General features: G+C 43.9%; 2 protein-coding genes across 2 annotated transcripts in view; one reads left to right on the forward strand and one right to left on the reverse strand.

Annotated features, from left to right (window-relative positions):
* Positions 1-27,110: 27,110 nt before the first annotated feature.
* Positions 27,111-53,292, reverse strand: CMPK2 (cytidine/uridine monophosphate kinase 2). The gene is made up of 5 exons (XM_024209187.3): positions 52,350-53,292; positions 51,246-51,360; positions 49,914-50,115; positions 31,338-31,571; positions 27,111-29,122 (listed from the first exon to the last, which is right to left on the reverse strand). Exons 1-5 carry the CDS (start codon positions 52,998-53,000, stop codon positions 28,999-29,001), a joined length of 1,326 nt encoding a protein of 441 aa, XP_024064955.2. The 5' UTR covers positions 53,001-53,292; the 3' UTR covers positions 27,111-28,998.
* A 13,896-nt stretch (positions 53,293-67,188) lies between these two features.
* The window catches only part of RSAD2 (radical S-adenosyl methionine domain containing 2), a 7,015-nt gene continuing 2,114 nt past the window's right edge, over positions 67,189-72,089 (forward strand). Inside the window, exons 1-3 of the mRNA XM_026653107.1 lie at positions 67,189-67,519; positions 68,684-68,845; positions 69,246-69,475. Of these exons, the coding sequence (XP_026508892.1) occupies positions 67,189-67,519; positions 68,684-68,845; positions 69,246-69,475 (723 nt within the window). The remainder of the gene's footprint in view (positions 67,520-68,683; positions 68,846-69,245; positions 69,476-72,089) is intronic.

Here is a 72,089-nt window from a genome sequence, read left to right on the forward strand (position 1 = left end):
TCAGGTTAGTGCTCTAAAAATAGCAGGAGGCATGTGTTGGTTCAGGCTGGAGCTCAGGCAGTTGGTGGGATTCAGCCTGAGCTGCAACATAATGCTCTCTGTATATTGTATTAAATGTGTGTCTATGAACTCTTCGGAGAACGGGTATTCATTCCAAGACTTTCAGTGAGTCTGCAAGAAGATGCTGTCAGGGGAAGAGAAGGCCTGAAGAACAAGACTTTGGGAAAGCCCAGTCCATAAGACTAAAGCTTATCTTCCTATGAATTCCCAGGTTCACGCTATATCTTCTGTCCCATCCCAGGGCTTCAAATCCCTGTCCCTGGAGTGAAACTTTCAAAGGAAACTCGAGAATGTGATTCTCAGGGAGTCTTCTTTCACCTTATCCTTTTTGTGGATAGAGAGGGAGATTTTTCAAAAGCACCTAAGGGTGTTAGGAGCACAAAGCCTAAATATCTTAGGCCACAGCTACACTGCATGCTTTTTTGGGCAGCCGGCAGAGTATGCACACTGGTAGCCCCCCTAGCATGGGTTTAAGCATAGGTGTAGATGGTGAGGCATGGCTTAGGCGAGTACAGTACAGACATACCTGAAGGGCGTGCATGCCCTACACTGCTCTCTATTTGCCCAAGATGTGTCTTCCATCCACACTGCTATTTTTAGCCTCCTAGGGTTGCCAGGCATCCGGAACGACCAGTCAAAAAGGCACCCTGGCGACTCCAGTCAGCTATGCTGACCGGGCCACTAAAAATTGAGTTGGCCACAGAGGCCGCCTCCATGCGGCTCCCAGAAGCGGGTGGCATGTCCCTCCGGCTTTTAGGTGCAGGGGTGGCCAGGGGAGTGCCGCGCACTGCCCCGCCCGTGGTGCAGGCACCACCCTGAGTGCCAGTTCCACAGCTCCCATTGGCCAGGCGCTTGCAAACAGGGGCAGCGCACGGAGCCCCTGGGCTGCCACTGCACCTAGGAGCCAGAAGGACATGTCACCACTTTCCGGGAGCCGCCTGAGGTCAGCGCCGCCCAGAGCCCAAATCCCTCCCACACCCCAATCTCTGCCTCAGTCCTGAGCCCCCGTCCTGCACCCAAACTCCCTCCCTGAGCCTACACCCCACACCTGCTCCCAAACCCCCTGCCCCAGCCCTGAGCCCCCTCCTGCACCTCAAACCCCTCATCCCTGGCCCACACCCAACCCACTGCCCCAGACAGGAGCACCCTTCCACACTCCGAGCCCCTGAGCCCCAACCTGGAGCCCCCTTCTGCACTCCAAACCACTCATCCCCACCCCAGAGCCTGCACCCCCAGCCAGAGCCCTCACCCTCCCACACCCCAACCTCCTGCCCCGGCCTGGTGAAAATGAGCAAGTGAGTGAGGGTGGGGGAGAGCGAGCGACGGAGGGAGGGGGAAATGGAGTGAGCAGGGCCGAGGCCTCAGAGAAGGGGCATGGCAGGGGCAGGGCCTTGGAGAAAGGGTGGGGCTGGGAAAGGGTGTTTGGTTTTCTGCAGTCAAAAAGTTGGTAACCCTACTCCCAGGGCCAGCTCCAGGCACCAGCGAAAGAAGCAGGTGCTTGCGGCGGCCAATACAAAGGGGTGGCACGTCCGGGTCTTCGGCAGGAATTCGGCGGCGGGTCCCTCAGTCCCTCTCTTCCTCTTTGAGCTACCATCGAAGAGGAAGAGAGGGAGTGAAGGACCCGCCGCCGAACTGCTGCTGAAGAATGGAGCGGCGTGATTGAGCTACCGCCAAAGTGCTGTCGATTGGCTTTTTTTTTTTTTTTTTTTCTCTTGGTGGCGGACTACATGGAGCCGGCCCTGCCTACTCCCCACTACTGGTGCCCTTCCCTGACGGAGGGCAAGGCTCCACCAGCTGCTGTGGAGCCCTTCCCTGCCCCAGGAAGAGGCTGTCAGCTCCCCATTGCTGGAGTTCTCCTCCACAGCAGGGAAAGGTTCTGGCAGGTGGGGAGGCAGTGCGGACAAGGCTCACTCTGAGCCCACTGCCTCCCCTCTGCCACAGCCTTGTACGGACACACCTGTAGCTCCACGCCACAGTATGGACACAGAGTGCTTTTCACCGCAGCCTGTAGCCACCCATACCCTACATGCTGCTGAAAGTGGTGTGTAGTGTAGAATTAGGCTTAGATGCTTTTAAAATCTCCCCCCGAAAGTTCTGACCATGTATATGCACAGAAAACAATGGTCTGCTAAATTCAGCAGGATGGCTAGTTTGAATTAGCCTGAAGCATGTGTTTGATAAACCTAGAAGAAATTGAGATGTTTTATTTTAGTACATAGGCAGCTTTTGCTGCTGCTTGCAAGGCTGGAAACAAAACAGCGATGGAAATAAGGAGGACAAAGACCAAACTATCTTTTTCTTGAGAACTCTCCATAAGTGCAGCAAAATGTCAAGATGACAGTAACCCAGTAGGAACAATACATGTTTGAGAGAGCCTGAAAATGTTCCTTGACTAGATTACCTATTCTACAACAAAGCTCATGAAATCATCATACTAAGCAATCACAGATAAAATGTTGGGAGTAATTATGAAGGTTTTAGCCATAATACTTGAGATTGGCAAAAAAGCAAGATAAAAGCCATCTGTTCATTACTGATATTAGGTTTCAGTTTGTGCTGAAAATCTATGATATTTTAAGGCGCCTTGAAGCATAACTCAGCTTGAAGGATAATTTCTGTAAGAGCATACAATGAAACAGAAGAGGGCATGTGTGATAGAATCTCTGCCAGTCCAGCTGGAACTGAGGGCTGGGGTTTGGGGAGAGGGACAAAGAGGTAATGTAATGCTCCTCAAAAGGTAACCTTAGCAGAAAAGTTCCCGTGAGTGTATTGTGGTAAGTATACTGAGACTCTAGCTGAAGAAAAGATGGAAGGTTTTTATATTAAGCAATATGTAAACAGAGCTTTATCACTGACCTATATACTCAGGAGCAATAGTTGGCTGTCCTGCTCAAGGGCTGTTGTCCACGTCTTTGTATTGCAGTTCAACTGAAACTAGGCTGGCCCTATTGTTGCTTTTCAAACACATTTAAAAACAAAGGGCCAAGACAGGTGCTGCATTGCTGCCGCCAGCACAGAGCTAAGGATTTCTTTTTTGTAAAGATCTAGTCTGATTTTAACCTGAAAGCCCTCTCCCACCTTGCATGGAACATGACACATTGGGAGGAGTTATGGTGGCACAATGCAGCAGTGTTAATAGTCAGCTAGTTGCTGGTGCCCCAGCTCTCTCCTTCCACCAGTGTTGGTGGAGGGAGAGATCTGATCCACAGGGGAGAGAGTCTGAGACAGGCAGAATGTAGCAGCTGAAGCTGCAACACATTGTCGAGGGGGCGGGGAGGGGAGGCTGCTTGTTTCAGGAGGTGGTGTGTGGATGCATGTAAATGCATCCCTAATAGTAATGTGCCTGCCTAGAAAGTGTTAAACATCCATGGCAACCCAACAGCAAGGCAATAAATCTCCCACACCAAAATAAAGGGCCTCCGTGTGTTATTCCTTTTGCAGCTCTGGGATGCCTGTCCCATACAGACATTTCCCTAAGGCAGCAAAATACTAGGGCAGTAAAACTGCAGGCTGGTGGGGTGAATACTGGCTGGTTTGCCTAGGCCTGTAAAACCCTTAGAGCCAGCTCTGTTGAAGCTTATGGGTAGCAAGAATATCCTCCCCCACTCACTGCCTGTAGCACTGTGGAGCAATTTAATCGAGTGACATGTAGCTCCAGTGAGCAGCAGAGAACAGGCAGAATGGTAATTTTCTTATGATATATTCTAACAAATGAAATACTCCAGACCACCACAGTGGAGGCTGTAATTCCATTGTGGGTTTCTGGTGATGTTAGCCAACCTCTTACGTTTTTCTCTTGGTAGAATTACAGCCCTGATATGTTCAATTGGATAGACATTACTGTTTACACTATTATTACCAGCTCCTGGTACTAAAGCTGAGAGATATTAAGAATAATATTTTAACTCGGAATAGAAGTAGCATGGTTAACCCGTAGGTGATAAGTAGCTATCAAAAAACACCATACTTTGGAATGTACGTTATTGTTTATTTCATCTGTAACCATGAAGCTAAATTGTAGACTCTTAGCATCTGTGTGCCTGATTCTGATCTTGCTTACACCAGGGTAAATCATAATAATGTCACTGAAGTCAGTGGCATTATATTTGTATAAATCCATCTGAAGCGCCATCAGAATCAAGCCCTAAATGTAAAATGTAATACTAATTCTAGGACAACTACTGACTGGTGATGAAAACCACCACTGAATTAGGTTAGTTCTGGTTTAAGAGTTCTATTTAGACACCACTGAGTGTGTGTGTAATCCACAGAAGGCTGCAGAACTGGTTTCTGCACTTTGTCAACTTTAGTAGCCTAAAAATATGCTGACAATAAAAGCTTATTTTTGACAGTTGTGTAGAGGCCTCCAGTGGGGAGATAAATGGAGGGTGGAGGCTCTTGATCCTCCTTCCCTCCCCCACTCAACATCTCCCTTCACCCAATTCAGCTGAGTAAAAAAAAAAGGTTCAACGGCAGAAGTTCTCTTTTATTTTTGAAAGTTAATCTCCTCCAGAACCGGATTACCCCTGGCTAATCCCTTTAACCATGGGCATATACATTTGAAATGGATAACTTGCTTGGCATCCTGCCCTCAGCATACACGCTTGAGGTACATATGTGGTCTTTTGGCTGCCCACACTGATGCCCATCTATTAGAAAAAAATAGTGCCTGCTACATCATTTCCTGCCTCCCATTTTATAACAAGGGTTTTTCACTCCATCCTTTCTGGTGTATGGGGCCTTTTACTGCACCGTTATGTATTGCAGTCAACATTATAATAGCACCTTTCTATTCCACTACTTCTGTTCTTGGTTCCACTTTACACTAGCAACCTTTTGCTTCACTGTTTATTACCCTACAGATTGCCAGAAGGACCTTTTACTTCACCATTTATACACAGGGTTCCACATTATAATAGGAGCATTCTACTCATCCCTTTAAATGCTAGGTTGCTGTTTGTTATACCAACCTGCTGCCCCACAATATATATACTGCATTTCATATTGTGTTGGAGGTTTTTCTACAGCACAGTTGACTGTGTCCCACACCATACTATTTTATTTATTCACATTTACAAAGCACCTGTCCAGTTCTGTAGGTGTTGTGCAAAAATCACTCACAACTCAGCACCTGGCAGGTGCTGAATACTTTCAACTCCTATTGGTCACCTCCTGTGACACTTTCTCAGTTTGTCCAGGACTGTGAGTCACCATGTTAGACTCCCTCTTACTGGATAGCAGGAGGGTTTCTTATGGTAGCTGGATGTCAACTCCCTGACACTGCCAGCCCTTCAGCCTTCAAGCATTATCCTCTGGGCTCTGCCACCCCCTACTTTGCCTTCCAGGTTAATACTTGGGCTTTACCTACACTGGAACTTCGACCGCAAAACTTTTGGTGTTCAGGAGGGTTAATAAAAAAAAAAAAAAAACCCACACACCCCGAACGCCAAACGTTTTACTGACAAAAAGCACTGGTGTGAACAGCGTTTTTTGACAAAGCTGCTGCCGCTCGTTGGGGGTGGAAGTTTTTTGTTGGCAGGCGAGCTCTCTACACTGCGCTCCTTATAGCGGCATGGCTGTAGCAGCACAGCTATGTTGCTAAAAGGTGTGTAGTGTAGACAAAACCATGGTGTACCCCAGTCCCTAAACTCGTCCGAAGCATCCCCCTATAGTACTGAGCCCCTGTCACTGGATATGAACAGAAATAACCAGGTGAGCTGTCTCTGAAGAGACAGAATTCACACAGACTTGATTGATTCAGCTGAGATCAGCTCCAACATAACAACACAGTCTTGGAATCTACTTGTAGCGAAAGCAAATCTGTTTATTTGCAAAGATTAAGATTTAAGAGAGAGTGGCAAAGATAAAAATAGGTTACATGTAAAACAAAAGGTATAACACTTCTTGGAGTCTACACTTAACTAAAAATCTTTGTCTAAAGCTATTTCTCACCTAAAGCACCCTCCCAGTGTTTTTTGTTCCTCTTATTGACCAGTAAAACTTTGAAAGGCCCTTTTGAAATGCACCCCCAGATAAGCGATGATCACACAAACAGCACCCTATACCGGAAACCTACTGACCGCTATACTTACCTACATGCCTCCAGCTTTTATCCAGACCACATCACACAATCCATTGTCTACAGCCAAACTCTAAGATACAACCACATTTGCTCCAATCCCTCAGACAGAGACAAACACCTACAGGATCTCTATCAAGCGTTCTTAAAACTACAATACCCACCTGGTGAAGTGAAGAAACAGATTGACAGAGCCGGAAGGGTACTCAGAAGTCACCTACTATAAGACAGGCCCAACAAAGAAAGTAACAGAACGCCACTAGCCGTCACCCAACTAAAATATCTCCAGCACATCATCAAGGATCTACAACCTATCCTGAAGGACGATCCCTCACTCTCACAGACCTTGGGAGACAGGCCAGTCCTCGCTTACAGACAGCCCCCCAACCTGAAGCAAATACTCACCAGCAACTACACACCACACAACGAAAACACCAATCCAGGAACCAAACCCTGCAACAAACCCCGGTGCCAACTCTGTCCACATATCTATTCAAGGGACACCATCATAGGACCTAACCACATCAGCCACACCATCCGGGGCTCGTTCACCTGCACATCTACCAATGTGATATATGCCATCATGTGCCAGCAATGCCCCTCTGCCATGTACATTGGCCAAACCTGACAGTCTCTGCACAAAAGAATAAATGGACACAAATCTGACATCAGGAATCATAACATTCAAAAACAAGTAGGAGAACACTTCAATCTCTCTGGTTACTCAATAACAGACCTAAAAGTGGCAATTCTTCAACAACAGAACTTCAAAAACAGACTCCAATGTGAAACTACAGAACTGGAATTAATTTGCAAACTGGACACCATCCAATTAGGCCTGAATAAAGACTGGGAGTGGTTGGGTCATTACAAAACTTAAACCTAATTTACCCAATATTAATTTCCCCCTACTGTTACTCACACTTTCTTGTCAACTGTCTGAAATGGGCCACTCATTACCACTTCAAAAGTTATTTTTCGTCCCTTGGCATCCTGCTGTTAAATGAATTGTCTCGTTAGACTGACCTCATACTTGGTAAGGCAACTCCCATCCTTTCATGTATTTATATCTGCTCCTGTATTTTCCACTCCATGCATCTGATGAAGTGGGTTCTAGCCCACGAAAGCTTATGCCCAAATAAATTTGTTAGTCTCTAAGGTGCCACAAGGACTCCTCGTTGTTTTTGCTGATATAGACTAACACAGCTACCACTGAAACCTTAATTTACATGTGACAGAAAGAGATGTATCTTATCTTCTCTCGGGGGAGAGGGGGAACTGTTTCTCAACTCTGCCTGCTACATGGTTTAAAACATATTTCCAGTATATATACATAACTCTTTACATGGTAGTAGTACATACACTGATTATGAGCATCAGTATGACATATGTTTTTGTTAGATACCTTATGTGATATTCTTTATAGATAAATACTGTGAAAGCAACGTGTGAGGTGTAGTGAGTTTGTCAGCCCTGATAGGAATTGCTGACACAGAGTAGTGAACCCTTTGCCAACTGGCACCAATGGGCCTCTGTGTCACCTTCCCACTGGTCTCTCCAGATACTGTACTTGAATGTGTGTGTGAGGGCATGGGGGGGGGGGAGGAGGTATCTCATTTAGATTGTAAGGGACCGTTTTTTTTTTTTATATACATTTTGTAAAGTGGCAAGGAGAATTATGGCACTAAATAAATAATACACTGAGCATACTGAAGCAGGACAGAGCATGGAGGTATTTACATTATCTTTGAACTGTGAACTGGCATTTGGATTCTAAATAATTTAATAGAAAATGAGATCATTGCAATCGTTTTTTTGAACCAAGCATGGTAGGTAGGAAGGATAGTCTAATGAACATGGAACTGCACTGGGGTGCAAGAGAACTAGGACTGATTACCACCTCTACCACAGGTCTCTTGCATGTCCTTCAGCAAGTTATGTAGTCTTTCTTATGCATCCATTTCCCATCTGTAAAATGGAGCTGACACTTCCCTACTTCACAGTTAAACATCCATTAATGACTCTGAGGTGCTGTGACAGGATGCAACTCACCACGCTAGCGCCTCCTGCTAGTCATCTTGCTGATCAGCGCCACGGGTCGGTACGCCGACTCTCAGTGGTGTCTCACCCAGCGTCGCTTCTGCTCCTGGACCCGTGTCACTCCAAGGACCGCAGCATCCTCTTCAGGACACAGCCCTCCGGCTGTGCCACACTCTGCGCTCCCCCCTTCTAGGGGGACAGTACCGCAGTCCATCCACTTCCTCAGTGGTGAGTGGGGATGGGAGGGATCTGGGCCTGCCCACTACTCTGGTTCCCAGCCCAGGGACCCTGTAGATGGCATCCACGTGTTGCATCTTCTCCAACCTCTCAGTCTATTTCCCTGGGCCACTTCCCCACAGCCCCAGCACCTTCTTCACCCTTGTCTCAGGGCCTCAGTCTGCAACTCCCAGCCACCAGCTCTTTGCTGCCCTGGTCCCTGCTAGCAGCACTGCTCTGTCCCGGGTGCTGGCTTTCTTCTGCCTACAACGCAGCCAGTCCTCCCTCCTTGAGCTCTAGGGAGCAACTGAACCTGCTCTGCCCTGCAGCTCTTCTTATGTGAGCCCGCCTGGCCCTGATTGGCTGCTCCTCGCAGCCCCTCTCCTATTGGCTGCTTTCTGCACAGCCTCTCTAGGGTTCCATTAACCCCTTACAGGCCGGTGTGGGGCGGATGCCCCATCACAGGTTCTCAGATACTATGATGATGAGAGCTACATAAGTAGCTAGCTAGAATCTATAGAATTCTATAGCAGGGGTAGAATTATCCATTCAATTCTGTATAATAACTTTTCTACAGGTTTTTGAGCTTTTTTATTTTCTGTTAAACTCTATAGGACCCTTCCATAAGGGAAGGTCCCTGAAAAAGAATTTAGATTTACAAATTTGAGTCTTAAGATTCATTTGGAATATTAAACATCTTGGGATAAATGAAAGCACTTTATTTAGGGTGGCAATGGTTGGAGAATTAGTATTTTAAGCATGAGGAATTTCTGTGTATATTAGCACTTTAGTGGTAAATCCGATTGACTAAAAAACATTTTGGTGGCCCAAATTAGAAGATTTTCACTGTTGAAGAGAAGATCAATTCTGCAGGACCACTCCTTAAGTGACAAAACTTAGCTCAAAGCAATAGTACTAGACAATTAACCTTGTTCAGTTACACTCGTGTCCATATGTTGTGTTCATGATGGGAAATGGGAAAGAATGCATTCCTTTTTAAAATCTTGTATTCTGAGACTCCAAATATTCATCCCGGGAATACATTCAAAGGTGCAGGTTTGAGAGGTACAAGCATGGCCAACTATGTTAGAATGAAACAGTTAAAAATTATGTTCTCTTAGCTAAAGTTGTAAAGTAATAAAATTACTTTGTGATGTGCTTGTACATTTTTCTACTCCAAGACTGCCAACACACATACACACTGGAGAGCAGAAAAACAATTCATGACAAATAATTTGTTTGGCAAATCTAACTCTGTTTTTCTGTTTGAGTTGTTTACAAAGTTTTAAAATTCTCAAATGTATTCATCATTCAAAATGTGTGAATTTCTTTAGGGACAAATAGTGTTCTGGCTTATTCAGCCATATAGGGAAATAAGGGGGCTCAGGTACCTCAAAAAAAGATCATACTGTGGATAGAGAAAGTAGCCTCTGTGAGGCTGTCGAATCTGCATCAGACTCCCTGCGTAGTGCAACAACATGCTGTCCTTTACTTGGGGCTCATAGTAAATCCATAATTTAGCTTTTAATGAATAATTCTTGATCTGTAGATCACGCCTGAATTGTGAATAGTCACACAGTGATACATAAGGTACATAAGTCGCATTGTATTGGTGACTTATATAACTGTCAAACACACACAAAGTGAGAATTCTGAATATCACAAACATACCACGTAAAATTCCCTTGGCCAAATCTCAGCTGGTGTAAACTGGTGTTGCTCCATTGATTTCACATTGCCCACATTATCTGTTAGTTATGTCATCCTATGAAGCAACAGAAACAAAACCATAAGACTTATGTAACTAACCAACACAGTGAATTTTGAATGGCCAATTTTTGAATTTTAAAAGCAAATACACATTTCGAAATTCACTTTTATATAACACTAATCACTTGAGCATAGCATTTGCTTTTCCTGAGCATTTGTGTCAGTAAGGCTTCAGTACAAACGTGCATAAAAAGTGAATGCAAAAAGGTCATTAACACATTCAGATTGAAATGTGGTTTCAAATTCAAATAAATATTTGTAGACATATTCCACTATTTGTTCACTGCTTTCTCTCTAAGACAGTGTCCTGGCACACACATATTCCTCTAAAGAGATTACAATAACCCTCAGTTATAATTTTATTTAAGCCTTTATGATGTTTTTAATTAAAAAGGTTTTAGTGCTTTTCCAGTATGACATTTGATTGCACTCTAGATAATGCACCCTTGTGAACTCTGGCAAGCAATAAGCATATAGAAAATATATGAAATATTTCTATAAGGAATTTTCTCTTCAGTGGAAGCAACAAATTCAGATCAAATTTATTCTTTTGAATAAATAACATATGCCAAAGCAAGATAGCTGAAGAATGATTTGCTGTCCAAATCATTGTACATACTCAACTGATTACATTTTCATTCCTTCTTGTCTAGATTCAGTCTTAACTGCTCACTTTACCAAGCTACTGAAATTTACCTGCACTAGTTTAAAACATCGATTGAAATGAAATCCGCTGCAAGTTGCTCATTGCCTATTTGGAAAACCTTTGGCCTGATTCTTCCTTCATTTACACTGTTTTAATTCCTTTGACTCACCAGTGTGAGAAAAGAATCAAACTCATAGGTGTTTTCTCTTGAAGAAATCACTGGATATGACTTTTAAAAATAATGTTCTATGTCTTATTCTCATGAACTCTTTCTTTATCCAGTTTGGTTGGCAATACTTGCAGTTTGCTCAAATGTGCTACCTTGTTAACTTTTTACACTGAGCTCTCATGTTGTGTTTCTTTCTGGAATTATGTAAATCAGAAAACACCAACTCCTTTTATTACAGATTACAAACCCTCTACCATCATGGTTACATTTAGAAGTTCAGTTAGTGAAATCTTGGCCCCTTTGAAGACAATTGGAGTTTTGTCATTTATTTCAATGGGGCCAGGTTTTCACGCAAAATCTTGTAACTTGAACTGTTCCGGAACTAAATTTTTCATTTATTAGGAAATTCTGACAATTTGAAATTGCCCAAAAAGCAAAATTTTGGGAAAAAAGTCATTTTGGGTCACTGGACATATTCCATTTTCATAAAATCAAAATGCTTCATTTCTATTCCAACTTTTTAAATTTTACATTAGATTCTAACTTACAATACTAAATGTAAATGAAAACTCATTTTGAAACAAAAAATCCAAATGTTCTCTTCAGAAAATGTCATAATGTTTCACTTTGAGTTTCTGTTTCAAAATGAAATTTCCTCAAAATTGACATGTTCCCATAGAAAGTTTCCATTTCAATAAAATGGCATTTTCTGATGGAAAAACATTCCATCAAATGTTTTGACCAGCTCTACTTTTTAAAACGGTCAATTAGGGCCAGATCCTTCAGTTTTTATTCTGGAAAACTTCAAATAGATTCTTTGATACTTTTCCAGAATAAAGATTAATAGTTCATGTCCATGGTATGTGACATGCAAGTTCCAAGATGCAGAACTTAGGTGCCATTTGGTAGGCATGTTCTGGCTGGGGGTGGGGGGGATGGGGAAGTGATAATGGAAGGAGAGGGAGGGCCTGAGTTGAGATTTCACATGTGGAGTTTAGTCAGAAAAACCAGCAGCAGTAAGTTACCCAGGTGAGAGATCGAAGGGGAGATTTTATCTATTTGAGGGGGGGGGTTGCATCTCAGACAATAATACCAACATGTCAAAAAGGCATCAGAGAACAAACCTAGAACACTTTTCTAACCTGGCTCCACCCCTTCATATCCTCCACACCCTCAATCAAACATTCTCCCAGAAAAAAAGCCTGGGGAAACAGGTGCATTTTACAGCACATCCTGAAGGCCATCAGCTCTGGGATCTGGCAAAACCAAGGCAGGAAATGAATTTCAAAGCGAAGAACCCCTCCCTGTTGTATTAATTTCGATGGAATATGGGCCAAAGATGTTAACATAATTCAGTTACTGTCTAATATCAAACAGTGTTAAATGAAGTCTGGAGTTGGGTATACAGAGACCTCAGCCTGCTTAGGACTATGACAAACACATCATTAAAAATCCTTTTTCACCTTGTATTAAAAATACAGAAAAACAGTTAAAGCGTTTGAAATGTAAACTATTAAGTAAGGCTTCCATTTTAATAACATCCCGTGTTCCCTTTCCCTTTAGCTGGAGAGAGTTTTAGAAGGATCCCCATCCCCCTTGTTTGACAGTCTCTTCAATGGTAATAACTATCCTTTTGAATAAAAGAGAACAAGTTGGTGTGAGCTGGAGCTGTTGCTGCTGCTGTTAGTCCAATCCCATTTCATTTCAGGTGGTGGTAGGGATTCCGCTGGAGATGGTGAGGGTGGCAATGTTATCGGGGTACCTCTCTCTGGCCCCAGCTGGCCAGGACAGCCCTCAGGATTAAGACAATAAAGCTCTAGGGTCCCAGGAGATGGTGGGGGTGGCAGCCATGATGGTGAAGCATGCTCCAGTAACCTCTGTCTGTTCTTCTCTATTTTCCTTCTGAAGTATCTTTCTTTAAGGACCCACAAAGGGAATGGTGGGTGGGATAGCCCAGTGCTTAATTTGTGCCAGGACAGTGCCCCAGCACCTTTAGGCTTGATGGTTCACAGCCCTGGCACCTCTGGGCTTGCTGTGTCAGTTATGAAAGTAAAAAAATTGCTTGAGCCCCAGCACCTAGTTGCAGAGGCCCTGGCCCTTCTTTCATTGAAAATTAAGCATTGGTATAGGCCATCCCCTGATTATTTTGTCCATTTAACTTTCTTAACAATAAGACCATCCTTCCTTTTCCTGCAGTCCCCTGGCTCTCAACCCCTGGGTGGCACTTTCCAACTTTACATCAAACGGGGCAGGAGTCCTTCACTACACACCCCTGATTCATTCCCTAAGTACCATATATCCTGTGCACTGCACAAGGCAGAGGTCCAGCGGGAAAACACAGTATGTGATCTTATAAGTGGAGACTGCATCAATACATAAGCATAAAGGGGCTGAACTAAGGTTGCTCAGGAAATTTTAATACTGACATTTTCTAACTTTTGAGTGCTTGACTTCACACGTTTAACATTCTTTTGATATATTTCTTTTTGTTTGTTTTATTGCAACTTCCTAGGTTTTTAAAAAAGCAAACTGAAAAATTAGAAATTCCATCATTTGGAACTTTATTGACTCCCACATGGTTTAATCATCATTAGATTAAAACCTTTAATCCGCTGCACAGATCTCTGCCACTTGAGGGGGGCTGTCAGGGGGCAGGGGTGTGGAGAGGGGTCAGGGCAGTCAGGGGACAGGGAGCAGGGGGGGTTGGATGGGCCGGGGGTTCTGGGGAGGCCTGTCAGGGGGCAGGGGTGTGAATAGGAGTCGGGGCAGTCAGGTGATAGGTAGGGGGTGAGGTTCTAGGGGGGCAGTTAGGGTGAGGGGGTCTCAGGAGAGGGCAGTCAGGGACAAGGAGAAGGGAGGTGTAGATAGAGGATGGGGTCCCGGGGGGAGGTTAGGGGCAGGGGTCCCGGAGGGGGCGATCAGGGGACAAGGAGCAGGGGGCATTGGATGGGATGGGGGTTCTGTGGGGGGCAGTCAGGGGGGTGGAAGTGGGAGGGAGTGGATAGGGGGAGGGGCTACCCCACCCCCATGGAGTGTCCTCTTTTTTGAAAGTTCAAATATGGTAACCCTAGACTATGGGTGTTGAGAGAGTGTATGTAAAACCCAACTCAATATTAACAGTGGAGCCCTGACCAACACCACCATAATGAGCTTTTACTACTGTTGTAGGGGCAAATCTCAATGCAGTCTTAATTATGGAGCCACAAGGTTGCTTCCATAATAAAATTTTGTAATATCTTTAACAGAATTAATTCACTTGACTCCTGCCATTATTTGCACCCTGAAAGAAATGGGGAAGGGATGAATTCCTACTGACTTGAAAGATTTTTAGGGATAACATATTATCAAATGCAGTCCTCTTCTTTTTCTTAATGATCCCATTTGGTTGAAAGATTGCTTTAAGGCATTCAGAAATGCTTTAAAAGCAGCAGGTTTTCAAGTACATATGCCAAGTTGCAGCCAAGAGTGAAACTTTATAGCCCATTGCAAAAATAAGATCTGATTATGGAAAATCTGACATGCCCTTAATTATAGCAGCCCGAACGAACCCATTAAAATAAAGCACACTGATAAAACGTTGGTGGCACAAAAGGCATTTCTGTAATATGATGTCAGAGCAATGCCGTTTGTACACTGTTTCAGAATTCCAGCAATCTTCAATTTTTAAGTACCAATAATGGGATTATAACATTGGTAGCATTGGTTCAGAATGATGACAGGACATTGCACATCAGCTCAGGCTGTATTTGAATAAAGAGAATATAAGTGCCATTCAAAATCAGAGAGACTAAGTGGGTGAGGTAATATGTTTTAGTGGGCCAACTTCTGTTGGTGAGAGAGACAAAATTTTGAGCTCCAAAGCTTGTCTCTCACCAACAGAAGTTGGTCCACTAAAACATGTTACTTATCCTCCCTGCCTTGTGTCTCTAATCTCCTGGGACCAGCACATCTACAGCAATACTGCTTATTTAAAAAAAAAATCAAACTGTCCTAAGCTCTGGCCTTTCTATCTAAGATAGTTATCCCCCATTACCGTACCACACAATGCTTATCCTCACAATACCCCTGTGAGATTGGAAAGTACTAATATCTGCATTTACAGATGGGGAACGGAGGCACAGAGAGGTTAAATCACTTGCTCAAGGTAGCACAGGAAGGCTGCCGCAGAGCTGGGAATTGAACCCAGGTTCAACAGGGGTGTTGTGAGGATCCATACATTAAAGATTGTGCTCAGGTGCTATGATAATGAAGGCCATATAGGTATCTAAAATAGATAAAACATCCTCTTCTCCAACAGCGACAGCAGTGAGGGAGGCATCGGAGCTAACATCCACAAAGCCATCTTATTATCTACCTTCAAACCCCCCCTCAACAAAAATCCTAACGATGGCTAGGCTGCGGGTGTTTTCAGACCACTGCCCGTCATGCTGACCAGAAGAAATGGGTTGTAGCCCACGAAAGCTTATGCTCTAATAAATTTGTTAGTCTCTAAGGTGCCACAAGTACTCCTGTTCTTTTTGCGGATACAGACTAACACGGCTGCTACTCTGAAACCTGTCAGTACTGTCTTTGTTTCCTTGTATTCCCCTGTCTGTTTGTCTGTCTCCACCTGTTGCCTCTTGTCTTATACTTAGACAATAAGTTCTTTGGGTCAGGGATGGGGGCGGGGGTTTCTTCTGTTTTTGTACAGCACCTAGCACATTGCGGGTTCTGGTCCATGATTAGGGCTCCTAGACACTATGCTAATACAAATAATAATAATAATTAATAAAAATAATAGCTCTACAGCTACTGAAGACTCCTCCAACAGGGAGCTCACAGGAGGTTTCCACTCCCTTTGTGCCACCCAGGGGCTGAGAGAATGGTTCAGCCTTTTTATCAAAAGAAATCAACTGCTTTTAAAAATGTCTGTCCCTTCAGTCGAAATGGCTTGTAACCTGTCCTTTTGATTTCCATGTTCTAACATAAGCATGTAACTTCTCATTTAAAATCTACTGCTACTCCAACACTCTTTACTTTTATGGTGTATCACTCTAAAGCTGAACGGTTTTTAACAGAAAAACCACCCTTCTTAAATTTGAAATCTTCATAGTTAGCGCTCTTACTCCCCCTAGTGGTTTAATTTATTTCCAGTGAATCTATGGAAACGTTAAAAAAAATCATAATCAAATATTGTTGAAAGCTTTGGCCCTAATATAACCTGCTGCAGATTTGCTTTTACACATGTGTGTGTTTATAATTTGATTAATAAAAAATATTTAAGACGTAAAAGGATCTGACATTGCAGCAAATTTAAACCCATACACAGAATGAAACGTGACTCTGATTCCACCATCAAATAGGCAACATTTCTTGGTGTTTGATGGAATTTATGGCACCAAGCAGCTTGAAATCTGATTACTCATGTAAATTGCGTCCAATCATTTCCCTATGTGGAAAAAATTGTGTAAGAGACAGGAAATTCTATAAGCTTCCCCGAACAGTCTCCACCAGATTGTTTAATCAGACAGAGATGGTGTTGGCCACCCTGCAGATAAGACCCCACAGCGCACAGATCCACATCAAGCTCGGGGGATCTGCCAGAGACCCCTGTGCTGCATCCTCGCCCCCTGCAGTTCTCAGCATGGCTTCAGTGGGTTCGGTATCCTGACTGTCTCTTTTGGCCCCAGAACTCCCCTACAGGGGAGGCTCCACAGCACAGGGGGGCTGCCTCAGAATTAGCATCACGGCAGGAAAATACTCTCAATACCAAGAGGCTCTCCTCCTTTGCCAGTCTCCACAGACATCACTGGGGATAATCAAGTTATATTTGCCTACAGATGCCACCACTAGACCAAAGCAGTGCAATTCGAGATCCTTGCTGCTGATGTAGAGAAGGCAAATAGCCTCCAAAAAGGGAAGTGTTTGATTTAAAAATAGGAGGAATGTGTCAGAAGGAAGTGCTGCTGCTGCCCTATGCTACTATCCAATAATGTCATTTACACTCGCAGTGTTTTCTTTAAAAAAGTCAGATATTTCACACATATTTAAGTTGTTCTAGGAATGTTATTCCTCCTATTGAAATACATGAGGAAAATTATATTTCTAGTGTTTAAACTTTTTTTTTCCACTTAGGGCAAAATTCCCTTCTCAGCTCTGAGTAGTGAATAGGTTGAGAAAGTCTGTTGATTCAACATCTGCACAATTCCTATTAATGCTGAAGAGAGTAGTGCCCATACACAGAAACCAGAATAATAGATTCCAAATCCACTTTGGGGATTCTCTTAACTCTGCAGTGGAATTAAATATCAAAGCCCAAAGTGACCATCAGTAATTAGCACAAACCAAAATCCCAGATCCAAACACCCACAAACTCTGAAGACGTTCAGATCCAGATTCAAACTTTGACTCATACCATCTCTAGAGATTATACATGCAGCATTAATATCATTTGGATGCCAGGAGACAGCAGAAAACCACAAACATTGTTGATATCCCAGCTCTGCGGGATCTATTCAAATTGGATTTTGATCTTTCCCTCTCACATTCAGCCATAACACGGACCTGACTAGGGAACTTAAGCTGGGAAGCAATATGCATTTTTTTCCCACAATGTAGAGAGAGCCCCAACTGTGAACTCCCTCTTTCTGTAGAAGGGGGAACAAGCCAAATCCAAGCAAATCTCTACCTTCCCCAAACAGCTGTTTCTTTCTAGGATAGGCCTAGAGATAGGGACATATGATTTTACTGTTGAGTCCCTGCGGCTAATCTGCGACATTTACGCTTGGGGGAATTCTGTGCCAAAAAACTTTAAAATTCTGCAAAATTCTGCATATTTATTTGTCAAAATAATGCAATATAATCACAGCAGTTTCACTTATTTTTTGTAATTTATTTAAACTACCATACAGAAAAAATCAAAATAACTGTTCAGCATTTCCTAAACATATGAAAGTTAAATTACAAATACTTGGTAACCAATACCCTGCATTCCAGTTATAATCCTGGATTATCATTTAAATTACATTACAGAACACCAAACACCAAAATAAAAGTAAAGAAGAATATCATTTTAAATTGCTCAGACTTTCATATGTGCAAAGTGATAGGGAACAGCCAGCATGGATTTGTAAAGAACAAATCATGTCAAACCAATCTGATAGCTTTCTTCGATAGGATAACGAGTCTTGTGGATAAGGGAGAAGCTGTGGATGTGGTATACCTAGACTTTAGTAAGGCATTTGATACGGTCTCGCATGATATTCTTATCGATAAACTAGGCAAATACAATTTAGATGGGGCTACTATAAGGTGGGTGCATAACTGGCTGGATAACCGTACTCAGAGAGTTGTTATTAATGGTTCCCAATCCTGCTGGAAAGGCATAACGAGTGGGGTTCTGCAGGGGTCTGTTTTGGGACCGGCTCTGTTCAATATCTTCATTAACGACTTAGATATTGGCATAGAAAGTACGCTTATTAAGTTTGCAGATGATACCAAACTGGGAGGGATTGCAACTGCTTTGGAGGACAGGGTCATAATTCAAAATGATCTGGACAAATTGGAGAAATGGTCTGAGTTAAACAGGATGAAGTTTAACAAAGACAAATGCAAAGTGCTCCACTTAGGAAGAAAAAATCAGTTTCACACATACAGAATGGGAAGAGACTGTCTAGGAAGGAGTACGGCAGAAAGGGATCTAGGGGTTATAGTGGACCACAAGCTAAATATGAGTCAACAGTGTGATGCTATTGCAAAAAAAGCAAACATGATTCTGGGATGTATTAACAGGTGTGTTGTGAGCAAGACACGAGAAGTCATTCTTCCGCTCTACTCTGCTCTGGTTAGACCTCAGCTGGAGTATTGTGTCCAGTTCTGGGCACCGCATTTCAAGAAAGATGTGGAAAAATTGGAAAGGGTCCAGAGAAGAGCAACAAGAATGATTAAAGGTCTTGAGAACATGACCTATGAAGGAAGGCTGAAAGAATTGGGTTTGTTTAGTTTGGAAAAGAGAAGACTGAGAGGGGACATGATAGCAGTTTTCAGGTATCTAAAAGGGTGTCATAAGGAGGAGGAAGAAAACTTGTTCACCTTAGCCTCTGAGGATAGAACAAGAAGCAATGGGCTTAAACTGCAGCAAGAGAGGTCTAGATTGGACATTAGGAAAAAGTTCCTAACTGTCAGGGTGGATAAACACTGGAATAAATTGCCTAGGGAGGTTGTGGAATCTCCATCTCTGGAGATATTTAAGAGTAAGTTAGATAAATGTCTATCAGGGATGGTCTAGACAGTATTTGGTCCTGCCATGCGGGCAGGGGACTGGACTCGATGACCTCTCGAGGTCCCTTCCAGTCCTAGAATCTATGAATCTATAAAAGTCACACAGTTTTGCTAATCATTGTCCTGCATTTTTTTAAATGAGTAAGTAAAATAGATCTCAAGCTGAGATCCTCATTGTGCCACTCTGACACAGGAAAAAAACAAGAAAGCACATAAGATCTTCCTAGCTTTCTTGTTTTTTCCTGTTTTCCTACATTGCCAGCCAGAGAATGACTTCATAGCCTGGTTGTTAGGTCACCTACTGGGAGGTGGGCTACTCAGAGTCCAGTCCCTCTCCTCCAATGACTCTTTAATTGTACCCGGCTCTCCTACATGCCAGGTGAATGCTCTAATCACTAAGCTAAAAGTTATAAGGTGGACAGCGGTGGCACCACCTCCTCTAGCTGTTTTGTGTGGAATGAAGCAGGTGCCTAACTCATTAGGTGCCTAAGCCTCCTGACCAGGAGAGGGTTCCTGGCTGTGGGTTGAAAGCAGAGAGAGGCACCTAACTGCAGCCCAGATTTAGGCTCCTATCTATGAGGGAGGGACAGGGTTTAGGACACAACCCTCTCGTCAGTATCTCTGATTGGCTAGCTTAGATGGCTTCCTGCCTAGCCTGCTGGCTTTTGTGGATCACAGTCTAAGATGCCTATCTCTCCCCATGCATTGTATAGGGAATCTAGGTGCCTAACTCAGGCTTTGTCAAGCACAGTGTCATTCCTGTGATTTTCTAGGTGTCCCAGGGTTAGGTGTTACAATGCTCAACATCACAGCACCTCAGTCCCTTTGTGGATCTGGGCCATAGTTCCTTGCTCCTGGTATGACATTCCTGTTGATGAGATTTCACTCTGTGTTTGTAGTGCCTAATGTGCATCTTATTACAGAAAGCACGGTGATGAATGAGTGATGTGGTTTTAATTATGTAACCCTTCTGCCAGTCAGAGTTGGCAGCAACAAGGGCCGGGTTCAGTATCTAGGGTTCCTTTTTAACAATACAATACAAAACCGGCTCGAGCCCCCACCCAGTGACCTGAGGCAATAGTTCCCCTCTCACAAGCACAGAGTCTGAGTGTATCAAAAAAACTTTTAATAAAAGGAGGGAAGTAACTCAGCATTAATTTGGGAAAACACCACAAACTACATAGACTACATAGACTGTCGGTCCTTCATCAGTTAAGACTGAGCCGATCACAACATGTCTTCCAATCTTCTCTCGCTCTGGCCATCCTTTGCCATGTTTGTCCATATCTCCTTGTTAAGAAATCATCCCACCTCTTTGGAGGCCGACCACATGGCCGTTTCAGTTCTCGTGGATATCACTCATATATAGCTGCAGTCCATCTGTTGTCACTGAGTCGGGCCACATGTCCCACCCACTGCATTTTGCTGAGCCTGCTTTCGACAACATCTCGGACTCCAGACTGCTGCCTAATTATTTCTAGGTTGCTGTTCATCCAGGTTTCGCGACAGTCGATTTGTTATTGTTTTGGTGAACAACTTATAGACATGCGAAAGCAGGCAGATCGGGCAATAGTTCTTTAGATTTTCTTGATCGCCTTTCTTATGCAGCAAGATGGTATTGGACTCTTTCCAACTGGACAGTATCTTCTGGATTTCCAGGTAACGGCCGAACCTTTGGGCGAGAGCTTTCCAGAGTTCCTGACCTTCCTACTTAAGCACTTCTGCTGTCAGACTGTCCTTGCCTGGAGCCTTCCCTTCTTTCATTTGATGGACTGCGTGACGGACTTTGCTGATGAGAACCAGGAGTATGTGTTCATCAGTTTGTTGAAGTGATGGCATTGGGACGTCTATACGGGACGCAAAGAGCTGGGTATAGAAATCCCTGCAGATTGCCTCCATCTCTGTTCGATTGGCTGCTGATTCTCCATCCTTGTTCTTCAAAGCCGATAATGATGACCTATACAATGCCAGTTCCTGTTTGCATTTTTTGAGACTTCTACGATCTTCAGCAGCCTTTAGGAGCTTTTCAGTTAGAAATTTCTCGAAGTCTTCCTTTAGCTTCATTGGTATGAACTTGCAGAGAAGGGAGTACTCAAGCCTGTCGCTGCCATTTCTTTTCATTTTCCTCCTCTTCTCCAATAAGGTCTTTGTATTCTCCAAGATTCTTCCACTAGCTCTTTTTGGTCTTTCACGCTCAGCTGATTTCACGCACCATTCCAGTCTCTTGCTGAAGTTCTCATAATCGTCGTTGCAGTCATCCAGGAGGCTCCAGTCTTCCCTGGAAATGTTTTTCTTCGTCGAAAGCTACTGGTTGGTGCCTTCTGTTCGCCATACACAGCGCCTTTTTCTCCACCTTCACAGTGAACGTGAGTCTGGCTCTCAGTAGGCGATGATCACTACCAATGTTAAATGATGGTAGTACTGAAATATCCTGCACAATGCGTTGTCTATTGATCAGAAAGTAATCGATTTCATTCTTTGTCTTCGTGTTCAGTGCGATCCAAGTCCATCTCCTGTTGGCCTTCTTTCGGAACCAGGTGTTACCAATGAACATTCTCCTCATCTCTGCCAATATAGCTAATCGTTCTCCTCGCACATTTTGTTCTCCGATATCGTACCTTCCTATGAACTTTTCGCCTTCTCTCCCTCTTCCAACCTTGGCATTAAAATCTCCCGTCACAATCGTATATGTGGAACTCTGAGCTCCTGATAGAATTCTTCCACATCATCATCTTCACATGCACTTGTGGGAGCGTAGATCTGGATGATTTTGAGGGTGCTGTTTCAGTTCAATTGGAGGTAAAGCACCCCGATACGCGATGACTTCAAATGGCATGAGATGATTTTCAAAGACCATTCCTTGTTTATGATGAATCCGACTCCTCCAACTGTCCTCGTGCATTCTCCTTTCCCTAGAATGACTGTGCTTCCATCCCTCCAGCTGACCTCCATCTCCGTCTTTCGTCATGCTTTGCAAAAACCCAGCATATCGCAGGCTGTTTTTGCCTTTTCCTCCATGAGATGGTTTATCGATTCCTCCCTCGTCAGTGTTCTGCAGTTATAAGTGCACACTGAGAGAGTTGTCCGGTTTCCTTTTGGCAACCTGGCACCTGAGATTCTTTTCAGCCTCTTGTCTATCGAATGCATCACTGCCTCTGGAGTGGGGAATCGAGGGATGTGCCGAGAACTGAGACTTGGTTTTCTGTGTTGTTTTAGCCATTATTTTAAGCCACCGCTGGCTGGGCTGTTAGTGGCACGTTTACCTCCTCAACTTAGCTAGCTTACAGCCTCAGAAACCACAAACAGGGTTCATAAACATAGACCATAAGCAGAAGACCCATCCCCAAGTAAGTTGGGCAATGTCCTTTTGCCCTCAGGTTCTTAAGTTCAGCAATCCAAAAGTCCCTTTAATGTGCCCATCCCATCTCTGCCCCCCACTCACAGTTGCTGTCTTTGGTCAGTGCAGACCCAGAGTTCAGAGGTACAGCTGCAGGGTTCGCTTCCCACCCTGGTAAGGTAAGGTGCCTCCCACCCTGGGAGGGTAAGGAGGCACCTTACATGCTCTGCTGCTCAGGTACTCACTTGCCACTCCTCTCTGCCAGTCGCCTTGCTGACCGATCACCACGCCTCTCTGTGGGGCTATGCTCTGGCCCTCTCTGCCAGACACCTTGACAATCACTACACCTCTCTGACAGCCACCCTGCCAGCCACTCACTACACCTTTCCGCCAGCCGCCCTGCCAGCCACTCATCAAACCTCTCCACCAGCTGCCCTGCATTTCTCCACTATCCGCCCTGCCAGCCGCTTGCCCACCACTTAACACAGCTCTCAGTGATTTCAGCTGTTAGTGGGGGGAGCCTTACTGCTGCTGCACACTGGGTAGTCTCTTGCATCAGAGACACTGTCCCAAAGCAGATCTAATACTCAGACCTCTAAGTATCAGTGATTTCAGCTCTACAGTGGGTAATAAGAGTCTCAACTGAGTCTAAAGTAGCTTTTTTATTATACAGTGAAAAGAGAACAGCTCAAAAAGTGTCTGTAACCCTTAAGCAGGGCCCACAACTCTAGGTACAAGCACCTATCCCCAACCTCTGTACATTCACTGGGCTTTGGAACCTATGTCTCCTGCTTAGCGAGAGCCATTTAGTTGAGGGTGTGTCCCTCCATAGGGCTATGCCAAGTACTATTTTGCTGCCCTCGATTCACACAACAAGGATAACAACCCTTTATTATTCCTGCCCCAATAACAAGGAGACTGGGAATCCAACACCAGCCAAAAGTGACCATTTGGGCAAGCCGTCCCATCATGCTGAGCACCTAGGCAGGGTGGGTGTGCCCATGCAAACGAGATCAGCTCCTGAAGTCCTCTTCCACAGCTCATCACTAGATGTCAGCAGAGAGCTCATTCAAACTCTGCTTACAATTGAAATAGCCATGAAGACCTGGTTCGATTCAACTTTTCGACTTTTCATTTCAAACAAAAGGATATTTGCCTGAAAACTGAAATTTTTGATTTTTTCATCAGAAAAGCAGACACTTTCTGCATTTTTATTTATATCAAAAACACAATTCTCCATCACAAAAAGGATTTGATGGAATTTTTTTTCAACCAGCCCTCTAGCTATATTTTGTATCTGTTTCTCTTACATGGAATTGAGCTCCCCCCCACCCCCCCCGTTTCTAAGCTAAACCCTATGCCAATCCAAGTAGGGCTCTCTGCAGGAGTCAGGGAGATGGTCTCTGCCTCCCTAACAGCTGCAGAGGACCAGAAGCAGCAGAGCGAACAATAGGAGTGGCAGAGTAAATATCAGTAAATGTGAGCCAGTTGCAGCAGTGGCACTGCTCCATGGGGTGGGAGGTGAACTCATGTGAATGTACTTCTGAACTCGAGGTCTTTGCTGACCAAGGACAGCAACGGTGAGTCGGATGCAGTGGAGGGAGAGGGGAGTAGTGTGTCAAAGGAACGTTTGTTTGCTAGACTTTCACCCCACAAGGTGAGAAATTAGGCAAAGGACACTGCCCGATGTACTCCAGGATGGGTATTTATTTTGCTCATGGTCACATGCTTTAGAATCGTGGTTATAGTGTTTTCCCAAAGTAATGCAGGGTTCCTTTCTCTGTTTATTAAAAGTGTTCTTTGCTATGCACAGACTCAGCGCTTGTGAGTGGGGAAGTATTGCCTCTTAGAAGCACTCTGGGGTGCTGCTTAATTTTCCCAGATTCTGGGTGGGGGATTGAGATGATTCTGTTTTGTATTAAGAGGAACCCTTAGATATTGCATGTGGCCCTTGTAGCTGCCAACTCCACCAGGCAGAAGGGTTACACAGTTGCTAGCTAAAGGCAGAAATGTAAGTGACCTTCCTCCCCTTAAATAGCCTGTTTTCCACTTACATAGACAATAAAACAAACCTCTTAAAACATAGCATTACATACATGACACATGCATTACACAGGAATGACACATACATTACATTATTGGGGAATACTCATATGTGTATTCCCCAATAATTTACTGGACAGTTATGTGCTTGAGTCCAGTAAAAAAATCAAAAACAATCAAGAGTGAGAAAGCTCAAATGATCACAGAGACATTTTTTGATGCATATCAGATCACCCCAATTGTGCAATTCTGGTCTCCCATGTTTGAGAGAGATGAATTGAAACTGGAACAGGTGCACAGAAGGGCTACTAAGATGAGCAGAAGAATGGAAAACCTACCTTATGAAGGAGACTCAAAGAGCTTGGCTTGCTTAGCCTAACCAAAAGATAGCTGTGGGGAGAGGATAAGTTTATGGAGGGGATAGTATAATGAGACTGCCTACAATGGCATGTGGCCCATCAGTGACTGCCAGTAGCAAAAATCCTCAACTGCTGGAGACGGGACACTAGATGGGGAGCCCTCTGAGTTACTAGAGAATTCTTTCCCAGGCTGTGGGGTCTTGCCCACATGCTCAGAGTCTAACTGATCACCATATTTGGGTCTGGAAAGAATTTTCCCCTGGTCAGATTGGCAGAGACCCTGAGGATTGTTTGCCTGCAGCCTGGGGCACAGGTCACTTGCAGCTTTATACGAGTGTAAATGGTGAAGTCTCTGTAACTTGAAGCCTTTAAACCATGATTTGAAGACTTAAGCAACTCAGCCAGAGGTTAGGAGTCTGTTTCAGGAGTGGGTGAGACTTTGTGTCCTGCAATCTGGGGTAAAGTGCCCTCCCTCTCCCGATTTCTGCTTGGCCTGCTGGGTTTGCGGGGGGGGGGGGGGGGGGGGGGGAGGAGAGGAGCTCTCTCCTTCTCCCGCTGTGCCTCCCTCCAGGCAGGGAGCAGGACCAGCCACTTCTCACGCCTGCCACTCCAGGTCGCTGCTCTGTGCAGCACAGCAGCCGCCCGAGAGTCTGGCTGGGGAGGGCCCTGGGTCCAGCTGCCGGGCAAGATGAAGTCCCCTCTCCTCCCCCTGGTACGTTTCTGGCTTGCTTGGCCCCTATCCCCGCCAGCTGGGCCAGGAGTGCATCAGCCACTTTGTCAGAGGCTCCTGAAATGTGTTGTATTTCAAAATCAAAGTCTTGAAGAGCTAAACTCCACTGAAGAAGTTTTTTGTTAGTCTCTTTGACTAAGGACAGTGTCTTCTCAGGATGGGTGGCTGTTCACCTCCCAATTTGGCAGTGATGAGACCAAAGAAACGTATTTTCTGCTTTGTCTCCTAGCAGCAGAAGGCAAAAATACCTCATGGTACACTGGGCTAAGGGAGAATCCTTCCCAGGCTCAGGAAACCTGCTCAGAGCCCCCTAGGCTCAAAGGAAACCTTTCCATTCTGCTTGGCCTGTCCAGAAGCTGTTTTTCTACAGAGTGGGGAAACCTCGGACACATTTCCTGATTTCTAGCTCCCTACCAGTTGAAAGGGTTTGAGATTAAATATCTGCTCATACCTAGTCCAGGAAAAATGAGCTCAGCCAGGTGCAAATAAGACAGGAGGGGAAACATTTGCAGGGGTACTATAAAATAAACTTGTAACCCCTCTTTTACTTGCTGGAGCGCCGTGGTGACATTCCTTCTTGTAAATAACAGGCACAGCAGGGTTCAGTATGGATCAGTAGTTGCATAGCTCCTACTTCAAGACACAGTTAGGTGCTACAATAGTGATAATTGGTCAGTCGGAGCTGGATTCATTGACTTTAATGGGACTACTCACATGCTTAAAGTTAAGCATGTACTTAAGCACTTTACTGGCTCAGCATCTGGCAGGCTCAAGCCATAAATGGTGCTCTTGCTGTATCTATATGGGACCATTGCCTGAGCCTAGGGTTACATAAGTGATTAAATCAAAATCCTGGCCTCTTGCGGTATGTCTATAGTGCAGTAAAACATGTGCAGCTGGTCCCTGTCAACTGACTTGGGCTGCAGGACTATACAGTTGCTGTGTAGATGTCAGAGCTTGGGCTCTGAGGCCCCCTGAGGTCATTAACTTCTCCTGGCACTTTTTGTAAGATGGGGTGGCTTGAGCCCTGCGACCTAGTTAAGTTCCAAGGTAAACATGTACCACCTACCTAACCTTCAGCCACAACTGGATATGATATTCTTCACTTCCTGTTCTAAATTGTTGTGTAGTTCTACTGCTTCCATACCTGAGGGTAGCTGCATTTCAGTGGCTTCTAAAGAGACATCCTTATACTTCTTTCACCCATTTTCCAGGGAGGTTTGTAAAATATAATTAATATTTGTAAAGTGCTTTGGGATCTTTGTAAGAAAGAGGTTACAGGAATCATCAATAGTCATCAATAATTATCAAGTATCTGTATCATTATCTTTAGCATTCTGGATAGACGTGCAATACTGCATGCGCACCTTTAATTCTAACAAAGAGAAAAGAAAGGAACACATTAACTTGAGCAATCTTGTTTTATTGTACTGCCCACTATATATCACAAGTATATTAGCTCCAAGGAATGTGAATAGTCCATAAGTGTTATAGCTTGTGTGTGTAATTCAGATTTTATTAGCTACATTACCCTCCTTATCAATACATACAGGAAAGGCAGAAAAATACCCTGGCTTTACTGGAGCTCTGCCTGACCAAGGAGTACTTGCATTCCATGGGCAGAGCATTTAGTAGGGTTGGAAGAGGTAAGACTCTGAAAGTTACAGGACAAGTAAACCCCAGTTATCCAACCTCTGATTATCCAAATTTGGTTATGCTCTCCACATCTGAAATTCCTTTATCCAAAACTGATTATCTGAACGCTTCAGATGTCTCCTAAGACAAAGGTACAGTATAATCATAATTGTAAGTTCCTATTCTATGTGTGTGTAGAGGGCCACCAGGCACTACTTACTTAATAATAAGTAAACCAAATAAAATGTAAATTAACTAAATAAAAATGTGTTTGGATGGTTTTCTTCCTATTACACTTTTCTCCCTTGCACACACGCTTTGCTCTGATGGAGGGTAATACCATGTTCAGTCACACTCATGTACACATTTATTTACAAGAGATATTTATGAGCAATTATGCTTATTTAATAAAGGAACTTAAATATAAACAAGATTAGAAATAAAATGCCATTTAATTTAGGTTTCCATCTTGAATTTCAGTTAGGCCCTGATCCTGCAAAGACTTACACACATGTTCACCTTTACGCCTGGTGAGTAGCCCCAACATGAGTACCCATGTGTATAAAGTTGAGCCTATGCATAAGTCTTTGCAGGGTAGAGATGGTGTCCAACTGCCTCTGCATAAAACATATTAATAGAAACCTCAGTACAGATAAAGTGCTGAAAAAACTGACTAAAATGAATGTTGCAAGTAGATTCTCCATGTCTTTCTGCTTTACATTAATTCCATCAAAAGGCGAGCAAATAACATTAATGCATTAAAAATAGGTTGGGGAAAAAAAATCTGTGTAGAAAAAATATTCTATTTATTATTTATAAAATGTTTTATATTTTGATTTCCTCTCAGGTCCCTGTTTCTAATGTGCCAGTATGCAGACTCTGCCCTCCTTCCACCTGCCTCTCTTTTAAATGGTTTGACCTGCAATTCAGATCTTTCCTTTTTTTTGTATTGACATATTTGTATTTATTTACTCAGGGACTGATTTTTCAGAGCCTGGTACTGAAGCCTGAGCACTCATAGCTTCCATTGACTTCAACAGGAGTTATTGGTACTCAGCACTTGGAAAAATCAGGCCCTCATTTATTTCACACTTCTGCAGGATGCTGGTCACTCTAATATCCAAATGCCAATTTTAGTAAACAACACTGGGACTGTGGTTTCCAGGTTTTCTGAATGTTGGATCATTTAATGGCTTTACTGCTAGACTGTGTTTCAGATTCTCCTCCTGATTCTGCATTCCTTGCACACCCAAAACTCACACTGAAGTCAGTTGGAGTTTGGGTATGCAAGGAATGCAGGATCAGGTTTTCTATGCAGTGATGGAATACAATGACATTGTTAGAAATGCCAGCACATTCCTATTACCATCTCATATACCTGGTACGTCCCTAATGATTTGTTGGTGGCTGCACTAGGGATGGTGGACAGCATGTGAGTTGTGTTTTGCCCTATATACAAAGTACATTAGGCAGTAAAGAAAGAGTTTAGTATAAAAACACTGTTTAGATTGGGTAGAGGAAAGGGGAGACTCTTCTGTCTGAGAATTCTGGAGCAGCTTATTTGAATGGAAAAGAGCTGAGCGCAGTGCATTTCCAGGGAGGAAAAATAGAGGACACATAAGCAACTCACTGTAAATGCTGCCACACAAAAGCAGCTATAATGAACCACAGTGTTTTTTAATTAGGTGCAAAACAGTCCTCAGAACCTCTTCTCTGGAGGGGCTGGCATCAACCTCTTGGCATCCAGGGTTCTCCATCCTTTTGTATGACTCTTCAACTCTATTTAAAAACAAACAATAAATAAAAATAAAGCAAGTGATACATTCTATAGCAACAAACTGCCATGAAATGAAAAGGTATATCTGACTCTGAAAATGCACTGGCTGCAGAAAAATTCTAGAATGAAGCCAAGAATTAAATATATTGCAGCGTGCCAGAAGGCACAACAACAAACCATGAACAGTTATTTATGAAGATGGGATTCACAATATGCACACTCACCGCCAAACCATGTTCCTGAGACAAAACACTCTGCTCATTGCAGGGGATGCGCCTCTCCCCAGGTCTGTTTGTTTTGCAATGGAGCAATACCATAACCCCAGCACAGGCTCCTTTTTCTCTGATCTGATTTCAGCTAGGAGCTTGTTGTTCCTGTGAGACAACTTTCTCACACCTTCCATTTATCTTCCTCCCTGCTGCATATGCAAACAGTACTATGAAAACCTTGCTGCTTGGTCCGCAAGCAATCAATTCTTATAAAACATGGCTCTTCCACAAATAGCCTCTGAGGGGTGTGTGAGCAGTGAAGGAGGTTGTTTCTTTACTCCTACAAAACTGGTCATTTCAAACCCACTCAGGCTGCTACCTGAAGGACCAACAGAGCAAGATTCTGAAGTCGCTCCCAAATCCAGGTTGACTGTATCTAATGAATAGTAATAACTAAGGGGCATATCTAAAGCAAGATATTGTACAGAGATTACAGCCAAGGGCATAATAGAGGGAAAGCCAAACGGCTCGGGCTCTGTGTTTGCAGAGGAGTGTGGCTGAGTGTGGTTTAGGTCAAAATTGGGAGGATGGTTATTCTACCTGGCATTATACACCTCCAGGTATGTGGAAGCTCCTGAGGACGTTCCCATGGAAGCTACTGTGGAGTACTGCAGTATTAAGCTCCTCCTCATTTCCCAGCTCTGCAACTTCTATGCCACCAAACCCCCAGGGAAAATGAGTGCTCCCCAAAAGCTACTGGCAGACCAGCTGAAAACGAAGCTGTGCTGCCAGTGTAAAGAGAGTCCTGGAGAGTGACACAGCTCCATGTAGATACCCAGAGATTTGAACAGATTTCTGCATATCTAATATCTAAGTAATATTTAAGGTGATGCCCCCTTTCCACTACACTATAGTGAAATCCTCTGAAATAACACCTATAGAACTCTGTTTTGTGAGTAACTTATTTCTTCCCCCAGGAGAAAAGATTATCTCAACCCAAGCCAATAGGCTAGTCTTTGGCACAGATAATTAACGTATGTAATATAGTTAACCAGAAAGAAAGTCTAATTAGCTCTCTCATGCTGGGATGGAAAAATGCTTCTGCCAATGTTATACTTTTCCCTGTAGTGTCTGGATTCTCCTTTCAGAGTTTTTTTTAGTTTATGATCATATGTAATTAATGGAGCATAAAACATGATTTTTACAATTTGGTGAAAACAGTGAGATTTGTACGGTCTCTTAATACATCATTGTCAAGGTCAATGTTAGGTTTATAAAATCTAGCTTAGCCTCCAAAATCAGATATACCTCTACCCCGATATAATGCTGTCCTCGGGAGCCAAAAAATCTTACCGCGTTATAGGTGAAACCGTGTTATATCGAACTTGCTTTGATCCACCGGAGTGCGCAGCCCCGCCCCCCTGGAGCGCTGGTTTACCGCGTTATATCCAAATTCGTGTTATATCGGGTCGCGTTATATCGGAGTAGAGGTGTAATTAAATTCTGAGAAGTTCTATAACTTTTTTATGAAAATGGTCAACATTGCACACCCATAGAATTTTCCAAAAAAAGAGCTTAAGCTAAATTCTGTAATGAATAATGAGTTTTCAACCTTATGAAATACTTCTGCACATTCACAGTTATTCTGTTAATACAACAGAGCATGGTGATGTTGAAAATGTAGTCTTTCATGTGAGATCTAAAACCAAGGTTCTGGTTTCTTGTAGCCATCAAAAATGGGAGTAATTACTAGAGATGGGCCAAAACTCTACCTTCACTATGAATTTCTTTGAACTTGGGGGAGTAAGGAAGTTATTCACCTGAGGCCCATCAGCACATCCAGTCACTCAAACTGGCAGGATATACCCTTGTCGGTCGGTATTACTTGAGTAACAGGACAGTCTAGGCATATGGAAATCCTGGCCCCAATGGAGTAAATGGAAGTTTTGCTATTGATTTTAATTGGGTGAGGATTCCATCTCTGGCCTTATTCATTATTAAGACATACTTTTGGCGAAACAAACTGTTAGCTTCTAGCTCAGTTTCCTCCTCCGTTTTCTCCAGCCCCCGTCCCTGCAGTCTCCGGATCCGCTCCTCAGGACTAACTGTCAACAGCAGGACAAGGTCAGGTTTGAGCAGGTCCTCAGGCCACTGGTACACCTCATGGTGAGTTGGAGGAAGATTTTGCACTTTTCCACTTATTTCAGTGGCAATTGCATAGGCAGCAGTGCTGTGCCAATACCTGTCAGGAAAAGATATAGGAGTGGGATGCATACATGACCATTTAAAAAATTAACATGATAAAACCTCCTAATAGAAGGAACTACTTACATAAAAGAAATCAGTACCCTCTAATAATGCTAGCCTAATACACAGTCACAATGCGTGGGGGACCATGAGGATTTTGTACCCATAAATAATTGATCAAAGTAATAAAACAAAATGTCTAATTATTATTTGTTACTGTTAAATAAAACATTAGAAAGAGGCTATGTATTGGGCAAACAGTTCTCTATCTCCAATAAAATCCAAGCTTGCACCAAAAAACAGCAAGTTCCTATTTTCTGAGCCAGACCAAAATCAGAAACATTCACTTTTATTTTTCCAAATCCAAACCCCAAAACATATTTTGTGGATACTAATCATCCTGCTTAATGCTTAGGTGATGCAACAAATTTGGTAGGGAATGTGCAGTCCAGTCCTTAACCACATGTAAAAGCATGTGAACAGAAAGGGAGCTTTATTAAAGATTATTAATTTATTTTATATAAGCGTTTCCCTCTATCAGGGAAACACTTATATAAGTGTTGTATAGAAAGGTGGATAGAAAGCTGGCTAGCTTGTCGGGCTCAATGGGTAGTGATCAATGGCTTGATGTCTAGTTGGCAGCCGGTATCAAGCGGAGTGTCCCAGGGGTTGGTCCTGGGGCCGGTTTTATTCAACATCTTTATTAATGATCTGGATGATGGGATGGATTGCACCCTCAGCAAGTTCACAGATGACACTAAGCTAGCGGGAGAGGTAAATATGCTGGAGGGTAGGGATAGGGTCCAGAGTTACCTAGACAAATTGGAGGATTGGGCCAAAAGAAATCTGATGAGGTTCAACAAGGACAAGTGCAGAGTCCTGCACTTAGGACGGAAGAATCCCATGCACCACTACAGGCTGGGGACCGACTGGCTAAGCAGCAGTTCTGCAGAAAAAACCTGGGGATTACAGTGGATGAGAAGCTGGATATGAGTCAGCAGTGTGCCCTTGTTACCAAGAAGGCTAACAGCATCCTGGGCTTCATTAGTAGGAGGACTGCCAGCAGATCGAGGGAAGTGATTATTCCCCTCTATTTGGCACTGGTAAGGCCACATCTGGAGTATTGCATCCAGTTTTGGGCCCCCCATTACAGAAAGGATGTGCACAAATTGGAGAGAATCCAGCAGAGGGCAACAAAAATCATCAGGGGGCTGGGGCACATGATTTACGAGGGAACTGGGCTTGTTTAGTCTGCAGAAGAGAAGAGTGAGGAGGGATTTGATAGCAGCCTTCAACTACCTGAAGGGGGGTTCAAAGAGGATGGAGCTCGGCTGTTCTCAGTGGTGGCAGATTACAGAACAAGGAGCAATGGTCTCAAGTTGCAGTGGGGGAGGTCTAGGTTGGATATTAGGAAACACTATTTCACTAGGAGGGTGGTGAAGCACTGGAATGGGTTACCTAGGGAGATGGTGGTATCTCCATCCTTAGAGGTTTTTAAGGCCCGGCTTGACAAAGCCCTGGCTGGGATGATCTAGTTGGTGTTAGTCCTGCTTTGAGCAAGGGGTTGGACTAGATGACCTCCTGAGGTCTCGTCCCATCCTAATCTTCTATGATTGTATGATCAGGAAGTTTTGTTTGACAGCTGCTTCCATTAGGACACCAAATAACTATTAACACTTTTTTTCAGGTAACAGATCAGTTGGTTTACCTGATTATGGTTATTTTTCCAATATGTAGATGGGTTGGGTATCTGAACTCACACCTATGTCTCCTTCATTAATAAAAATACACATACTTGCATAAATACATGTCATGAAAATGGGAAGAAAAATATGAAGACATATAAACAAAAGCAAAAAAGTTAAGACAGATTGAGCCTTATTTTCAGAGTTGCTGAGTAACCACAGTTTCCAGTTGTGTGTGCTCAGTACATCTAAAATAGACCCCTTAGGGCCTGATTTTTGAAAGAGCTCAGAACGAGATTTTCAAATGATCAGAACCCAGCAGTTCCCACTGTGACACTTATGGCCAGATTTTCTAAAGAGATCAATCACATTGGCTGCTGAGCTTCTTGGAAAATCTAGCCACTTATTTTGGTTCTTAGATGTGGGATGAGCTCCTTGAAAAATCTGGATCTTAATGCCTAATAAAAAGTAAGACAAGAAAAATCCAAGGCAGGAAGAAATGAATAGCAAGCCAGTGAAGCATATAAACTGCAACATACAAGACTCATGAAATGAAACATGGAAGAAAGTGTAATGAATGCTCCCAGAATCCTCTTTCGCAGTTCAGTCATGTCAAGCCATGTTCTCATCATTCATTCAGTATGGCCACACCAATTTGACACCATCCCAACAATCCCACATTCGATATTCAATTACCAAAGATAATTGTAATATCATATCAATCATACCTGCAATTTGTACACTAACTATTAGATCATGTGTCTCCTTTTCTGGTTTTTATAAAACTTAAAGCATTATCTTACGATTTTTAGTAGCAAAATACAACAACTCAATTTTATAAGTTTTTCGCAAAGCTTTTTTTTTTTTTATATTGCTTACACATTTGGTATTTAAAACAGAAGCATATAGAGTAACACTGCAGTTTTACAAATTCAAAATAACATTGCCCATTTAACTCCATGTTATGCTGCTACTTGACATACAACATCATACCAAGCACACTCAGACTCATAGACTTTAAGGTCAGAAGGGACCAATATGGTCATCTAGTCTGACCTCCCGCATGATGCAGGCCACAAAAGCTGACCCACCCACTTTCCCTTAACTCAGCTGTTGAAGTCTCCAGATCGTGATTTAAAGACTTCCAGTCGCAGAGAATCCTCCAGCTTGCGACCCCTGCCCCATGCTGCGGAGGAAGGCGAAAAACCTCCAGGGCCTCTGCCAATCTACCCTGGAGGAAAATTCCTTCCCGACCCCAAATATGGCGATCAGTAGAACCCCGAGCATATAGGCAAGATTCTCTAGCCGGACCCTCATTTTACCAGCGATGGCACGTTATTGCCTAATTGACTAAAATCCCGTTATACCATTCCCTCCATAAACTTATCTAGCCTAATCTTGAAGCCAGAGAGGTCCTTTGCCCCCACCGTTTCCCTCGGAAGGCTGTTCCAAAATTTCACCCCTCTGATGGTTAGAAACCTTCGTCTAATTTCAAGCCTAAACTTCCCCACGGCCAGTTTATATCCATTCGTTCTCGTGTCCACATTAGTACTGAGCTGAAATAATTCCTCTCCCTCCCTGGTATTTATCCCTCTGATATATTTAAAGAGAGCAATCATATCCCCCCTCAGCCTCCTTTTGGTTAGGCTAAACAAACCGAGCTCCTCGAGTCTCCTTTCATACGAAAGGTTTTCCATTCCTCGGATCATCCTAGTGGCCCTTCTCTGTACCCGTTCCAGTTTGAGTTCATCCTTTTTAAACATAGGAGACCAGAACTGCACACAGTACTCCAAATGAGGTCTCACCAGCGCCTTGTACAACGGAAGCAGCACCTCCTTGTCCCTACTAGAAATACCTTGCCTAATACATCCCAAGATCGCATTAGCTTTTTTCACGGCCACGTCACATTGCCGACTCATAGTCATCCTGCGGTCAACCAGGACTCCGAGGTCCTTCTCCTCCTCCGTCACTTCCAACCGATGCGTCCCCAGCTTATAACTAAAATTCTTGTTAATCATCCCTAAATGCATCACCTTACACTTCTCACTATTAAATTTCATCCTATTACTATTACTCCAATTTACAAGGTCATCCAAGTCTCCCTGCAGGATATCCCGATCCTTCTCCGAATTGGCAATACCTCCCAACTTTGTGTCATCAGCAAACTTTATCAGCCCACTCCTACATTTGGTTCCGAGGTCAGTAATAAATAGATTAAATAAAATTGGACCCAAAACCGAACCTTGAGGAACCCCACTGGTGACCTTCCTCCAACCTGACAGTTCACCTTTCAGTACTACCCGCTGCAGTCTCCCCTTTAACCAGTTCTTTATCCACCTCTGGATTTTCCTATCGATCCCCATCCTTTCCAATTTAACCAATAATTCCTCACGCGGTACCGTATCAAACGCTTTACTAAAATCGAGGTATATTAGATCCACCGCCTTTCCTTTATCTAGAAGGTCTGTTACTTTCTCAAAGAAGGAGATCTTCTTGATGAAGGAATTCATCTGCTAGCACGTCTAGGAACATCTGAGCCCTATTATTGTTACTAGCATTTGTTCCCCAATCTATATCTGGGAAGTTAAAGTCCCCCATGATTACACAGTTCTTATTAGTTTTTACTTCCCTAAAAACATTAAATAGTTCTCTGTCCGCATCCAGGCTAGATCCCGGCGGTCTATAGCACACCCCAAGCACTATCCCAGGGGAGGCTCTAGTAGTTCTTTTACCCAGTGTGAGTATTGCCCAGACAGACTCTGTCTTATCCATTCCATCAGTTATTATTTCTTTACAGTTTACCTCATTTTTGACATACAATGCTACTCCCCCACCTTTACCTTTGTTCCGGTCATTCCTAAACAGCACATACCCTTCCATACCTGTACTCCAGTCATGACTACCGTTCCACCACGTTTCGGTTATTCCTATGATATCCGGTTTCATTTCTTGGACCAGGAGCTCCAATTCCTCCATTTTGTTACCTAGGCTTCTCGCATTGGTGTATAAACATCTTACTGTATGCTGTTTATCCTTTCTCCCATTAGTTATGCAATTTGGTACGGACCCCGTACTGTCCATCCGCCCCCTCCTTCTTATGTCCAATCCCACACCTCTGAGGTCTTATTTTTTCTATAGCTTTTTCAACAATTTTATACTTTCGAGCAAGCATACCTTTTAAAGATATTATCAGTCTAGTTGACTGTTCTACTTGGTCTAGTGTGCTTTGATTAGTTTGTATTTCCATATCCCAATCTGTATCATTTCACTTTATTTTCCTTCAATTTGGCGATGTTAATCTAGGGTGAGTCATTTTAGGTTTCAGAGGGGTAGCTGTGTTAGTCTGTATCAGCAAAAACAACGAGGAGTTCTTGTGGCACCTTAGAGACTAACAAATTTATTTGGGCATAAGCTTTTGTGGGCTAGAACCCACTCCTCATTACCACTACAAAAGTGATTTTTCCTCCCTTCGTATTCTACTGTTAATTGAATTGTCTCATTAGACTGACTCCCCACTTGGCAAGGTAACTCCCATCTTTTCATGTACTATGTATATATACCTGCTACTGTATTTTCCACTCCATGCATCTGATGAAGTGGGTTCTAGCCCACGAAAGCTTATGCCCAAATAAATGTGTTAGTCTCTAAGGTGCCACAAGGACTCCTCGTTGTTTTTATAAAGGTTTTAGTTATCTGAGGGTGCCACTGATATTGTTCATACTGGAAATGAGTTGTATCTCCACGAGAACACCACATCCCTTGGTTTATAGGTCAGGTTATTTATTATTACATTACCTTTTTCCTTTTGATACCAACATATGTCTTGGTTTATTTTACATAATTCCCACCAACCCTTTTTTTTATTGTAAATTCATGATGAGGTTACCCCCTTTTTAATTTCAATTTCCTTCTGTGATTAAGGTGCCCTGTTTTTACTGGGCTCCTATTATTTGTTTCCATTTTAGTTTGGGTATTTACTATAATCCATTTCCTTTTGGTACTACAGTATTTTATAGTACCCTGTTTTATTTTCCAGGTGCTGGGGTTTTATTGTGAGTTGTGACTGTTTTGCATAAATACTATGTGGTGCCTTAGTTTTCCTGCGTGTTGCATCAATGCTTAGGTGGTAGGAACAAGGGCATGTGACTTGCTAAGACCCTGGGGGCAGGTAAGGCTACTCCAATTGCCTGTATGTAAGCTATAGACAGTGTTCTTCGTAACCTAAAACCTAGGAGGTGGGATGCGACCAGGTGACACTTTGACCGGGAAGTGAGCCAAAGACTAGGAGGAGGGGCAGGGGGCATGTTGGAGGTTGGGTTGCTAGAAGCTGGGCAGTCTGTGGTTGGGAGAGAGGTGGGGAATCCAAGATGGACTTGGCTAAAAGTTACCGATTCCCGTGCCAACAAGTCCGTTCCACATTGTGTACCTGTTAATTAATAAACCCTCCGTTTTACAATGTTGGCTGAGAGTTACAGCTGACTACGGAGTTGAAGCACAGGGCCCTTTGGCTTCCCCAGGAGCCACGCCCAGGTAGACTCACTGCGGGGATGCTAAATGCCCTGAGGTCAGACAGAGGAACACCAAGACCACTTATCAGGGGGTAGCCGTGTTAGTCTGTATCTACAAAAACAACAAGGAGTCTGGAGGCACCTTAAAGACTAACAGATTTAGTGAGATTTTTACCCACGAAAGCTTATGCCCAAATAAATCTGTTAGTCTTCAAGACCATTTAGGCTTTTTTGCCCCGGCAACAGTATGAGGGGAGGCATGCCTCACCAGGGTTTTGACTGGCTTTTTAGAGAGCAGTTTTAGAGCATTAGCTTGGTGATTCTATGACAGACTGTTGATTATCCACTCCTTAGGGACTAAGATTACAGAAATCTTAAATTTTGATTCGTTGTTACTATGATTACAATCTGGAATTAACCATGTCATACATTTAGGAACATTGTGACGTTCTTGTGTTGATTTGGTTACATTAACTCATGTTTATCCTTCCATATATTACATATTGTCCCCATATGAAGTATGGCATTTTAAAGCACATTTATGTTAGGGTGTTTTTGTTTGGACACTTTAAATACAGATTTTATTATAATACCCCAGTAAACATGTGTTGTGTGTGTACCAATTACATCTTCATTGACACATTTCCATATTCTCAGTGATGTTATACAATTTTACAGTTGATCCTATATTTATGACTGGAATTTGAGTTTCATTTTTAAACCAACCCCCTTGAATTATATATTCTTGGGGTGCTTTTTCCCGATGGTGTTGGTATGTGTAAGGGGGGTTTTCTGTGGTGTATATGGGTCCCACAATTCCCCAGTTTTGGTATTAATTGCTTGGGATACGTTGGCCCCTAATGCATATGAACCATTTGTTACACTTGAGCTCCCTAAACACCTTTTGTTAGTTAAAAGGGAATATAACTACTAAAGCATGTTTTCCTGTAGTTTCTTGCCATCCTTTTTTTAATATCTTGGATGTTAATCCCAGTACCAACACAGAAATACATGCCTTACTTGGTACATGAAATGTCCACATTCCCTGTGTGTTTTTCATGGCCACAAAGGGAAAGGCAGATTCTGTTAACATAGGGTGCCTGATTTCCCCATCTTCCACATTCTTTCTTCTTATCATCCCCTTTACTGGGTTTAGCAATTTGATATTCCTTTACTGAGTTGTGGAGAGTTTTTGAACTGGAAAATCAGTTACCTGGATAGAAATTTGTTTTATTCCCTTTTACTTTGTTTTCTTTTAGCCTTTTTTCTTCCTTTGATCCTAGCGAAATAAATGCCGCTAGAGTAAACATTATCAGGGAAACAACTCTAACATGACTTTTGTACGGGACTTTTTTTTCAGCGGTTGGATTCAAGTTGTTGCCCACAGTAAGGTTTACTCTGGCTAGGCCTTTGATTAAATCTGCACCGTTATCTATCCCAATACACCTCTACCCCGCTATAACGCGGTCCTTGGGAGCCAAAAAATCTCACCGCCTTATAGGTGAGACCGCGTTATAGCGGATTCAGTCTGGTACGGCGTACGGGCAAGAGCCGTACATGGTGCCAGACTGGACCGGCTTCCCCGGCGGGGATTTAAAGGGCCCGGTGCTCCAGCTGCTGTGGGGAGCCCCAGTCCCTTTAAATCACCGCCAGAGTTCTGGCAGTGGGGATCGGACGGGGATTTAAAGGGCCTGGGGCTCCACATGAATTTGGATATAACGTGGTAAAGCAGCGGGGCTCGGGTGGTACTTTAAAGGGCCCGGGGCTCCCCGCCGCTTTACCGTGTTATATCCGAATTCGTATTATATCAGGTCGTGTTCTATCGGGGTAGAGGTGTACTGGAATTTAGAATTTCCAAAAGATTTTTTAAAACTTTCCCCTCCTCAGAGAATTAAGCCTGGAGGCTGCTTTCAGATTTTGAGATTTTCCTATACTGATAGTATATCAAAAGCCTACTACACAACCAATGAGGCCACTGGGTGATTAAGGTCTCCTTAGCACCTTGGAACACCCAAGAAGAATAAAGCCAATATAGAAGAACTAAAGAAATGTGCATTCATGTTTACAGTTAAGAAATTATAGTAAAGATTAGTTTACTAGAATTCTTTGAGAGGATTAACAAGGATATAGACCTGGTGATTTAGTGAATATAGTGTACTCAGATCTTCAGAAAGTCTTTGAATCCTTACCGAAGGTTTTTAGGCAAGGTGAGTGGTTATAGGAGAAGAGAGAAAGTCCTTTATGGATCAATAACTGTTAAAAGATAAGAGACAAAAGGCAAGAATAACTGGTTAGTTTTTAGAATGGAGAGAGGTAAACAATGGCGTTTCCAGGGATCTGTACTGGGAAAAGGCAGTACTGTTAAATGATCTATATATTAAAAAGGCAAACAATGAAGTGGCAACAATTTGCAGATGATACAAAACTTCAAGACAGTCAAGTCCAAAACAGACTTTAAAACGTTGCAAAGGGATTTTACAAAACTGGGTGACAAAGCAGATGAAATTCAATTCTGACAAATGCAAAGTAATGCACGTTGAATATCATAGAATATCAGGGTTGGAAGGGACCTCAGGAAGTCATCTAGTCCAACCCCCTGCTCAAAGCAGGACCAATCCCCAACTAAATCTCTAAATGGCCCTCTCAAGGATTGAACTCACAACCCTGGGTTTAGCAGGCCAATGCTCAAACCACTGAGCTATCAAAAACATAATTCCAACTATTCATACAGTATAAAAGAATGGGGTCTAAATTAGTTGCTACCACCCAAAAAAAAAAAAAAAAAAAGGAGGTCTGGAATCATTGCGTATAGATCCCTAAAACATTCACTTAATGTGCAACAGCCATAACTGGAAAAAAAAATAGCACAGAAAAAAAAAGTAACAAAAATAATCAGGGGTCTGGAACAACTCTATATGAAAAGATTAAGACTGGGGTTTTCCAACTTGGAAAAAAGATAACTAAAGGGGGAATACAATAGAGGTTTATGAAATCCTGACAGTTGTTGAGAAAGTAAATAAGAAAGTGTTATTTACTTCTTTTTTTTTTTTATAGCACAAGAACTAGGGGTTACCAATTAAGATTGCTAAGCAGCAGGTTTAAAATAAACAAAAGGAAATAAATTCATAGAGGCTAGTAACATAAAGAAACAATTAACAAATAACAAATTCAGTACAGAGAACCATTTGGCCCTGGCTACTGCTCTGGTCAGTATAGTTGGAAGGTTGGCTACATCAGGAGTAGATTTACAATTATATTTTTATAATATAATCATGGGATGTCATCTGCCATCCGGTTTCTGTACAAGACAGATTGGGGAGTTGCAGGGGCTGTGACACTTTACTACCCCTCGTGCTTTTAGATCCTGCAACAGGTTTTTTTGTTTTTTTTATGTGGGGAACAGCTTCTGCTGGATAGGAATACTGAGGAGCTGGCTTTACACATTTCCCCCCCCACTATCTTTACCACGGCCTTTTCTTTCTAGCCCAAACCATGAGAAATTCCCTTATTCACTTTTTGTCTGGCAGTGCCACAGCTGCCATAGCTTTACAGGCTCACTTTCTTAATCCCTCTGAAATAACCTTGTTATTTACAGTCTCTTTCTTCAGAACCAGCCTTTCTGCCAACTTAATCATTCACTTTTCCTATTGTACCATATCTACGTTTTAATATAGCTGTTACAAACCACTGTATTTATTTAAAAATTAGCTTGATCTACTACCCACGGAAGGTGTTTTCATACTTAAAGTTGCCTTTGCTCCTGTATTAATTAATGCCAGCAACCATTATATGTTTCCTTCTGTCCCCTCTTCCACGTAAGATTTACCATTTATGTGGGGCTGTAATTTGGCTACTAACATTTACCGTTGGGGACAGGGGTTGCTAAGGGCGAGGCATTTTTACTGAAATTTGGAGCCAACCTGACAGGGAGCTGCCAGTTTCATCTGAGCCAATTCTGGGGATAACAAGCCATAAGAAATCACCAGCAGATCTTCTGTACCTGTTCCCACAGTCTCAACAGCCTTAACTCCTGATTGCAGCATTGACTGTGATCTAGTCCTTGCCATCAAATCACTTAAAGCAGCTAGCAAAGTCTCCAGAGGTTGCCCATCCAAACGGGCCATATCTGCCCCTCTTTCCTGAAGTTGAGCCTATACCTGAGCTCGCAATGATCTCCCACTAAACACTCCATATCTCCTACCATGCCTTCCTCAGCCTTGTCCTATTTAATTGCAACTACGACGTCTCATATCAGTGTGGTTGGATCCATTATAGCCTGCTTGACTGCTGTAGGAAGCTTCACTAATCACTTTCTGAGAAGAACTACCTGCACCACTTAGTACCCTTTCTGCCTCCCGAGCTGCTTTAATCAATTCAACCTGATCTCAATCCATCCAGGATCCTATGAACACCTTAATAGGTTCCCTTAAACCATCAAAGAACAAATCTGTCAGCTGTTTTTCCTCGATTTCAACCAGAGAGCATACCAACAACAACCTAGTACAATAAGCTAGAACAGATTCTCCTTCCTTCTGATGTATCAACAAAGCCATCCTTCTTAATTCAGAGGGGGTCAGAAAGTATCAGGCTACCTTCTGAATAACACTGTCTCTGTCCCCTTTGTTTAACTCTGCCTCAATTTCTGCCCACAAAGCCATTCCTTCCATAGGGCCAGCACAAGTTATTACCAGTTCTCTTAAATCTTCAAGATTCCAACAGCCAAGACAAACATGTTTTCTTAGTCAAAGAGTCCATTTATTTAGCCAGTGCCTATTTTTTAGTTTCAGTCAGAGAACAATTTACTTCCTCTAGTATTTGCCGTGAAGGCTGAGGTGTTTTTGCTATCACTACTGGCTGGGCTTCCGGAGGTCCTGGAAGGGGCTCCTCTTCCTCTTCCACCTGTATATTTATTCTTTCCAGACATATTTGGGTTAAAGCTGTTATCTGCTGAGCCTTGGTTACATTTTGTGCTACACCAGTTTGCAAGTCTCGTGTCAGGCTTTCATTCTGCAATTTTAGTTTTTCCAATTCTTGTTCCAAACTTTCTTGCACAACATCTCGCTGACGTTCCAAAACATCTCGCTCCTTTACAAATTTTTCTACAGCACAATACATAGCACAGATGACATGTGCTGCTGTTTGGGCTTTCTCAGGAGTGTGACCCTTTCGATACATCAACAGCAAGTTGTCCAAAACTTTCTCATGCAGTGTGGGGACTGCATCAGCCAGACATGGATCAGACCCCAAGCTTTTAAACACCTGTCTTAACAAACACTCAACAACCACACTCGGAGGCTTTGGGGCATCCCCCTTGTCCTCTGGTTCGACGACCTTTCCCTGTCTGCATTTGCAAAACATCATCGACTCCAAGAATGGCCAATACAACCCCACTCACCGGTATACTTCTCTCTCTTCGTACTGTAACTAAATCTGGCCCCCCGAGCTAGAATTAAGATAAGTCAGAACTAATTCAGAACAATATTTAAATTAGTCGGTTAACACCAATGATTCAGGATACCAAGCTCTTAACAGGCAACCAGTTCCAAAGCCGTTTCATTCAGTTTAAAGACCCCATTCACTTAGACACGACAGCAAACCATCCTCTGCTACCAAATGCTGACAACAGGGGGCGCTACTACCCCTGAAATTGATCTTTATTGGCTCCTGGCAGAGCAGATTACTGTCATACCAGTGAAAAAGGTCCACAGCAATTATTTTCAATGCACAGCAGTTTATTGAGAAGCAATTACACAAGCGGTAAAGGATTATATCAAGCACATAGCTCTTAATGTCTAACATAGGAGTTATACATTCCCCTTAACAAGTCTCTTTTTCACAAACACACACAAACAGGCCCTGCGCTAGCCTCATGCAGTTCCTGCTTGGCAAACAGAGAAGGTGATTACCAATTTTATAGACGGCTTCTTCTCTCCAGGTCTGTTCTTCTCAGCCCTCTGGTCTGTCTCGGAGTCCCTCAAGGCAAGGCCTCGGTTGCCTTGAGACCCCTCTGGTTCACAGTCCTACTTGAGGCCATGGAGCAGAGTTTTGGCTACTCTGTCTAGCAGCGTTGCTTCTTTAAGTGTTAATTAAGGAATCCCAACAGTAATTTAATTTGCTTGGTTTTTATACTCTTTTTCCTCAAAGGAGTCAGATGTCTTAAAAGCATGCCCAGTGAGCGTGTGCTTACTAATTTTTACCTAATTAATACTTTAGGAGGAGACTGCAGAGTGGTGCCAACTGAAAATTACCCCACATTCACTCCCTTATCAATCATTCACTTCAGTCCCTTGCATGATGTCCTTCAACAGGGACGAGATGCCCCAGTCAGCCCATGCTCCACTCCAGATGTTCTACATGTGTTGTTTGCTTTCAAGTGGACATATTTGCTGACTCAAAGATCAGTATTGATCATACACGCCGCATGGAGCCAGTCAGTTTCACCTCTGGCATCTGCCTGATGGTATGAGAAGGATTCTGCTCCCAGAACCCTCTTTCACAGTTCAGTCATGTCAAGCCATGTTCTCACCATTCATTCAGGATGGCCACACCAATTTGTCACCATCCCAACAAAAAGAGTACTCATATTTTTAACAGGAGAATTGAGGAAATAACATTTCTTGATTATGCTAATGAACTAGTAAATTGGACAGATTAGGGGATTTAGAGGACTCCTCTCCACCTGCACTGCTATCTTTTCATCTCTGTAGGGCTAAGTGTGTTTTAAATTCAGTCACTTCATAAGAATATAAGAATGGCCGTACTGCATCAGACCAATGGTCCATCTAGTCTAGTAGCATGTCTTCCGACAGTGGCTGTTGCCAGATGCTTCAGAGGGACTGAACAGAACAGAGCAAGTTTTCAAGTGATCCATCTCCTGTCATCCAGCTTCTAGCAGTCAGAGGTCTAGGGACACCCAGAGCATGAGATTGCATCCCTGACCATCTTGGCTAATAGCCATGGATGGACCTATCCTCCATGAACTTATCTAATTCTTGTTTGAACCCAGTTATGCTTTTTGCCTTCACAACAATCCCTGCTAATGAGTTCCACAGGTTGACTGTGCATTGTGTGAAGAAGTGCTTCCTCATGTTTGTTTTAAACCTGCTGCCTATTAATTTAATTGGGTCACCACATAACACAAGAATCAGGGAAGAGGTGAATAACACTTTCTTATTCACTTTCTACACATCATTCATGATTTTATAGACCTGTATCATATCCCCCTCAGTCATTTCTTTTCCAAGCTGAACACTCCCAGTCTTCTAAATCTCTCGTCATATGGAAGCTGTTCCACACCCCTAATCATTTTTGATGCCCTACTCTGTACTTTTTCCTATTTTAATATATTTTTTGAGATGGGGCAATTAGAACTGCAAGATGTATTCAAGGTGTGGGCATACCATGGATTTATATAGTGGCATTATCATATTTTCTGCCTTATTATCTACCCCTTTCCTAATGGTTCCTAAAGTTAGCTTTTTTGACTGCCGCTGCACACTGAGCAAATGTTTTCAGAGAACTACCCATAATGACTCCGAAATCTCTTTATTGAGTGGTAACAGCTAATTTATACACCCATAATTTTGTATGTATAGTTGGGATTATGTTTTCCAGTATGCATTACTTTGCATTTATCAACACTGAATTTCATTTGCCATTTTCTTGCCCTGTTTCGTGAGATCTCTTTGTAACTCTTCGCAGTCAGCTTTGGATTTAACTCTCTTGAGTAATTTTGTAACATCTGCAAATTTTACTACTGGTTTACCCCTTTTTCCAGACCATTTATGAATATATGGAACAGCACTGATCCTACTACCGACCCTTGGGGGACCCCAATATTTACCTCTCTCCACTGTGAAAACTAACTTTATTCTTAACCTTTGTTTTCTATCTTTTAACCAATTACTGATCCATGAGAGATCTTCCCTTATCCCTAACTCCTTTCTTTGCTTAAGAGCCTTTGGTGATGAACCTTGTCAAAGGCTTTTTGAAAGTCAACATACACTGTAACCGCTGGATCTCCCTTGTCCGTATGTTTGCTGACAGCCTCAAAGAATTCTAGTAGATTGATGCAGATTAATTTCCCTTTATAAAAGATATGTTGTCTCTTCTCCATCATACTGTGTTCATCTATGTATCTGATAGTTCTGTTCTTTACTGTAGTTTGAACCAATTTGCCTGGTACTGAAGTTAGGCTTACCGACCTGTAATTGCCAGGATTGCCTCTGGAGCCTTTTTAAAAAATCCATGTTAAATCAGCTATCCTCAAGTCATCTGGTTATAGAGACAGATTTAAGTGATAGGCTACATATCACATTTGGTAGTTCTACAATTGCATATTTGAGTTCCTTTGGAACTCTTGGGTGAATACAGTCTGGTCCTGGTGACTTACTACTGTTTAATTTATCATTTTGTTCCAAAACCTCCGCTGAGAACTCCATTTGGGACAGTTCCTCAGATATGTCACCTAAAAAGAATGGCTCAGGTGTGGGAATCTCCCCACATCCCCAACAATGAAAAACAATGCAAAGAATTAATTTAGCTTCTCTGCAATGGCCTTGTCTTCCTTGAGTTCTCCTTTAGCACCTCGACTGTCCAGTCATCCCTCTGATGGTTTGGCCGGCTTCTGACTTCTGATGTACTTAAAAAAAATTGCTAGTTTTTGTGTCTTTTGCTAATTGCTCTTCAAATTCTTTTTTTCATTTGCCTAATTATACTTTTACCCTTGACTTGCCAGAGTTTGTTCCTTCTACTTTCCCAGTAGGATTTGACTTCAGATTTTCAAGGACGTCTTTTTGTCGCTACCTGCCTTTTTTACTCTGTTATATAGCCATGGTGGTGTTTTTGGTTCTCTTACTGTTTTGGGGGGGTTTTTTGGAGGGAGGGTTTGAGGGGGGTTTGAGGGAGGACACATAGAGGCTTAAACTATATTATAGTATTCTTAAGAAGTTTCCAGGCAGCTTGCAGGCATTTAACTCATGACTGTTCCTTTTAATTTCCATTTAATTAACTTCCTCATTTTTGTGTAGTTCCCTTTTTTGAAAGTGAAATGTTACTGTAACTGGCATTTTCCCTCTACAAGAATGTTAAATTCAATGACATTATTGTCACTATTACCAAGTGGTTCAGCTATATTCACCCCTTGAACCAGATTTTGTGCGCTACAAATGACTAAATTACGAATTCCCTCTCCCCTTGCGGGTTCCAGGACTAGTTGTCCCAAGCAGCATTCATCAATGGTGTCTAGAAATTTAATCTCTGCATCCTGTTCTGAGGTGACATATTCCCAGACAATATGGGGCTAGTCGAAATCCCCCATTAGTATTGGGTTTTCTAGTTTTGTAGCCTCTCATCTCCCTGAGCATTTCTCAATCAGCATCACCATCCTGATCAGATGATCGGTACTATATTCCTACTGTTTACTCTTATTATTCAAGCACAGAATTTCTATTCATGGAGATTCAGTGGTACTGTTTGATTCATTTAAGATTCTTACTATATTTGACTCTATGCTTTCTTTCACATATAGTGCCTCTCCCCCACCAGCACAACCTACTCTGTCATTTCTATATATATATTGTATCCTGGTATTACTGTGTCCCATTGATTATGATTGTTTCTGTGATGCCTATTATATTAATATCCTCATTTAATAAGTACTTATAAAAAATGTTCAATATTTAGTTCTCTAACTTCATGTAACGTAATTGAATGGGACTCTTTTTTGTTTCACTGTTTCTCTTCAGTTCTTACCTATACTTATCCTCTTCTATCCTCTCCTTTTTACCTGTAACAAATTCTCCCCTAAGGTATGTGTCTGTCCAAACCGTGTGCTCCTCTGCACCAGTCGGCTTTCTCTCAGCCCTTACTCTAAAAATTCACCTGCAACCTTTTTAATTTTACATGCGAGCAATCTGGTTCTGTTTTAGTTCAGGTGGAGCCCATTCTTCGAGTATACGGTCCTCCTTTTCCCAAGGGATCACTGGATCCTAATAAACCTAAATACCTCCTCCAAACACCATCAAATCATCCATGAATTGGGACCCTGCAGTTCTGTCCGTGTAACGGGCGATATGTGTGGAACTGAAAGCATTTCAGAGAATGCTACCATGATGGTCCTGGAATTTCATCTCTTACCTGGAAGCCTAAATTTGGCCGCCATAACCTCTCCTCTACTTTTTCCTATGTCACTGGTACCTACATGTACCATAACCACTGGCTCCTCCCAAGACTCGCACATAAATCTATCTAGGTGTTTCAAGAGATCCGCAACCTTTGTATCTTCAATTTACACTCATCTAAAACATCCTTACAGCCAGCTGCAATTGGCAGTCTGCACTCTCTTTAGGTTTGTTGCAAATAGGCAGTAGTGTATTAAGGAATCTTGCACAGTACTTGCCTGCGCTATGCCTGGCTGTTCGAGAACTGGACTTTTAGCCATTTGCAACACAGCAGCATCACCACACACAGTAACGGAACTGCTTTGGTATTTACAGCATCGTCTTTTGAGACATACAGCTGCTATAATAATCTGGTTGTTGTGCTTCGTGACTTAAGTTGATGCTGATGAAGGTATTACTGTGGCTAAAAAGGCCAATGCTCGAGTCCTTTCCACATGAAGCGCATAGGTAGCTCGATGCTGAGGAAGAGATTACAATCTGTGCCTGCTGAGTCCACCACTGTTTACAACTCAGCCTCTGTGCCTCAAGATCCATACGGCGGTTAATCTTGAACTGGGAACCTCATTGTTTACTATTGCTCACCACCGTGATCCATCTGTTGCTGATGACTCACAGCTGTCAATGTCAATGCTGCACTGTTTCAAGTTATGCTTCCTCCACTGGCTTATACAAGCTGGTGAGAAGTGCATTCACAGTGTGTCCTTGAAGTGTTTCTTCTGGCCGTCTTGTACGCAGTTCAGTTCACCAAACTGCAACTACTTTGACATTCTAGTGTCATCCATCCTCAATACGTGACCATAACTGTGATGAGATAAGCATGGCTTCAATCCCTGTGGAGTGACTACATTACAGAACTTCATTACTGGTAACTTTATCATGCCATTTGATGCAGAATATGTCACGCAGATGTCATAAACGGAACTCTTCTAGAAGCTTAATATGCTGTAGCAGGTCAACACTGATACAAGTTGGACAGCACAACTGCTTTTTAGACTTAACTTGGTTTGAAGCTTAATATGTTGCTGCCAGACTCTGCCTGAAAATCTGTCAAATGATTAACTACCTTTGTTGACACGACTTGTCGGCTCCTTATCTGTAGTAACATCATTTCACAATGTATTGCCAAGATAACAGAAGTCTGTAACAGCATTTCGCTCTGTGTTGCTGATGGTGACTGTTTCACTTAGGGTTTCCCTGGCACAGATTGATACACGACCTCTGTCTTTTTCAGATTGTCAGCCTGTACCTTTCTGCAGACTCTGCGAATCTGTCCATAATCAACTGTATCTCTTCTAAAGTATGTGCCTCTAGAACACAGTCATCGGCACACAGCAGCTCATGAACAATTGCCTCAAAGACCTTCACAGAGCAAGCCTGCTCAGATTAAATAATTTTCCAGAGGATCGGAAATGTATCCCGATACCAGCGTTCAGGTCTCCTATAGCATCACTGAGCATTACTGCACACAAGAAATTTTACAAGAGCGGACCATTTACACAGCACTGTTTTTAATATCTTTACTGATAGGAAATGGGTCAGCCAGAACACCATCTAAGCAGACTTTTTCGAGCATGCCATCATGAACTAGCCTCAGAATGTTGGTGAATTTTTCTGGACAACCAAGCTTATGTAATAGCCCATAGCCCAGGACAGCTGTTGATGTCAAATGCTTTAGTCAGGTCAATAAAGACAGCATAAAGGTCCTATTTCTGTTCTCTGCATTTCTCCTGCATCTGATGGCCTACAAATATCATAATATGCCTGGTTGAAGACAATACTATCAAGCTGCCTTTTTCATATGCACTTAAACCACCAACCAGAATTAAGTAGAAATACATAAATATTTTCCAGGTTACCACCAAAGTAATGCTAAAGACAAGAAAGGTAACTCAGGTAGCTTTACTTGTCACATTGAAAGACTGGATGGTCACATTCAAACAACAGGAAAATATTTTTTACAAACCTGTCTACAACCACAGGTGACTCAGTGGATGCTTTTGCTATTTCTGAAGCAACAACGTAGTTGCCCAGAGCATAAAATGCCCTCCTGATGAGTGTTGGTTCATCATCAAAAGTCTTCCGCCATTGGCTGATACAAGCTGGGGGTGACCTTAAGAGAAGTGCATTCAGTGAGTCCTTGACCGACTGGGTTACAGTTGTTTTGCCTGCAGTTAACATACAAATAAAAACAAATAAAAAATCTTTAGACATATAGCATGGCACATCATAACAATTAGCTTTAATTTTTAAAAATGCAAAAAAAAGTTCTTATCCTTTAAGCTGGAAAACACTAGATAAATATATCAAAATGTATCTTACTAAGTATCTTGACTGTGTTGTTATAGGATAGGGTTTTGACTATGTCACAGTAGGCTTCTATCTGACTATTCGAGTTCTTATCACAGTTTCTATGTAGTACCCATAAGAGTATATCAGAGTTATATTTGCTGGCGGGGTTATCTTTACCTGCACCCTGTCTCTTTAAGGATTTGGAGCTCTACTGAAGAGATCAAAGGGAATACAGCAGTGACACAAGAAGTGATCCCAGGAGGGTTGTTGTATGTTGTGCTCCAATGAGATTGAGCTGGTGTGGGACTTGTCCAAGGTGTGTTTGTTTGTTTATATTATAAAACCCCCATTTAAAACACTCCTGCTTTGGAAATGTAATACCTAGTCAAAGAGTCATTTCCCCCTTTTGCCTAGCCTGACTCTATTGCCCTTTAGGCCATCTACTCATATGGTAACGTCTCTACATTTCAGTTTCAATAACTTTATTGACATGGCAGGGTACACAGATGTTGCCGAATTAATTCCTGGTATCATTCTGTTCACTTCAGTGGAGTGACACCACGATGAATTTTGCTCCCTGTTTAGGGTGGTTCCCTACAACTGAAAATGCAGAAGGCACAGATCTTCAGAGGCATTTACAATGCTGTTCTGGGAAAAGCAATTAATGGTTGCTCAAAAGTACCTTGATTCTCCTCTTCTCCAAGAGACTAAGGGCTGCACTGTGCACAACGGCTCTTGTTTCCAATATTCGACTTTGCCTATCTGAGTGCTCTTCCAATGACATTAGTAGGAAATTTGCACCTGAAGTGAAAAATTACTTTGTAGTTGAGATGCAAATCTGGGAGGAGAATTTTGATCTTTGTGACTTGCTCTTCTGGACTCTGCCAACCACTTCTGAAGTCTTATTTTTGAACATCTCATGAACCTTAAGCATGCACAGAAATCACATCAGACATTATTTTAACAATTATTCAGTTGTGATTCTATATTCACATTATGCACCTACCTGTTGCATCTAATCCTTCAATAACTATGACAGGAAATTCTCCCTTTTTTGAATGCTTGGGGCATTTATCCACTAGATCAAGGACAGCTGTGGCTTCAGGGATTAACGATGTGCACTGTAATGAATGTAACACTGATTACTCAACAAGCAATTTGGTACACAGGTATTTTTCAAAAGACCATATTTAACTGGAAAGGGTACAGTTTAATACAGAAGGACAATACAATTTTAAGACAGACACAAGAATCAAAGTCTTTGATTTGAACAATCCCAATCTTTGGTCCAGATGTGGTGATTCTGCTCTATTTCTTCTTGAAAATAAGGATATGTTTAAAAAAAAACAAGGAAGAGGAAGACAGTAAGGAAAGGTGGAGTAAACTCCTCAGGTGTAAGGGTTGCTAAAGTTACTCTGAAAAATTATCTGAAAGCAATGGAGGTAGCACTTTAGATAGGACTTCATTAATCATTTACTAAAAGTAACCTGTTTATGTACTTGTAACTTGTTATTACACTCAAGTACTTAAATGAGGAAGTTTTGCTTATTGGATAGGGCACTGTACTGGGACTCAGGAGACCTGGCTTTGCCATTAGCCTGCTGGGTGACCTTGGGCATGTCACTTCACTGTTCTGTGCCTCAGTTTCCCCTTCTGTAAAATGAGGATAGTCACATATACCTCATTTGTAAAGCACTTTGAGATCTATTGATGAAAAGTGCTAGGTATTATGATCCAACAGTCTTCGGGCCTGTGCCTGATTTCATGTAAGCTGGTGTCATTCAGAAGTAATGTCCACTTAAGTCAGTAGAACGACTCTGGGGTGTGAGTTCAGATTCAGGCCCCATCACTTCTACACAAAAAATAAGACCCTGGGGAAAGTAGGATGCAGCATCCCAGGTGGGAGACTCCTTGCTAAACAGGCCCAGGGGTTAAGAAAGGAAAATAGATCATGGACCTGATCCCCCTCTTAGGCCAATGTCAATACGAAGTTGGCGGTGGCGGGGTTGCACTGCGAGAAAGAACCAGGCGCAGAGCCCCTGGGGAGCTGAGTAGGTGCAATCAGGCTGAGCTTCATTTCCCTCTGAACGGCCGCTGCCCGGGATCTTACCTGCTCCAGCACGCTGCGGGCGGCCTGCAGGGAGTGGAACACGGCGGCGTGGCGAAGGCCGGGCACTGCGGGGTGCAGCGGCGGCTCCTCGACGGCCACCACTCGGGCTCGCCGGAGCAGCTCTCTGCCGCCCGCCCCTCGCAGGGCCCACAGGCACTGCCACAGCTCGCCCAGCTCGCCCGCCTCGTACACGCCCAGCGGCGGCGGCAGCTCGCCCAGGCCCCGCAGCAGTTCCTCCAGGGCGCGCTCGGTCTCCGGGCCTCCCTGCGGGTCCTGGATGAGGAAGCCCTTCTCCAGCGCAGCCTGCGCCCCGTAGCAGAGGAGCCCCAGGACCCGGCATCTCCCGAACGGCCCCTGCCTCAGCCTCTGCTGCAAACGCCGGTGGAGCCTGGCCGCCGGGACGCTAGGGGCGGCGGGGACGCAGAGGGAATAGCACCTCCCCGGAGCGGGCACAAAGCAGCGGGGCTCGGGGCGGCCGCTGGCGCTTGCGCCCTCGCTGCCGCTGAGGGTGAAGCAGACCAGGTCCGAGCCGGGCCCCTCCACAGCGAAGCACGGTCGGGCCTGTCCGGAGCAGCCCGCGGGAGGCGCCGCCATGGCGGAAAGCGAGCGGGGCAGCAGCGTGAGCCGGGCCAGCCGGCTGGGATGCAGCATCCCGCCACAGCTGCCCGGAGAAACGAAACCGAGCCAGCGCCAAGGACCCGCCGCCCCCTCCGTGGCACGTGCGGGGAAAGGGAAACCCGATAAGGCAACGCGGGGGGAAACGAAAGCGATCGGGTGGTTTGTTAGCCGCCCAGCCCTTCAGCTATCACCAGGGATTGGACTGGAGCTGAAAACCGCACGCACTGCTGTCACTTGAGCGGTAGGGCCCGCTTTGCTAGCCAGCAGCGGCAGCAGGTTCTTCTGCAGAGCAGCCACTACAGAGAAACCGAGCCCTCTTGCTGCTGCTGGGAAACCACACAAAACAAAAAGGGGGGGGGGGGTCTGGGAGGCTATAACGATCTGTTTGCACATTAGGTGATGACGGCATTTTTGACAACAAGCAGTTGTGAGGAAAGAAACGAAACTCGTCGTCTAGGTTGCAAGGGATTTGGAGTCCCGTGTTTGCAGAGGGAGTGTTTATGTCCCCACTCAGCTCAAAGGTCTGACTGCATTGCTTGCCAAGGTGCCCCCCTCCACACGCCCTTAACCGCGCAGCCAACTTTTTTTTAGTCCACTTGGAATACAGTGCAGCAGCCAGAAAGCAAGTATTTTAATAGGGCTGTATACAATGTTTCCTTATTGCAGCAGCTCAAAACATCAGACGCACAGCTCTCATATCTTATCTGGGCAAGCCAGGGTCTTCTTGTAAAAAAGAAACTTACAGACACCAAGGAAAGAGGAAATCAGCCACCCAAATAGCCCAGTAATAATGACTATGTGAAAATCACCTTGAGGAAACCTTCCAAAGGCTTGTTGAGTTATCATCACAAATGGAAAAGTGAGGGGGAGGACTAGCATCCTATCAGGAGGATTATCATTATCTGGTTCTGCTTTGTCCGTTTTTCAATAGGAACATGGAGATGGAAATGAAATCTGCAGGCAGCCCTCATCTCTTCAGCAGTTTATCCTCCATTCCTAGTCAGGAGCTCTGTATATACACAATAGATTTCTATGGAAATGTCTATGTAAATCTTGCAGATCATACTGGCTGACTTCACTGAGTGGGGATTTTAAATAGCAAGAGCATATCAACACTTAAAATATACTGTTTCCTTGAAAATGTCCCTAGCAATAAAACATTGGGGCAAAAGTATACAGTACATAAGGGTCCTACTTTTATCAGCCGAAATCAATGGCAAAGCTCATATTGACTGCTGTGAGAGCATAGTTGGATCCAAACAGTCTCTAAATAGAATGAACTGCTTTGAAGCCATAAACCCTGTTTAACTGGCCAGTTAAGGCAGGTTTACAGCACCTTTGTATTATCAGAGCAGCACAACACTGCCAGACCCTAATATGACCCAGTACTTTTTGTCTTCAGTGTCTTGAACACTATAGTTATGGACTTAACTACATTGGAAGTAAAACTTTAAAATAAATAAAGGAGAATAGGCAGGAGCCATTGCAGAGGCACTCCCTGTTTCTTTAACAACTTTCCATTTAACAGATAGCTATGGATACGGCTAAACTTGCTTTAGTCAATTTTAACATTCATCTACTTTGAAATAGGAACCAGAAGCACTCAAAGTGGGTTCAAGAGTTATCTAGTTTTATGACAGCTTCTGTAAGTAACTTTGTCTGAAATAATGTTTTCTAACAATTGGTGAATCACAAGAGAACTCATGCCTTCTTCAGAAACAATAAAGTAATGGAGTTATTTGTAGATTTCTTTAGAGTAAACTTTTATGCTCTCGATGCCTATGTTAGGGCATGTCTACATTACGAAATTAGGTCGATTTTATAGAAGTCAATCTTTAGTAACCGATTTTATATAGTCGATCGTGCATGTCCCCACTAAGCACATTAGGTCGGCGGAGTGCGTCCTCAATACCGTGGCTAGCATCGACTCACGGAGTGGTGCACTGTGGGTAGCTATCCCACAGTCCCCGCTGCCCATTGGAATTCTGGGTTAAGCTCCCAATGCCTGATGGGGCAAAAACATTGTTGTGGGTGGTTTTGGGTACATGTCGGCAGTCTCCCCTCCCTTCCTCCCTCCCTCCTTGAAAGCAACGGCAAACAATCATTTTGTGCTAATTTTGAACAGCTAGACACCAGGGCAATTAGAAGAGCATACCGAGGCACGCTGCGCATCAGAGAGGCTTTGAAAAACAGTTTCATGACTGACCCGGCTATAGTGTGACAGTTGTGTGTGTTTGTCCTTGATGCAAAGCCGCTCCCTTTGGTGAATGTACTTCCCTGGAAGCCAATCCCCCTCCCCTCCTTCGACCACAGCTGGCACAGGAAATAAAGTCCTTATTGTTCTGAATCGATTCATTATTTATTAAAAATAACTTGAGTTCACTGACAACGCTGACTAGTAAAAGGTAGCCTGGGTGTACAAAGGATTTGATAACAGGGTGGGCTGAGGGAGGAGGGAAGGACAAGGCCCCATTGCTTATTGTAACTAGCTGTTTGAATGACAGCCATCTGTTGCTTGGGCCATCCCCTGGAGTTGAGTGGCAGGGTGCCCGGAGCCTCCCCCCCCGCGTTCTTGGGCATCTGGGTGAGGAGGATATGGAACTTGGCGAGGAGGGCAGGCAGTTATACAGTGGATGCAGCAGGGGTCTGTACTCTAGTTGCCTTTCCTGAAGCTCCACCAGATGCCTTATCATGTCCGTTTGCTCCCCCATTAACCTCAGCATCTCCTCCTGTGTGTTCTGATCACGCTCACTGTATGCTTTCCTGACCTCTGCCATCAAATGCCTCCATGCATTCAGCTGTGCCCTGTCAGTGCAGGAGGACTGCATGAGCTCGGAAAACATGTCATCGCGAGTGCATTTTTTTCGCCTTCTAATCTGCGATAACCTCAGGGACAGAGTTGATGTGGGGAACATAGAAGCATTTGCAGTTGCAGGGGGGAAAAAAGGAGAGTAGACTTTTAAGATGATACATTTCTGAGAACAAAAGGGAGACTCTTTCACAGTGAATCAAGCAGACAGCACATGTGCTTTAGGTACAAGGTCGCATTTTGCCTTTTATATTGGGCGCCTGCTGGTATGGTGACACATCACACACGGCTGGGCAACAGAATTCGGTTTCCAGGCAGCCATGATAAGCCAAAGGGTACACGGGGTTGGCTTCTTCCACGTTCATAACATGTGGGAATGGTTTCAAACTGCAGCACCCTCCTTTCCCATAGCAACCAATGTCGGCTGTGTTTGCCATTTAAAAGGAGGGGCTGCGGTTGCCATTTAAAAGGAGGGGCTGCAGTTTTGGGGTAGATGTGCAGCACTCCTTCCCCCCCCCCCCCCACGTGGCTATTCTCCAGGATGATCCCTTTTAGCCAAGCGCAAACAGCCCAGCATGCTTGGGTTCTAATGTGTCGGGGATCACCAAACAGAGGGGATTACTGTTCCCTTACAAAACTTGCCCTATTTCAACCAGGTGACCATGAATGATATCACTCTTCTGAGGCTGACACAGAAAGATAAAGACCGAATATTGCATGAATGTGACCAAGACCCAGGACCATTCACTGCCATACTTTGTGCTACAATGATTCCAGACCACTTGCTACTGGGTTGGCGTGGTAAAGTGTCCTACCGTGGAGGACAAAATAAGGCAGTCCTCCCCAGAAACCTTCTGCAAAGGCTTTCAGAGTACCTCCAGGAGAGCTTCATGGAGATGTCCCTGGAGGATTCCCACTCCATCCCCAGAAACGTTAACAGACTTTTCCAGTAGCTGTGCTGGCTGCGAATGCATCCCAATTGTTCAGGGCAAATCAAACATTAAACACAATTGATCTTAACCCCTGTAGTGTCGTTACAAATATGCACTCACCAGAGATGCCTTCTCCGCCTTCAGGGTCCGGGAACAATAGGCCCTGGGAGGGTATTAGCTACAGGGTGAGGAAAAGGTCCTGGCTGCCCGGAGAAAAGATTCTTCGCTTGCCTGCTACGCATTCTCCTCCTCCTCTTCCTCATCCACAAAATCCTCATCCATGTTGCATGAAGCTGCCACCTTGCAGGTGTCCACAGAGAGTGTTGGGGTACTGGTAGGGTGGCATACAGCTGATCATAGAAGCGGTATGTCTGGGGCTCTGACCTGGAGTGACCATTTGCCTCCTTTGTCTTTTGGTAGGCTTGCCTGAGCAACTTAATTTTCACACGGTAGTGCACTTCTGTGCATCCCCGGTGTAGCCTCTCTCCACCATGCCCTGTACAATTTTGGCATATATATCAGCATTTCTTCTGCTGGATCGGAGTTCTGCCTGCACAGATTCTTCTCCCCGTACTGGAATCAGATCCAGTGTCTCCCATTTGCTCCATGCTGGAGCTCGTTTGCAATTCTGGGACTGCATGGTCACCTGTTCTGCTGAGCTCGCCACGCTGACCAAACAGGAAATGAAATTCAAAAGTTCCCAGGGATAGCTCCCGGAGGCCAATACCATCGAATTGCACAGCGCTGCGTCTGCAGTACCCCAAATTCAACCCAGGAAGATCGATTTTAGCGCTACTTCCCTTATCGGGGAGGAGTACAGCAGTCAATTTTAAGAACCCTTTAGGTCAGCGGAATGGCGTTGGTTGTGTAGATGCATTCATTATAAAATCGACCTAATGCAGCTAAATTTGACCTAACCTCGTTGTGTAGAGGCCTTAGCTTTAAGTACTGACAAAGCTCAGTGTCAGGGAAAGAAGGCACCCTCCCCCCACCCCCGCCCCTTTCCCGGGGAAACAGCATGTACTGCTTTGTCCTGGTTTAAAAGCCTAACAATACAAGGGACTTGAAGCTGCATAAAGTGACAGCCCTGACCTGGGGGAGGGAGTCACACACTCAATCCAAGAACTGACATGAGCTTGTGACCAAGAGAGACAGGCCTTGTGAAATAAACACAAGAATGGCCATACTGGGTCAGACCAATGATCTATCTAGCCCAGTATCCAGTCTGCCAGTGGTCAGTGCCAGATGTTTCAAAGGGAAATACTCAACCTGCCAAAGTCTCTCTGTGGAAGATAGATGACCATCTGGTAAGTTAGACATGGATATAAGCTATTCATTGTTTTAAGGATATGCTTTTGCTAAAATGCTTTGGTTCTAAATAAATAGTACTTTGCTTTATGAGAGCTGACTGGTTACTGAATAACCTTGTCTTTGCCCCTCATGAGCTTACGACACTGCCTAAAAGGCCAACCCATGAAGGTGCTGATGCAATGAAAAGATGACAGTGAATGAAAATTAGCTATTGCTAATTGTTTTGAATCCAGCCAAGCCTGAGGGAGATATGTTTTCCTCCTTCCCTGAAATTATAGGAAAGAGAAGGATATATAGTCTCTATGAATCGAGCAAACGAGCAGCACTCTGCTCACATATCTCAATTCTAGGCAAACCCTCCTCCCATCCCTTAATTTTACAACACTCTTCAGCTGTATGCTCCATGCAGCACCCTTATCACAGCTTCTCAGCTGAGCCTGTTTACAACATGCAAGCAAAAAAACCAAGAGGCAGCAACTTTCCAGTTCTGCACTCTTTCTGCAATATGATAACATCACAGCATCATGGATGAGAGAAAGTTTTAAAGCACTGCCAAGGAATTAAATGTATTGATTTTTTTCTTTTAAGGGTCCTAATGGGATGTTGAAATGCTATTGTAATTTAAGGTTCAGCAACACAGAAGTCAGTAAACAGAGATAAAAACAGGGGAGTTTGAGTAGGAGTTTGTTTGATATTTGTTTTTTGTTTTTTCCTTGACAGTAGCTTAGGTGGGAAGGCTATGCCAGATACCGAGGCAGCAGTGGTAGTGATCCAAGGTATGGAAAAGGCAATGAAGATGACAAGCTGTGGAAGCTGCAGGATATACATTATCTTTTAGCAGGTACGCAAAAAAGAGCTTTGTTTGTACGAAGTACCACCAAAGCTGAGGGAAGAGAAGATCTGAGGTTTGGAGATACAGGTGGAAATTATGGTTGAGTTTCAAAGGGGATTTGAGCAGAGGATGGAAAGAAGGCAAGCGGAGTCTGAAGGGAAAAGTCAAGACTCAGAGATGCAAGCTGGACTGGAGAACTGTGAGGGTAGACTGATGCATGAAAAAGTGGCCAATGGAAGCACGTGACTACAAGAACCAGGCAGAGGAAAAGACCAGCTAGTGAAGGAGAAATAGAGCTCAGGAACAGGTTGGCTGAGTTGGACAATGAAGAAGGAGCACAGCAGGCAGTAACAGAAGAAAGAGAAAGGAAGAGAAGAGCAGCTAGCCCTACAAGAAGAGAGGAAGAATCAAAGGAGATAGCCAGAGTTCAGAGCCCCAGAAGGATCCAGATGACTCACAGAAGATTGTAAGGGAGAACAAAGGACAAGAGGACTTACAGCCAAAAAGAACAGGAGGAAGGCCAGAGAATCACACCAACACCAATAAGAGACAGGTCTAGGTCTATGTGACTGGTGACTCCCTGCTAAGAAGAACAGATGGGCCTATTACCAGAGCTGATTTGGAGAACAGAAGGGTGTGCTGTTTGCTGGGAGCTAAGATACAGGATGTGGACCTGAGGCTGAAGAGTATCATAATGGGAGCAGGAAAGAATCCACTGATTGTGCTTCTTGTGGGAACAAATGATACTGCTAGATTCTTGCTGGAATACATCAAGGGTGGCTATGCCAGGCTGGGGAAGATGCTTAAAGAAATGTAGACTCAGGTGATCTTCAGTGGGATTCTACTTGTCCCTAGAGAAGGAGAACGAAGGCAAGACAAGATTATGATGATCAACAAATGGCTTAGGCAATGCTGCTGTAAGGAAGGCTTTGGGATGTTTGACCAATGGGAGGCATGCATGGACAAAGGACTGATCTCATGGGTTGCATTCCACCTGAGCAGGGTGGATGGAGGATGGCACAAGTGATTAAAAGAGCTTTAAACTAGGAACTCAGGGGAAATGGTTGGGAGATGCTCATGTAATCTCCACGCCTGCGTCTAATATTGATAGGGAGGCAAATAAAGAAACAGAGAATACAGCAATGGAAAAAGAAACAGCAGTGGATAGGAGAATGGACATTAAGAAGAAACATAGTGACAATACCAATGACACTAATAGTCAGGTAGGCAATACTGGCAGTACAATACTAAAAAGTTCTATAGTCATATACATAAGAAGAAAACAAGGAAAGAAGAAGTGGGACTGCTAAAAACTGAAGATGTGGTGGACTCCTGGAGATTAAAGATAATCTAGGCATGGCCCAGCATCTAAATGAATACTTTACCTCAGTTTTTAATAAGGATAATGAGAAGCTTAGGGGTAGTCACAGGATGGCTAATGGAAATGAGGATATGGAAGTAGAAATTATCACATCCAAGGTGGAAACCAAACTCAAACAGCTCAATGGGACTAAATTGGAGGGCCCAGATAATCTCCACCCAAGAATGTTACAGGAACTGCCACATGAATTTGCAAGCCCAATGGCAAGGATTTTTAATGAATCTGTAAACTCAGGGGTCGTACCCTATGACTGGAGGATTGCTAATATAGTTGCGAGGGTGGGGGGGGGGGGGGGGGGGGAAGTGATCAGAGAAATTACAGGCCAGTTAGTTTGACCTCAATTATATGCAAGGTTTTGGAACAAATTTTAAAAGAGAAAGTAGTTAAGGACATAGAGATAAACGGTAATTGGGATAAAATACAACACGGTTTTACAAAAGGTAGATCATGCCAGACTAACCTGATCTCTTCCTTTGAAATGAGAACTGATTTTTTAGACAAAGGAAATGCCGTAGATCTAATCTACCTGGATTTCAGTAAGGCATTTGATACAGCTCCATATGGGAAATTATTAGTTAAATTGGAGAAGATGGGGATTAATTTGAGAATTGAAAGGTGGATAGGAAACTGGTTAAAGGGGAGACCACAATGGGTCATGCTGAAAGGTGAGCTTACTAGTGGAGTTCCTTAGGGTTCAGTCTTGGGACCAATCTCATTTAACACTTTTATTACTGACCTTGGCACAAAAACTGGGAGTGTGCTAATAAAATCTGCAGATGGCACAAAATTGGGAGGTACTGCCAATACAGAGGAGGACCGGAATATCATACAAGAAGATCTGGATGACTTTGAAAACTGGAGTAATAGAAATGGGATGAAATTTAATAGTGCAGAGTGCAAGGTTATGAACTTAGAGACTAACAACAAGAATTTGTGCTATATACTAGGGACTTACCAGTTGGAAGTGACAGAGGAGGAGAAAGACCTGTGAGTATTGGTTGATCACAGGATAACTATGAGCTGCCAATGTGATGCAGCCGTGAAAAAGGCAAAAAGAGGTATTTCCAGTAGAGATAGGGAAGTGTTAGTACCATTATACAAGGCACTGGTGAGACCTCATCTGGAATACTGTGTGCAGTTCTCATCTCCTATGTTTAAGAAAGACAAATTCAAACTGGAACCAGCTCCCATGTATGTCTCAAGTACGCTGCATACTTGATTGGCTTTTCATCGGCAGATCTCATGCTCCGCTGCATCCAGATGGGCATCCAGGATGTAAGTGCTCACACCACCCATTCTGAGTTGGAACAGATGCACAGGTGCTTGCTCCTGTCCTCCTCATACAATACTGCTACTATTGCCACCACTTCCGCAGTTTGTGCCGAATAGGGATTGACAGTTCCTTGCAGCACTTGCTGGGAAAAGGGCTGAAAAGCAGCGTACCCAGTCTTTGGGTTGCCATCCTGGTAATAGCTACTTCCATTGGCAGCCCAGATGGTTAAACCCTGCTCCTTTGCTTTACTGAAGCTGGGTTTGATCCAGAAAGGTGACACGATGACTAGGTCCGTTGCTGGAAGTGGGCACTCAAGTTTCTGGCGTTTGGTCAGCAATGCATACAGTAGTATGCTCAACTAGGATGATCTCTGCACTGTGATGTCTCTATTCAGGAGGTTGCGGGTCCAGTTGGCCAAACGAGGGGATGACACCCTGCCCTCGTTCACATGACCAGAGAGGACGTACCTTACTGGAGTGTGGGAAGTTCTGAGGATGACAGGGGACATCCCTACCAGGTGCTCCCAGTGGCCCAGTGCCCAAACTACGGAGTACCTCCCTTTCGCAGGCACTGAACTACCTCTTGACTTCACTCACGACTCTGGAGCCATAAGCCACCAGCTGCAGCCCAGTCCCCTGATCCTGCAGGAGGACTGCATTGATGCCACTATCAGATGTTCCAAGTTGCAAATAGTATGGACAGTTGGGTTTAGGGTAGGCTAAGGCCGGTGCTTTGGCCAGAGCCTGCTTCAGCATGGTGAAAGCCTGCTGATGGCTTTCCTCCCATTGCCACTCCTGCCCCTTCCAAAGTAACTAGTATAGTGGCTTAGCTATCTCTGCGTACTTGTCAATAAACTCCCTGGAGAAACCAGTGAGCCCTAGAATGGACCGGAGGGCCAATACATCACACGGGGCTGGGAGCTTACAGATCAGCTCCACGCGCTGCTGATCTGGCCTCCATCCCTCTGGACCCAGATGGATTCCCAGGTAAATTACAGTGTCCAGGGCCATCTGGGCTTTTGCTGGGTTTACAATAAAGCCCGTCTCTTGGATCTTCCCCAGGACCTCTTCCAATGCATCCAGGTTCTCTTCCCTGGTTGGGGTGGTGATCAGTATGTCGTCCACATAGCTCAGAGTACTGCACCAATTCCTCGGGGACTTCCACATGGCTGACGCAAAACGATGGCAGATGGAAGGAGCATTGTGTAGCCCCTGTGGAACCCTGGTAAAAGTTAGTGGTCTGCCTTTATAGATGAAGGCAAACTTGTGCATTGATGACCGGTGTAGAGGGATGCTAAATAAGGTGTTGGATAAGTCCAGGACCAAGAAGCACTTGGCGCCTGCTGAGATCGCTGCCATGATCTCCTTGTATTTTGCCACTACTGGGGCCAACCTGGGTGTAATTTGGTTGAGTTCCCGATAGTCGACAGTCAAGCGCTAAGTCTTCTGGTCCACCTTCAGACGGGCCAAATAGGAGAATTACACAGACTCTCCGATTGTATGAGCGCCCCTTGCTGCAAAAGGGCCTTGATGGTTGGCTTCAGGCCTTCTGCAGCTGCGGCAGGGTATCAATATTGTTTTAATGGCCTTGGATCCGGGCCGTCCACCCGGACCTCAGCGTTGATTCTGCCACTCTGGAGTTTGTTGCTGGCAAATGCTCCAGAATACTTCTGAGCTATAGCAGACATGTCGGCTTCCCACTGGGGCTTCTCAACAATTTGAAATACACCTTTCCACCCCACATGCTTACTGAGGAGCAAACATGCTAGCTATCTGGGAAACACTGTTCTGCTGTGAACCACACATAGTTTTAAGAGCCCAGCATAGGTCATGTAGCTTTGGACATGTAGCCATAAGAAGGCATGGCCACAACAAAGAAGACATGACTAGGTAACTACGATCTACTGAAAGTACATGCGTGGAAGGAAGGAAAAGCAAGATGGTCTCTGTCTGGTTAAAAATATGTGGGTGTAGGTGCACAGCCCCTTTGGTCATGGGTAGAAGAGCCCCACTGAATCACTAAGAAACCAACCAGGAGTGTAATTTCAGTTGAACGCACACACCACAGAGAAGTCAGGGAATTGAGTAAGATGTAGCTTTTCTTATGCAGGAGAAATTTACAAAAGAATCCAGAAAAGGTGAAGGTTGACAAATAGAAGCAAGGGGGTTGCAGAAGAACATTACCATGAGAATACTTACCAGAGGGATACCTGGACAAGCTGCTGTTTGTGTGCTCAGACAAATGAAGACAAGACTGTGAAGAACTTCAAAAAGATTCACAAAACTAAGTGATTGGGTAACAAAATGGCAAATGAAATTTAATGTGGATAAATGTAAAGTAATGCACATTGGGAAAAATAACCCCAACTATACATAAAATATGATGGGGGCTAATTTAGCTACAACAAATCAGGAAAAAGATCTTGGAGTCATTGTGGATAGTTCTCTGAAGACGTCCATTCAGTGTGCGGCGGCAGTCAAAAAAGCAAACAGGATGTTAGGAATCATTAAAAAGGGGATAGAGAATAAGAGGGAGAGTATCTTATTGCCCTTATATAAATCCCTGGTACGCCCATATCTTGAATACTGCATACAAATGTGGTCTCCTCATCTCAAAAAAGATATACTGGCATTAGAAAAGGTTCAGAGAAGGGCAACTAAAATGATTAGGGGTTTGGAACGGGTCCCATATGAGGAGAGATTAAAGAGGCTAGGACTTTTCAGCTTGGAAAAAAGGAGACTAAGGGGGGATATGATAGAGGTATATAAAATCATGAGTGATATGGAGAAAGTAAATAAGGAAAAGTTATTTGCTTGCTCCCATAATACAAGAACTAGGGGCCACCAAATGAAATTAATAGGCAGCAGGTTTAAAACAAATAAAAGGATGTTCTTCTTCACACAGCGCCCAGTCAACTTGTGGAACTCCTTGCCTGAGAAGGTTGTGAAGGCTAGGACTATAACAGCATTTAAAAAAGAACTGGATAAATTCATGGAGGTTAAGTCCGTTAATGGCTATTAGCCAGGATGGGTAAGGAATGGTGTCCCTAGCCTCTGTTTGTCAGCGGGTGGAGATGGATGGCAGGGAGAGATCACTTGATCATTACCTGTTAGGTTCACTCCCTCTGGGGCACCCGGCATTGGCCACTGTCAGTAGACAGGATACTGGGCTAGATGGACCTTTGGTCTGACCCAGTACGGCCGTTCTTATGTTCTTATGGTCTTATGTAAGACACTTTCCCATTGAGGAATAGAGTAGTATGTTACACTTTCAAATAGGGCTGATAACCATGGATGCCATCATATGAGTTGCCTGCTTGCTCCTGGACCACTTATGCAAGCAGTTCTCGAATTGTTGTCTGTAGATCGCTGATGGACCATATAGCAGTTGCTGGTGGCTCAGGAGAGCTGTCTGGTCACATGTTGCTGGCTCTTCTTTATTTCCAGGGGGTAAATTGCATTAAAAGAAGATAAAACTACATTAAATCCTTTTCTAATATTACTTGTTCATATCAGTAATTTCTGTTTTTCTCATGGGGATGTTATCTGGAACTGGTGGTAAGCCACGTGGTCAGGAATGGGATGAGACATGGTCCGTGAAATACCTATCTGGAACTGGTGTTTTTCTCTTTTGGAGCACTTGGTAGTAAACAGCATTCACATATGTGGGTGTGTTGTTCATCAGGAGACGTCTCCCAAACCACCTTTGCTGAGGCTGTAAGGCAGATCACTGGGTACACAATACATGCATTATTCAAGTACCTTTTCTGGAACATATATTTACTTTGCAACTCTTTTTGTACACTCACATGCCTGCTTGAACATAGCCAGACTTGATCTGAGACACTTTGTGTGCAAGGATGTGATTCTTCCCCTGCAGGATATAAGTAACTTGCACTGAAGTCAATAGGGAGAGAATCAGGCCCCTGATGTTTAACATTGTCAAAAGTCCAGGTAGTTTTATGCTTTTTTTTTTTGAGCCTATGCTAGAACGTTATATGCAGGAAAAGACTATTACAGTCGTTACTTGCAAACCACATTGTAGAGAAGTACACTATACACAAAAGTACACGTGCATTTTTCCTGCATTGTTCATGCATCGGTGAATGTTTGAGCTGGAAGAATGTTTTGGTAACCAACATGCAAACAGGTACATCAAATACCTTGTTTTGTTTACCAGATCCAATATCCAATACTGTTACTGCTGCTACATATAAAATACATTTGAAGTAGGATTTGCTGAGGTCAGATATGCAAACTTGGGTGTGTGTTTTGCTATGCTAGAGCTGTGAAGTATAGCCCTAGTAGGTAATTCTGGGTATATGGTCCAAACCCATATTCAGAAAATGTATTGGTGCTAAAAATGAAAAAATCTTTTGCAATTTTCATTTTACAAGCAGAGTGTAGAGAAGATTTTAGAAAATGATAATTTTTTGGCTAACTCTGACAGTCTTCTTATAGGACATTTGCACTTTTAAACCCCCGCCCCCAGAAGTCAGTGAGCCTTTGTTTCAAATAAACATTAAGTGCTAGTAGATAATACGGCTCTGGAATTATTCACTGTCTGAACAAAATTCATCCAGCTTACTCCTAAGCTTATGTATCCCCCTGAAAATTGTTTGCAGTGTTGTAGCTATCTCAGTCCCAGGACATTAGCCAGACAAGGTGGGTGAGGTAAGTTATTGGTCCAACTTCTGTGTGAAAATGTTAGCTGAGAGAAAAAATTAATGGTCTGGGAGCTCTAGTGGTGTGGGAAATTAAACAATCTGGCCCCAAGCAGGGTGACCAAATAGCAAGTGTGAAAAATTGGGACACTTTTTTTTTGGGAGGGGACACACGTATTTGCATATATAAGACAAAGATCCTAAGATCTGGACATCCGGTCACCCTAACCCCAAGCATCAGCTCGAGATTGGCACACAGGTTGGGAGGTGGGGTGACTGGAAATTTTGTGCCACTTCTCCAAGCCTGAGGCTGCTCTGCCTTGGGCTGATCCTCTGAGGCTGTATTAACTTGTGCCAGCTGTGAGCACCCCCCGAGAGGGCCTTTATAACAGACAGAAAATCCCCAGGCACGGGGGAGAGTAGGAGAGGTAGGAGCCCAGGCTGGAATGATCCAGCAGCACAGCGCCCAGCTGCTTTACAGCCCGAGGGCATCCCTCCCCTTATGGCTAGTTGTGAAGATGCACACAGCTCGATCACACCTGCTGGCTGGAATGCGGTTTGCAGACACGCCATGTGTCGTAGGGGATGCCCTGGGGGCGTATGTCCGATGCAATCAGAGCGGGTGTAGGGTAGCTCTGCGGGAACAGCTCCGTTCGTGTGGATGGGAAGCAGGGCTATGACCAGCTGAAACCAGGAGTCGGGCATATTTCCCAAGCGCTGGTTTCGGAGCCTGGCGCAAACCTGTGCGGGGCAGGGGCCCAGAGTGGGGAGAGGGATGCACAGCAGGCAGCTGGAGCCAGGCAGGGAGTGGGAGTGGCCCGGTGTAAACGGGCTCGCCGCGGTCTCCACACACCTCTCGCCTGCTGCAGCCCCCCGCGGCCAAGTTTCGCTTCTCCGTAATGGAAACCGAAACTGCCCCCTTCCCTTCCCCAGCCAGCAGCGCCTGTCACATGCTCCCCGCTATTAAATGGAGCCCGCGCCCCTGCCCGGCGCTCCAGAGCGCTGCAGCCCAGCACCGCGATGCACCTGGCCGAGATGCGCAGCTTGCCCCAGGCGCTGGCGATGCTATTCCGGGTCCTCCAGGCGCAGCTGAGCGCCTTGTGGCTCTGCCTAGCGCCCTTCTCCTGCCGGCTCCGGGGGGCGCTGCTGCCGGGGAGGAGCCCCCCGCTGCTGGAGGAGGGCGCTGGGGAGCCGGATGGCGCCGAGGTGCCCACGGTCCCCACCAGCGTCAACTATCACTTCACCCGCCAGTGCAACTACCGCTGCGGCTTCTGCTTCCACACGGCCAAGACCTCCTTCGTGCTGCCCCTCGAGGAGGCCAGGAGGGGGTTGGCCATGCTCAAGGAGGCGGGTGAGTTTGCCCCACCGCTGGTCCTGGGACCTCCGGGGTGAACTCCGCTGCTGGGACCAGGGCTGTAGGCTGAGGGCATCCGCCGCCGGCCTGGCTAGGTCATCCAATTAGTGCAGCAAATACTCTGACATGGTCCAAATTCTGATTGATTGCTATTATTATTATTATTATTAATTATTAGGATTATTTTAAATGTATTATCCAAATGTTGAATTTTATGGGGAGGGGAATTGACAAAATCCCCCCTTTTGATCAAAAATTTCCCCAATTCTCCCTCCCTCCGCACCTTTCTCTGCTAGCCCTGAATTAAAGCTGTGACCCAGACCTAAAGAAGCCCAGCAGAGTAGGTTCAGTCTCCAATTCTCTCCTTATTCAGTCATGTGCTGAAAAAGTATTGAAAGTACAGTATAGGGGGGACAAATTTGGAGCAGTGCTGCTGTGTGGCATCTTCATAAAATGTAGCCAAAATTTCTCCCCGGTAAAAAAAATAAACCTCCTTTGCCATTTCAGACGAATAGGTTTAGTTTTGGTTCAACTAGGAGGGAGCTCAAACTGTGCCTGAAAGTTACAATCTAGTTGCTGCCTTAAATGTGAAAAGATACAAAAACTGCAGTAGAGGCTGGTATCATCTAAAAGTGGGGAGGCAAATCTGACTTGTAAAGGTCTGGTTTACAAGTAAAGAGGACTGATTATTATATTATTAGCCCACATTTTCAAAGCTTGAGTGCCTGAAGATAGCCTGCTAAATCCATAAATAAAGTATCTAAATGTGGATTTAGGAGTAGCTTTTCAGATACCCAGGTTTGAAAATATTGGCCTTATAATTTTAATGATTTGTAAATAATCTTCTATACAATAATGTGCATGGTACTTTACATCCTGAATAGAGACGAGGGGTGAAATCTTGGCTCCATTGAAGTCAATGGGAATTTCATATGTTTATGAAAATCATAGCAAAACTTTAGCAGAAAAAGGGGTTTCCCCTCTTCATACATATTTGAAACAGTTTATTGAACTCAATGGGAGCTCTATGGACTGTGGTTCACCATTAGTATATCTGTGCAAATCATCTACATTCTTCTGTGCATATGTTGTGAGAAAAAGTTCCCGAAACTTAAATTGATCCAATATAAATAGTATTTCTCTTTTTTTGTCAAATACTAGGTATGGAAAAAATAAACTTTTCAGGAGGAGAGCCATTTCTGCAAGAGAGAGGAGAATTTGTGGGCAAATTGGTCCAGTTTTGCAAGCAGGAACTAAAACTGCCAAGTGTCAGCATTGTGAGCAATGGCAGCATGATTAGAGAACGATGGTTCAAGCGCTACGGTAAGAAAAAATGATGTATATGTTTAAAAAGATGCATGGGTTTCAGGAGTCTTCTCAATTCAACTTTATAGTAAGGTGTCTGACTGTGGATATTTTTGTTAATAATACATTTACAGTAAATGCAAACAAAACCAAATAGTTTTACGTGTACTTTTAAATCGGAGGTATTTAGACTGACTTTAAATACATTAGCCCCAGGTGTCCCATGTCTGTGTAGAAGAGAGGTGTGTCACCTTTGAGATGCTCTCCAGTCCTCCCATGACCATGTGGAATCCTCTTTGATAGGGTTCCTCATGATGGGTTTTGAGGGTGTACTTGAAGGTGGAAGGTGGCAGAGCTGGGCACTTAATGACTCTTTACTACAGACATTGAATATAATGTAATGTTTTGTCTATTTCAGGTGAATATCTAGACATTCTTGCAGTTTCCTGTGATAGTTTTGATGAGGAAGTCAATGTTTTAATTGGCCGTGGACAAGGAAACAAGAACCACATTGAGAATCTCCAAAGACTGAGAAAGTGGTGCCGAGATTATGCTGTGGCTTTTAAGTTAAATTCAGTAATTAATAGATTTAATGTTGACGAAGATATGAACGAACAGATTGAGGCACTAAATCCTGTCCGATGGAAGGTAAGCAAGAAATACAAGGCCACATGTTCTCTTCTCAGGGAAAGGGGAGAAGCAGGAAGGTAGGGTTGCCAGGCATCTGGTTTTTGACTGGAATGCCTGGTTGAAAAGGGACCCTGGCGGCTCCAGTCAGCACTGCTGACTGGGCCTATAAGAGTCTGGTCAGTGGGGCAGCAGGGCTAAAGCAGGCCTCCCATACTACAAACCCCTCAGCCCCAGCCTGGAGCCCCCTCCTGCAGCCCAAACCCTTCATCCCCAGCCCCACCCCAGAGCCCACACCCCCGCACCCAGAACCTCTCCCCCAGCCCCAAGCCTCCTCCCATACTATGAACCCCTTAGCCCCAGCCTGGAGCCCCCTCCTGCACACTAAACCCCTCATCCCTGGCCCCACCCCAGAGCCCGCACCCCCAACCGGAGCCCTCACCCCCTCCCATGCCCCAATCCCCTGCCCAAGCCCAGAGTCCCCTCTCACACCCTGAACCCCTCATTTCTGTCCCCATCCCAGAACCTGGACCCCCAGCTCAAGCCCTCACTCACTCCTGCACCCCAAACCTCTGCCCCGGGCCAGTGAAAATGAGTGAGGGTGGGGAAGAGCAAGCGATGGGGGGAGGAGGTTGGAGGGAGTGGGGGCGGGGCCTCAGAGAAGGGCGGGACAAGGGTGTTTGGTTTTGTGCAATTAGAAAGTTGGCAACCCTCCAGGAAGGGGGCATGGTGGAGCAGAGCTCTGCTATGCCTGATCTTCCAATTGGGTGAGATAGAGCTGTGGCTCTAATTGCTGATGGCACTTAGTATCAGGGATCTGTAACCGATTCCCAGACAGGCCACCTGCCTCACTGTATTTGAGTGACACTCAGATACTGTCGAGAATTTGCCCTTTTGTGTTATTTACAAGGAAATATTTTTTCACCATACAGAAGTCTGGTGATTTTGGGACATATAGGGAATGTCATTGTGACGGGTTGGATCACAGAAACCCCCTTGGGAGCTGCCACCCGATGTGCCAAGACTACCCCTGCTTCTGTTTTCCCTGCCAGCTCAGGACTCCAGCCCCCCGTCTTGCTGAGCGAGACACTCCAGTCCGGCTCCAACACAGACCCAGGGTCTGAATCACTTGTCCCAAAGCTGCAAGTTTGCCTAAAAACAGCTCACAGGAGTGTGCTTGTCTTTAGCACTCAGATGCCCAACTCCCAATGGGGTCTAAACCCAGATAAATCCGTTTTACCCTGCATAAAGCTTATGCAGGGCAAACTCATAAGTTGTTCGCCCTCTATAACACAGATAGAGAGATATGCACAGCTGTTTGCTCCCCCCCAGGTATTAATACATACTCTGAGTAAATTACTAAATAAAAAGTGATTTTATTAAATACAGACAGTAGGATTTAAGTGGTTCAAAGTAGTAACAGACAGAACAAAGTAAGTCACAAGCAAAATAAAATAAAATGCGCAAATCTATGCCTAATCAAACTAAATACAGATAATCTCACCCTCAGAGATGCTTCAGTAAGTTTTTCTCAGACTGGACACCTTCCAGGCCTGGGCACAATTCTTTCCCCTGGTACAGCTCTTGTTCCAGCTTAGGTGTTAGCTAGGGGTTTCTCCATGATGGCTCCTCTCCCTCTCTCTTCTGTTCCACCCCTTTATATATCTTTTGCATAAGGCGGGAACCCTTTGTCTCTCTGGGTTTCCACCCCCCCTCACTGGAAAAGCACCAGGTTAAAGATGGATTCCAGTTCAGGTGACATGATCACATGTCACTGCAAGACTTCATTACTCACTTGCCAGCACACACATATACAGGAAGACTCACAGGTAAACAGCCATCTGCAGACAATGGGAGTCATCAAGATTCCAAACCATCATTAATGGCCCACACTTTACATAATTACAATAGGCCCTCAGAGTTACATTTTATATTTCTAGTTTTAGATACAAGAGTGGTACATTTATACAAATTAGATGATCATACTCAGTAGATTATGCACTTTGTAATGATACCTTACAAGAGACCTTTTGCACGAAGCATATCCCAGTTGCATTATATTCACTTATTGTCAAATTTTTATAAAACTATCCCAGTTACATTATATTCACTTATTATCATGTTTTTATAAAACCATATAGACTGCACAACGTCACAGTCATGTTTTTTTATAGGAAAAAAAATTGAAAATGTCATATTACTTTGAAAAAAGGAAGAAGTCTGAATACACAATATTAATTATTATTAAGTATATTTTTCATTAGAAAAGTGTTAAATAGCTGTCCTCATTAGTTTAAAATCTTGTAAGGCTAGCATGCTTTTAAATGTGCAAAGACACATGGAAGAGTCTTTCTCAATTGTTAGAGCCTGATCCTCCACTCTATTACACTAGTTTGCAGGATTTTAATTCAATTGAAATAAATGTAATTGAACTGGAATAAAACTGGTATAACAGAGTGGGGCATCAAGCAGTTTGATCTCTAGGAAAAAAACGATGAGAGAAATCTTGGCCCCACTGGACTGAAGTCAATGGCAAAACTCTTATTGACTTTAATGGGGCCAGGATTTCATCCTATTGGTGTCTCTCATTTACGCTGGTTTTACACTCCATGGTATGCTGGTGTCACTCCGTTGA

Source organism: Terrapene carolina, unplaced genomic scaffold (assembly GCF_002925995.2).
Source record: "Terrapene carolina triunguis isolate 2854851 unplaced genomic scaffold, T_m_triunguis-2.0 Scaffold42, whole genome shotgun sequence".
NCBI classification, from domain to species: Eukaryota; Metazoa; Chordata; order Testudines; family Emydidae; genus Terrapene; species Terrapene triunguis.

What these genes read in the sequence shown, in the direction of transcription:
- CMPK2 (XM_024209187.3), bottom strand. Translation starts at nt 53,000, where the DNA reads ATGCTGCATCCCAGCCGGCTGGCCCGGCTCACGCTGCTGCCCCGCTCG. An exon ending in CCCGCAGCGTGCTGGAGCAG is followed by an intron (nt 51,361 to 52,349) that starts GTAAGATCCCGG and finishes CATTCATTACAG; the next exon opens with TGCACATCGTTAATCCCTGA. An exon ending in TCACCTGTGGTTGTAGACAG is followed by an intron (nt 31,572 to 49,913) that starts GTTTGTAAAAAA and finishes TTTTCCTGACAG; the next exon opens with GTATTGGCACAGCACTGCTG.